Source organism: Papilio machaon, chromosome 2 (genome assembly GCF_912999745.1).
Source record: "Papilio machaon chromosome 2, ilPapMach1.1, whole genome shotgun sequence".
Classification (NCBI taxonomy): domain Eukaryota; kingdom Metazoa; phylum Arthropoda; class Insecta; order Lepidoptera; family Papilionidae; genus Papilio; species Papilio machaon.
Window position 1 is genome coordinate 1 of NC_059987.1, and position 56,269 is coordinate 56,269.

Here is a 56,269-nt window from a genome sequence, read left to right on the forward strand (position 1 = left end):
ACCTAACCTAACCTAACCTAACCTAACCCTAACCTAACCTAACCTAACCTAACCTAACCTAAACCTAACCTAACCTAACCTAACCTAACCTAACCTAACCTAACCTAACCTAACCTAACCTAACCTAACCTAACCTAACCTAACCTAACCTAACCTAACCTAACCTAACCTAACCTAACCTAACCTAACCTAACCTAACCTAACCTAACCTAACCTAACCTAACCTAACCTAACCTAACCTAACCTAACCCTAACCTAACCTAACCTAACCTAACCTAACCTAACCTAACCTAACCTAACCTAACCTAACCTAACCTAACCTAACCTAACCTAACCTAACCTAACCTAACCTAACCTAACCTAACCTAACCTAACCTTTTTTTTTTTTTTTTTTTTTTTTTTTTTTTTTTTTTTTTTTATAGTCTGGAAATGCATTTACGCACCCCCTACGCCGGGCTGTGCAATGGCGTAGGGGAGTGTGGGACTCGCCGGCCGCAGAAGATAAAGACAAGGCGACCGGAATACCCACTAAAACCAGACTGCCCTCTCACGCGTTACGGCGGGGCCACGGGAAACGCGTTAGCTTACTTCCGTGACCCCGCCTGCGTTTGGCCGCTACGGGCCCTCAAAATTTAAGGCGTGGGGAGAAGGGCAGAAGCGGCGAATTGCCGCCTCCTTCTCCCCACTCTTCTCTGCCGGAGCGGGGGCGCTAGGGGGTCCCCTTCGCGCTCCCGCTCTCTCTCCTCCTTCTGCGACATGACCAGTTCGCAGAAGGAGGAGACCGCGTTCCAAGACCTCTCACTTCCCAACATGGCGCGCACGACGCCGGGAAGTGAGAGGTCGCCGCCAATCGCCGCCACCAAGGTGCGGCGCTCTTCTCTCCAGGCGCAGCACACTTCGAGTGTGTGCTGCGCCGTGTCCTCGCTGGCGCCGCACCCGTGGCAGCGCATCGTCACCTCCCGTCTGATCCGACACAGGTACCGTCCAAAGCAACCATGCCCGGACAGCACCTGTGTCAGACGGAAGGTGAGGGAGCCGTGGCTCCTCCCACACCATTCCGGGAGCAGTGGGCGTATGGCCTCTATAGTGCGCACGCCATATTTGGCGTGCGCTAGGCTTCTCGCCCACCGCTCCACGGTCGTCACTCTCCTCGCCTCCCGGGCGCGGGAGACCTCCTCTGGGGCCGGGGCTTCGCCCCGGGCTCTTTGTCTGGCCCGCGCCCAGTAGGCTTCGGCCAGCACTCCCGCCTCGATTTCCCACGGAGGGGTGCCGGCCAAAACGCAGGCCGCCGCGTGGCCTACCGTTCGGTAGGCCCGGCACGCACGCGCCGCAACAATGCGTTGCGGCCTGCGGAGGAGGGCCCTGTTCGGTGCATTTAGGGCGCGAGCCCATATCGGTGCACCGTACAGGGCCATACTTTTGACGACCGTGGTGTACAGCATCCTCGCATGTACACCCGGACCGCTGAGGTTAGGGAGGAGCCTCGCCAGGGCTGAGGCCGCGCCCACAAGCCGGGGGGTCAGCGCTCGGAAGTGGTCACCGAAGCGCCAACCCCCGTCGAGGACAAGACCCAAATATTTTATCCGGGCCTTGACCCCGACTTCCTCTCCGTTGACCCGGAGGGTGGCCCCCGCAGGTACCCTCCACCGAGGCCCTTTAAAACAGAGGGCCTCGGTCTTACTGAGGGCCACTCGGAGGCCTAATGCCTCAATCCTCCGGGTCAACAATGTGGCTCCGGCCTCAGCCCTTCTCACCAATCGGCTCCAGGTGGTGTCCCGGACGGCTACCAGCGTGTCATCTGCGTAGCAGATGACCGCCATCCGGGACAGCACCTCTCCGCGGATGGCCCAGTCATACCCGATGTTCCATAGCAGGGGCCCTAGCACGGACCCCTGTGGAACACCGGAGGCCATCCGCCTCTCCTCTCGACCGGTTCTCCCCATGTAGGACACTACCCGCCCTTGCAGGTAGTGTCCCACGACTCTCCGCAGGTAGAGGGGCACTCCGTGATATCGGAGCGCCTCCTCTATTACCGCAAAGGGGAGGGAGCCGAAGGCGTTGGCGATGTCTAATGACACCGCCATGGCTCCCTGCCCCTTTTGGGCCGCTTCGTCGGTGAACTTCTTCAGGGCGGCCAGGGCGTCCAAGGTGGATCGTCCTGACCGGAACCCGAATTGGTTCACCGAAAGCTGCGGCCCGTCCCTCTCTAGATGCTGGATGATCCGGGCAGCTATAACTCGCTCTAGTAACTTCCCGGCCTCATCCAGCATCACTAGTGGGCGGTATCCCGACGGAGAGTCCGCGGGGCGGCCTTCTTTCCTGATGAGAACCAGCCGCCCCTCCTTCCACACCTCAGGGAAGTGCCCCGCTGCCAGGCAGTCCTCGAAGAGGCAGCGTAGGCGGTCCCCGAGGTGCTTCAGCGCGATGGGGAGAACCTTCCCCGGGACCCCATCCGGTCCCGGGGCCTTCCGCGGGCCTTGGAGCCGGCGGGCCGCCCCTATCATTTCCTCCTCGGTTATCGGAGGAGGATTAGGGACGGCGGCGTCGTCCTCGTCGTCATCCCTCTGCTGCGACATGCGCGGTGGCTCGAATGGGGGGCTGTCTGGAAATAGCCCCTCTACCACCGCGCTGAGGACGGCCGGCTCCATGGCCTCCGTGGGGGGCGCCGTTTTGAATTTGGCCCGTACAATCCGGTACGGGCGCCCCCACGGGTCCGCGTCTAGGGCCGCCAAGAATTCCGAATATGCAGCATCCTTGGCGGCCCCTATGGCGGCTTGGAGCGCCTTTTTGGCCGAACGTGTTTCGGCCTGGAGGCGCTCCAGCTCGCCCGGCTCCCGGTGCCGACGTCTTCGGCACCGGGATAGAGCACGGCGAGCGGCGTTGCTGGTGGCACGCAGGGCCGCGAGGTCCCGCGACCACCAGTACACCCCTTCTCGGGGCGCGAGGCGTCGAGCCCTAGGCATTGCCGTGTCACAAACAGCCGTCAAGTCCCGACGGAACCTGGCAGCCCTTTCTCCGACCCCCAAGGATTGAGGGGGGTCGGAGGCCCACGCGGAGACAATTGCGGCCTCTTCTGCCAGGTCTCCATCGAGACGTGACAGCTGCCACCTAGGGAAGACGCCTCTGCCGCCCGCCGTGCGGGTTTGACGCCCAGGGGGCGCTGTGGAGACCCTGAACCTGATGTACAGGTGATCTGATAGGGTCTCCACATCCTCCAGGACGCGCCAACACGAGATGCGCGCGCCGATACTGGGGGTGGCGAACGTCACGTCGACGACTGAGCCACCCCGGGCGCGCACACATGTGAAGGCGCTGCCCCGGTTCTCCGGGACCAGGCCAATAGTGAGGGCCCAATCCCGAAGATGCGCCCCCTTGACGTCGGTGATGGGGGATCCCCAAGCCGCGCACTTAGCATTGAGGTCCCCCATCACGATGACCTGGGCTGGCAATGCCCTCCGCACCACCAGCTCCAGGCCATCCAGGAACCTCTCAAATTGTGAGAGGCTCCTGTTCGGGGAGAAGTAGACTCCGATGAGCACTACTTCTCCCCAGTTTGCCGCCACGTAACCCGCGCCCCTCTCTCTGAGAGAGAGGTATTGCGGGCCCGTTGGCGGCGCCACCATTCCGACCGAGCCCTCCGTGTCCCCGACCCAATGAGGCTGGGAAGGGATGAGGTAGGGCTCGGCCACGACAGCAACGGCAATTTTCCACTCCGCCAGGGCCTGCATTAGCAGGTCCTGTGCGCGGGCGGAGTGGTTGGCGTTGGTCTGCAGGAACTCCGTATGCAGGTGTCTGGGCATTTATGACACCTGCATACGTTCCTCTTCGGGCTGTTGTTGCGGCCCGGGCGGCGGCTGCGCTCTTGGCGCAGGGGGAGGGCCGGTGGAGCGGGCCTTCCCCCTCATGGTGGGGGGGGTGCATTTAGCTCCCCCCATGACGTGGGCGTGCGGGCAGCCTGTCCTTTTGCACACGGCGCAGTGGACAGGCGCCTCGCACGCAGCCCTCTTGTGGCCCTCTTGGCCACATCGGAAGCAGAGGCGACCATCCTCCGCTTCCGACGGGCATAGGGCCCGGGTGTGGCCCAGCTGCATGCACTTAAAACAGCGCAGCGGCCGGGCCCTTACCGCGGTGACGGTGGCCATACTCCACCCTATGGCCACCTTTCCTATCTGAGCGACGGCTTTTGCCGCCGCTGCCGGACATCTCACTAGGGTGGACCCCCCACCCCAGAAGCTGGGCCTGATTAGGCCCACTTTGACGGCCTCGGGGTGGCAGCCTCCGATTGTAGCCAGTTTGGCTGCCACCTCCTCGCACGTTATCGTCTCGTCCAAACCCGAGACCCGAAGGTCTGCGAGCTTGGACGGACGCGCGATGTCCGCCCAGCCGCCAATGACGCGTGTCAATTCGGCGGCCAGGCGGTCGGCCGTCTCTTCTGGGGTGCTCCCCCCCACCTCCATCAGCTTGGAGCCGGTCATGCTGGTACGCACCTTGACCGTCTCCAAGCCGAGGTCTCTAAGGCAGATCGCCGCCTTGGCCTTGGCCAATACATCTGTATATTTGGCCTCGGCGACCTGACCTTCCGCTGTCGTGATCGTGGCCCCCGGTTTGAGGGTGACGGTGATAGCCGCCGTCTTGGGGGCCACGATCTTCACTGCTTTGGGGGGGGGGGGCAACCCGCTGCGCTCTTACAGGCTGAGCCTGTGCAGCGGGTGGGGCCCTAGCCGGAGCCTTCTTCTTTTTGGCGGCCTTTCGGCCGACCACTTTGGCCCATGGTGTTTCCTCGCCCCCGGGTGTTTGGGGGGCGGGTTTGGTGGCTCCAGCTTTGGCCTTTGTGGCCGTCTCTGCGCTCCCTCCTCCGCCAGCAGGTGGAGGGGGGGGAGGGGCGGCCGGTCCGGCCTTGTTGATCTTCCGCTTCGGTTTCTGTGCTGGACCGGCTTTGGCCACAGGGGCCTGGGCCGGTCGTACCTCCACGGTTTTAGTGGCACTAGCCACTAAGTTGGGCCGGGCCACAGGGCGCGGCGGCGGCGGGTGGTTCTTGTCCGCCTGGAGAGGCGGTCTGACCACCGGCTCAGGGGGGAGGCGCGTTTCCAGGTCTCCTAGGCGGGCATTGACCATCCCGCCTACGGACTCTAGAAGGTCGCGCCTCATCTCCTCGAGGGCGCCCCTGAGCACGGTTTCCACGCTCTCCTCCCGGGCCGGAGGAGTCTCCCTCGGAGTCGCGGCCGCTTTCCTCTGCGACTCCGAGTACGCTTCCTTGAACGCTTTTAACTCCGCGCGGATGAGTTCGACTTCTCTCGCCAGTCTGGCGTTCTCCGCGCGGAGTCTGCGTTGTTCCTCCTGGGGGGTGATTGAGCGGAGCTCCTCCACCGCCTCAATCACCCCCTTTGTGGCCCGGTTTATCTGGCCTAGTACAGTGCCCTTAATATTTCCGCTTTTTTTAACCTCCCCCTGAATGGCGGCCACATTCAGGAGGGCTTTAGCGGCAAGGGCCTCGATAGTGGCTGCCTCCGGCTGGGAGCACCTCGGCTCCGACGGGTCCCTGGGCGGGAGGCAAGGAGGACGGTAGGGGGGGGGGTTCGAGCCGCCTGCTCCACTCTCCCTCTCCTCCGCCATCTGTGCTCTTGCCTCCTGCAGATAGGTAGCGTGCACCCCTGGTCGTCTAGGACGGCCTCTCGCCGCCGTCGAGACTTTCACGGCAACCGGAGTCGCCGCCTCATCACCTTTGAGTGCCCTCTTTTTCGGCATTTTGGCCGCAAATCGGAGGGCAATCTTCGGGGCCGAAGAGACAGTCTTCTTCCCCTCCTCTACGTCCTTAACACCCTCGACGGTGCTATCCGAGTCAGAGGAAGAGAGTCCGGATATCCCGGACATCCCAGAAATCTCGGACACCGATTGGAATTCGGCGTCGCTCGACTCATCTTCCTCTGCTCGGTCTTTCCCTATCTTTTCTCCTCCTCTCCTCGTCCACTCTTTCCCTTCTTTCCTGATCGACAAATCCGATTCGCTTGCTGTGGTCAGTTCCGTTTTGCGTGCAGTGGTCGTGTGGCATCCTTTGGCCCCCCCAGAATACGAGGGCCGGCCAGAGGTCAGAGTGACCTCTGGGAGGGATTCTCCGCTGGCGTAGCCAGCGGTACCCTCCTGGGGTAATACTGTTTTGGAGTCTGCCATGGTCATTGTTGGTCCGGCGTTGTCGGACACCGGAAGCCGCCTTTGTTGAGCAGGGTGAGGTCCCCCAGTCATGACGCGCGGCCTTGGAGGCCGCCATACTCCGACCGAAGTCCGCTGCCTTTTAACGTGATGCCGCACGCCCTCGTCGATGTTCCGCAGGCCTGCCCGGTATGGGTGGCCCTGTCCGGTGTAGCCCTACGGAACATCCACCTCCTCCTCAGGGTAATTTTTTATAGAGGTTTTCTTCCTCGCGGCCCCACGCTCAGTGCGCAGAGCCCCCGTTTCCGCTCAGTGCGGACTTACGGTTTACTTGGCGTCCACCGATCATAAAGACCAGTGGGCGCCAAGTGTGGTGTTGCCACCAGGGTAATTTTTTATAGAGGTTTTCTTCCTCGCGGCCCCACGCTCAGTGCGCAGAGCCCCCGTTTCCGCTGGGTGCGGATTTACGGGTTTTGGTGTTTGGTTCGCGGGGCGAAAAAAGCCCTACCGCAGCAATATGCCGGGGCGTTCCCCTATCCACCACCCGGGGACGCGCCACGTCGGAGTTCACCTCTCCGCCCACTCGGACAACCGAGCAGGTCCGTGGAAACCTAACCTAACCTAACCTAACCTAACCTAACCTAACCTAACCTAACCTAACCTTTTTTTTTTTTTTTTTTTTTTTTTATAGTCAGGAAATGCGTTTACGCACGCCTACGCCGGGCTGTGCAATGGCGTAGGGAGTGTGGGACTCGCCGGCCACAGAAGGTGACCGGAATACCCACTAAAACCTGACTGCCCTCTAACGCATTATGGCGGGCGCCACGGGAACGCTTTAGCTTTCTTCCGTGGCCCCGCCTGCGTTATCGCCCTGAAGGGGCCTCCCTCTCACGCATGGTTTGTGGGGAGAAGTACGGCGGCGAAACCCCGCCTCCTTCTCCCCACTCTCCTGCGTCTGAGCGGGGGCGCGAGGGGATTATCCTCGCGCTCTCGCTCCCTTTCCTCCTTCTGCGAAATTACAATTTCGCAGAAGGAGGAAACCGCCTCCCATGACCCCTCACTGCCCAGCATGGCGCAAATTACGCCTGGGAGTGAGAGGTCATCACCGATCGCCGCTACCAGAGTGCGGCGCTCTTCGGACCACGCTGTACATACCTGAAGGGTGTGTTGCGCGGTGTCCTCATCAGCGCCGCACTCGTGGCACGACGTCGTCTCCTCTCTTCTTATACGGCACAGGTACCGCCCGAAGCACCCGTGTCCTGTCAGCACCTGTGAAAGTTTGTAATTCAATGCGCCGTGGCGCCTCCCACACCAGTCCGAGAGCCGTGAGCGTATGGCCTCTATGGTGCGGGCGCCGTATTTGGCGTCCGCTAGGCCAGCAGCCCACAGCTCTATGGTCATTCGCTTTCTCTCCGCCCGGGACCGGGCGAGCTCCTCTGGAGCCGGGGCTTCGCCCCGAGCTCTCTGCTCGGCCCGCTCCCGGTACGCTTCGGCCAGCACACCCGCTTCTATCTCCCACGGGGGAGTGCCGGCCAAAGCGCAGGCCGCTGCGTGGCTCACCGTGCGGTAGGCCATGCATGCGCGCACCGCAACGATGCGCTGCGGCCTGCGGAGGAGGGCCCTGTTTGGCGCGTCCAGGGCTTCTGCCCATATCGGCGCGCCGTACAGGGCCATACTGCGAATGACCATGGCGTACAAGCGTCTGACCTGTACGCCCGGACCTCTCAAGTTCGGGAGGAGCCTGGCGAGGGCAGAAGCCGCGCCGACGAGTCGGGGGGTTAGCGTCCGGAAGTGATCTCCGAAACGCCAACCCCCATCGAGGATAAGGCCAAGATATTTGATCCGGGCCTTAACCTCGACCTCGTCCCCGTTGATCCGGAGGGTCGCTCCTGCGGGCACTCTCCACCTCGGCCCTTTGAAGCAGAGGGCCTCGGTTTTGTGGAGTGCCACGCGGAGTCCGAGCGCCTCGATCCTCCGGACCAACAGGGTGGCCCCGGCTTCCGCCCTCCTCTTAACTTTTCTCCAGGTGGTGTCCCGGACGGCTATCATCGTGTCATCTGCGTAGCAAATGACAGCCATCCGGGGCAGCACCTCCCCGCGGATGGCCCAATCAAAGCCGATGTTCCACAGCAGGGGTCCTAGGACGGACCCCTGAGGAACACCGGAGGCCATCCGCCGCTCCTCTCTTCCCTCCCTCCCCATGTAGGACACTACCCGCTCTCGCAGGTAGTGTCCCACAATCCTCCGGAGATAGAGGGGCAGTTCGTGAAACCGAAGTGCCTCCTCTATTACTCCGAAGGGGAGGGAGCCGAAGGCGTTGGCGATGTCAAGTGACACCGCCACCGCCCCCTGTCCCCTCTCGGCCGCATCCTTCGAGAACCTTTTCAGGGCGGTCAGGGCGTCCAGGGTGGATCGCCCGGACCGGAACCCGAACTGGTTCTCGGAGAGCTGCGGCCCTTCCGTCTCCAGATGCTGGATGATTCGGGAAGCCAATACTCTTTCGAGTAACTTCCCAGCCTCATCCAGCATCACGAGCGGCCGGTGACCAGAAGGAGAGTCGACGGGGTGACCCTCCTTCCTCAGCAACACCAGCCGCCCCTCCTTCCACACCCCGGGGAAACGCCCCTCCGCCAGACAGTCGTTAAACAGTCTGCGGAGGCGTTCCCCGAGGTGTTCCAGCGCAATGTGCAGGACCTTTCCAGGCACTCCGTCTGGCCCCGGGGCCTTGCGGGTCCCCCTGAGCCGGCCCGCCGCCCTGGCCATTTCCTCCTTCGTTATCGGGGGTGGGGCGAGGGCGGCGGACCGGTTCAGCGGTTCGTCGTCGTCCGCCGGCATGTCTCTTGTCATGCGCGGTGGTACAAAAGAAGGGCTATCCGGGAACAGCCCTTCGACCACCGCGCTAAGGACCGCCGGCTCCATCGTTTCCGTGGGGGGCGCCACCTTCAGCTTCGCCCGCACCATGCGGTATGGGCGCCCCCACGGGTCTGCGTCTAAGGTCGCCAAGAACTCCGCATAGGCAGAGTCCTTGGCGGCCTTGATCGCGCTGGAGAACGCCTTCTTTGCCGAGCTCAGCTCGGCGTGAAGGCGTTCTAGCTCCTCCTCTGTTCGGTTCCGCCGTCTGCGGCACCGGGTGAATGCACGTCGGGCTGCGTTACTGGCGGAGCGCAGGGCGGCTAGGTCCTGCGTCCACCAGTACACGCCTTCCCGGGGCGCGAAGCCACGTCGCGCCCTGGGCATTCCGGCGTTGCAGACGGCGGTCAGATCTCGACGAAATCTCGCCGCCCTCTCGTCGACCCCCACCGTTTGGGGGGGTTCCTCCGCCCATGCCCGGACGATGGCGGCTTCTTCCGCCAGGTCAGGGTCGAGGCGTGAGAGCTGCCACTTTGGGAAGCCCTCAACGCCTCGTCGTCCTGCCGCTGCCGTCCGGGCCTGTGACCCCTGGGGCGCGGTGGAGACCCTGAACCGGATGTACAAATGATCGGACAGGGTCTCCACCTCCTCGAGGACACGCCAACACGATATGCGTGCACCGATGCCGGGGGTCGCGAACGTGACGTCCACGACTGATCCCCCTTGTCGGCGCACGCACGTGCTGGCGTTGCCTTGGTTCTCCGGAACTAAGCCGATCATGACGGCCCAGTCCCGGAGAAGCGCCCCTTTCAGGTCAGTGATGGAGGACCCCCACGCTGCGCACTTAGCGTTGAGGTCCCCCATCACGATGACCTGGGCCGGTGATGCTCGCTGCACAACCGGCTCCAGGCCATCCAGGAACCTCTCGAATTGTCGGAGGTTCCTGTTTGGGGAGAAGTAGACTCCTATGAGTACTACTTCTCCCCAGTTCACCGCCACGTAGCCCGCTCCTCGCTCCCTGAGGGAGAGGGGTCGCGGGCTCGAAGGCGGCGCCACAATGGCGACTGATCCCTCTGTGTCCCCGAACCAACTGGGTTGGGGGGGGACAAAGTAGGGTTCAGCCACGACCGCAACAGCAATTCTCCACTCTGCCAGGCACTGCATGAGCAAGTCCTGTGCCCTGGCAGAGTGGTTGGTGTTCGTCTGTAGTAGGTCGAAATGCAGGTGTCTTGGCATTAAGATACCTGCATTTCTTCCTCCTCAGCCATACGGCTGCCGTGCGGTTGGGGCTGAGTGCGAGGCACTCTGCTCGACGACGGGGCTTTGCCCTTCACCGACGGGGGTGTGCACTTGGCACCCCCCATCACATGTGAGTGTGGGCGCCCCGTCGTTGCACACACGGTGCATTTGCAGGGGGCCTCGCACTCTGCCGACTTGTGTCCTTCACTGCCGCAGCGGAAGCAGAGACGCCCGTTCTCTGTCTCCGCTGGGCATAGAGCGCGAGTGTGGCCCAGCATCATGCATTTATAGCAACGCAATGGCTGGGCCTCCACTGCTTTGACGGTGGCCATCGTCCATCCGATGGCCACTCGTCCCGCCTTCACGACTGCCTTAGCGGCAGTCGCTGGGCACTTGACCAGGGCGGAGCCTCCGCCCCAGAAACTCGGCCTGATATTGCCTACTTTCATGGAGGTGGGGGGACACCCGCCGACCGATGCCAGTTGGGCCGCCACTTCCTCAGTGGTCACCGTGTCATCCAGACCGGTGATCCTGAGGACGGCCATTTTGGTTGGGCGGGTGATGTCCGCCCAGCTGCCTACTGCCTCCACCAGGGCGGCGGCAAGGCGGTCAGCAGTTTCCTCGGGGGAGGTCCCCCCGACCTCCATCAGTTTGGAGCCGGTCATGCTCGTTCGGATCTTGACCGACTCCAAACCGAATTCCCTCAGGGATATCGAGGACCTGGCCTTTGCCAGGACCTCGGTGTACTTCGCGTCAGTCGTGGCCCCTTCCGCATTGGTCATGGTGGCCCCTTTCTTGAGGGTCACCACTATGGCCGCGGTTTTTGGGGCCACGATTTTAACGGCCTTTGGTGGGGCCGGGGCGATCTGCCGGGTTGTTCCGGCTGAGGGGGGGGAATAAGCAGCGACAGCGGCATTTCCCCTCTTCTTCCGCCGGACAACCTCGGACCAGGAGTTGCCCACAGTCCCCGACTGGGCTTCCCCCTCTCCACTTGTTCCAGCGGTTGGGGGGGGAGGGGTCGCGTCTGCCTGTCCTGCCCCCTGTTTTCCCTTGGAGGGAGGAGGTGGCGGGGGGGCAGTCGGCCGCTTTGCAGCGCCCTTCTTCGGTGCCTTCTTTACCGCCCTAGGTGTGGGCGCCGGGGATGGCTGGGCTTCCCCATCCACCTCCATGGCGCCCTCCACGATCCCCGACCGGGACTTGTGACGGGGCGGCGGCGGCTGCCGTTGGTCGGCACGCAGGGGGGGCCTCATGACGGGCTCCGGAGGAAGGCGCATCTCCAGGTCTTGTAGGCGGGCATTGATCATCCCGCCTACCGACTGCAGGAGTTGCCCCTTCATTTCCTCCATAGCATATCTTAGCACCTCCTCAAAGTTGGGCTGCTGTGGCCCTGTGGCCTCTTTCGGGGCTGCAGCGGACTTCCGCTGCGACTCCACGTACGCCTGCTTGAAGGCACGCAGCTCGTTGCGGACAATATCCAGCTCCCTTGAAAGGCGAGCATTGTCCGCGCGGAGCCTGCGCTGCTCTTCATCTGGCGTTATATCGCGGAGGCCCTCAACCGCTTCAACAACGCATTTAGTGGCCCGGTTAATTTGGCCCCACACGGTACCCTTTAGGTGGCTACTCTTCTTGATTTCTTCCTTTATTTTCTCCACGCTTTTGAGAGCCTCCTCGGCGAGGGCCTCGACCGTGCCCCTGGATAGGGCGTCGGGGGTCCCGTCGTCAGAGGCTTTTGCTGAAGCCACTACGGGGCTCGTCTTCCTCCCGGATGGACGGTAAGTTGGGTCGGGGTCCTCCCCCTCACTATCCCCCCCATCAGCTACGTAGTCTTTAGCTTCCTTGAGGAAGCTGTAAACCCCTACCGGGCGCCTAACGCGGCCCCTCATCGAAGAGGAGGCCACTTTATGCGCCACGGCCGGGGCGTCCTCATCTGCGGATGTAGCGGCCAACGGCCGTTTATGGGTCGTTCCCGTTCGGTACTTTAATGTCAAGCCCGCTGACCGCGGCTTACCTCCCTTGTTTGGCCTTGCGGCGTCCTCGCTGCACGCGGCGCCCGCGGCTCCCAGCCGGCGCCCGGAGGCGCCCTCGTCCTCTGAGCACGTGTAGTCCGACATGGAGGTGTCCTCCCCCATGTCGTAAGTCACTTTGCTATTGTTGTTCATAGCGTTTGCAGACTATTCATAAGTTCTACAACACTAAAAACAAACTTAATCACTAATAAAACTAAACTAATTTGGTCTCTGTCCACCCTTAAAACTATACCGGTCGATTTGTCTCGCTGAGACGCATCTCCCGGTATATCACACGTCGAAATCGGAACACTTTTTGGAATTTGTCGTAAAAGTGCCACGCCCAAAACGACCGTTACAACACTTAAACACTAAAAAACTTAACTAATTTGGTCTCTATCCACACTAAAAACTATATCGGTCGATTTGTCTCACTGAGACGCATCTCCCGATATATCACACGTCGAGATCGAAGCACTTTTAGACTTTGACGAAAAAGTGCCACGCCCGAAATAACCGTTAAAACACTAAAACACTAAAAACTTAACTATTTTGGTCTCTGCCCACTATGTATTATATATCACTAGATGCGTCTCGCCGAGGCGCATCTCCCGATGTATAACACTGGTATATCACCTCACTTTTTACCACATTTATCGAATTTTAAATGCGGAGCGACACGGAAGCGATGCACACGGTACGGCAACCGGCGCGCGATTAACCTAACCTAACCTAACCTAACCTAACCTAACCTAACCTAACCTAACCTAACCTAACCTAACCTAACCTAACCTAACCTAACCCAGTCGCGTGCCAACTCCCAAGGCGAACGGATCGCTCCGCGCGGCTCTAGAGCAATAAAATCCTAAGTTGTGGAAAAAAGTTTGAAAACAATAAAGTGTGATATATCACTGGATTCGTCTCGGTGCAGTGAATATAACAGTGTAAAAACAGTGAAAATCCAGTATTCCAGCGAAAAGTTATAAGGTAAAAACCAAAAACTGTCACGGTTGAAAATTTCGCAAGAGAATTTCTCGAGATCAAGATCGACGACATATAAGTTTTTATATACCATTTTAAAGTGCAAGAAGAGCCCTTTCTTGACATATATAAATAAGATTTTTCCCATAAATAATAAAAATTTTATAAACATTCTTAACTTCAAACTAATACAGTTTAAAAACTAGTGAGTGGAAAGTGAAGTGAAATACACGTACAATTTCATCTCAGTGTAGTGCATCCATATACTATAGTGAAAACATAGTATACAATAGATAAATACGAAAAAACACTAAAAAACAAAATTTTCATACAACGACCAAGCAGCGACATCTAGCGGCGAGAAGTAGAAGCCACCCATTCCAAGGACACAACATAAAGAAGGTTGCACACAGCAGGAAGAAGAAGAAAAATTTTTAATTTTTAATTTTATATTAAATTAGTACATTATTTCAGTTTTATAACATTTCATTCAAAATTTATTAGAATATTAATACATTAATAATTAGAATTAGAAAACTGTATAATTAAATTATTAAGTAGAATTTTAGAACTTAAATAACCAAAATAAAGATTGATAGTTATATTAAAAGTAAATATAAAATTAGAATAAAAGTCAGAAAATTAACAAATAAGACACATTAAATATTCAAATTTGGATGAAAATAGATTTTGAAAATTTTATAAATATTATATTGAATTCAGTTGTGTGTAACCCACTTTAGCGTTCTCGAAAATTCTACTCGTTCCATAACAACACCTAGCGGCGAGAAGCCGAAACCGATTTCCGTAACCGGAAACTTATAGAAACATAAGGACTATAATACACTATAGTGGTAAAATACTTAATATTATACTCTGTCATAAATACAATTAATCTTTTATTAATATTAAGTTCTTTAGAATAAACTAACGATTAAACTAGGATTAAAAATTAAGTACTAATAACCACATAAAACGTAATTGTAAAAACTGTAAACTTAAAATATTAGTAATTTAAAATTAAAATATTAGTACTAAAAATTAGAATATCAAATATATGTAAATATTAATATTAACAACATTAGAATAAGATTAATGTTCTACTTTTGCAAATACTATTGTTAATTACGTAAAACAAATTATAATAAAAAAATTGTAATTCATAAACTTAAATTCAAATACCACTATAGTGTGTCGCATACCGAAGTTTTAAAACTCCATCTTATCAGCCTTATCAAATTGGAATTTTGTTAAACTAAATCACGACATCTAGTGTTGAAAGTCAAAACTAAAGACTCTGTTTTTAAAACTTATAACATTAGGGTCGTTACCCACTTTAGCGATAGTAAAAATTTGTTGAATTATATTATATCATTTAGTATTACTTAGTAAATAAATTAAATATATAACAGACAATTGTAAGTAATTTTAAAACATTAATAATTACGTAAGTTAAAATAGAAAAACACAAAATTTTAAAATTTTTAGAAAATATAAAAACTGTAAATTCCATTGAATTACTTTATTCTGTTTTGTTTTAATTAAGGAATTAATATTAATCACTTTCTACCAACAAATAAAACCGCTTTCAGGAATAACAAAAATAATAATTTTAAATTATCAACACTAGTGAGTCACTCACCTAATTTTATTTTAAAACTTGTGATAGTAATTCTATTTTTAGATTCCGATTTTAACTTTTGTAAAACACACAAAAACACCACAAAACGCAACAATGTCTTTCGTGCCCAAGTCACCAACCAAACCAACATCTTCACGCAAAACCGTACATTCACCACCACCAGCACACAGTAATATGTTTACACCACAGGCTAGTGAAATGGAAACCGATTCCGAATCAGAATACCAAACCTACCTCATGCACACATCACCACCAAAAAGAAAAGCTAATAAAATACCAACTAGAGAAACAAACACCCTCCACATCTACACAGACGAGGCGAAATCAGCCTACCAACAAGCCCTGGTAAATCTAAACAACTCCAGAAACCTTAAAAGGGAAATAAAAGAAGGAATCGAAAACGCCGTAAAGCGCCTCTTCAAAGTCATCAAGGAAACCATCAAAGAACTCGAATCAAAGAACACAAGCTCCACCCATCTCCCCCCCTCTCCACCCCCACCCCCAAGTACTAATGAATATAGAAATTTTTCACAGAAAATAGAAGAACACTCAAAACTCCTCGCAGAGAACAACAAAACGATGGACATTATACGCAAAGAGTTGGAAGGGATGGGAAGAACAAACATAATAAATTCGGTAAAATTAGACAAGTTGGACAAACTGGACACCCTGGATAATTTGAATAAATTGGATAAACTTGAGAACTTGAACAAAATAGATGAAATAAGCAATCAAATCGAAACATACGCCAGTATAACGGAGAGGGGAATTAAAATAGCGCAAGACAATAGCAACAAAATAGAAGACATCAAGAAATTATTACATAATAAACCAGTGGAGAGTACAGATACCGAACAGTCAAGAAAAAGAACATCCCATAAACCAGAAACTCTCCATTCCATCATCATCACATCCACTAACGAGATACACACAGGAGAGGAGGTGCTGGAACGCGTTAGGAAGGTGGCGGACGCGAAAGAAGGAGGAATACAGGTCGAAAAGATCAGAAAGGCCAAAGATAGAAAAATAATAATGGGTTTTAGAACAAATGAAGAAAAGGACAAAATGAAGAAACATCTTAAAAATACAGCATCAGACCTCTGCATCGAGGAGATCAAGAATAAAGACCCGCTATTGATCCTCTACGACGTCCTCAACATAAACACAGAGGAAAACATAATTAAGGCCTTTAGAAGACAAAACGGGTATATTTTTGACCTCCTAGAGGAGGAGGAAGACAGAATAACAATAAAGTATAAAAGAAAAACCAGAAACCCAAATATGAACCACATAGTGATGGCAGTATCACCTAAAATATGGCAGAGGGCAACGGAAAGGGGTTACGCATACATAGATCTGCAAAGAATAAAAATAAAAGACCAAAGCCCACTTATACAATGCACCCGATGCCTGGGATACGGCCATAGCAAGAAATTTTGTGAAGAGGTGGGAAAGGAGGTCGAAGGGCTATGTAGTCACTGCGGGGAGGAACACCTATTGTCTAAATGCCCAGAAAAAGAACTATCAGACCCAGAATGCACAAACTGTATAAAAGCAAAAAGAGAAGTATTCAACCACAACACCTTCGATAAAGACTGCCCCATCCGTAAAAAGTGGGACGCAATCGCCCGCTCTACGGTGGCATACTGTTAGCCACTAAGACACTCCCGACACCACCAACACACAAATATCATAACCACAGACTCCTCTAGACACTTAAAATACTAAAGCGACCACTCACTAGTACATCAGAATATAGTTAATAAAATTTAAATTTAAATTCACACATTCAAAATTAAAGTGATTAATATTAGCCATATTAGCATAACATCCAATAGAAAAATTACTTACAAATAATATATTAAACAAATAACATCTATACCACTAAATATTAAGAATTGAATATCAAACTGTAAACTACAAATCCCATAAGAAAACATTCAAATGTAAAATAAAACAAAGGAATAGAAAACATACAAAAATGTAAGTAGAGTACAACAATAAAAGATAATAGAAATATAATTAGTATTAAGTTATAAAATATTGTAAAATTAGACCACATATATAAAAACAATATGTCATCCATAAAACTGAGATAAAAAAGAGAAAATAATATTAATAATGTAAAATAGTATTAAGATAAAGTAATAAGAAATATACAAAATATAGATAAGAAATATCAATAAAAGATATAGAAATATAATTAGTATAAAACAAAAATATTGTAAAAATTAAACCATTAATATAAAAAACAATATGTCATCTAAATATTGATATAAAAAGAGAAAATAATACTAATAATGTAAAATAGAATTAAGATAAAGAAACAAGAAACATACAAAATATAAAGAAGTTACATCAATAAAAGAAAATAGAAATATAATTAGAATTAAGATAAAATATTGTAAAAATTAGACTATCAATGTAAAACAATATGTCACAAATAAAAATGAGAAAATAGTATTAATAATGTAAAATAGTATTAAGATAAATATAGTGATTTACCTCATAGGAAACCTGGAAAGCTGGAAAACTGTAAATAAATATAGATTAGGAAATTAGTAAATATAAATAGATAAATAAAGAACCAGTAAAATATAACATAGGAAATAAGAAAAATTGTAACTACATAAGAATATGTTCACAGCTTAGAATTCTGTTAATAAAGAGCCCCGGAGTAAACTTATTATCCCGAAAAATAAATAAAAAATTAGTTAGTTTAGCATAGGATAGGTCGGAAATCCCATCCGACAGAGTAGCAAAAGGTGACGAATGAATGAAAGAAAAAGTATGCAGAATGAAAGTACGAGCGGTAGCAAAAGCGAGAACTGGTATGAAAGAAAAGTAGAGAACATAGGCTCGGATTATGTCTGAGGTAGAAGCTGAGAACAAACAAAAAAAAAAAAAAAAAAAAAAAAAAAAAAAAAAACCTAACCTAACCTAACCTAACCAGTAGCGCCCGAGCTCTCGGCGCGATCGGATCGTTTTTAGGAGGCTCCGCGCTCGAAAAATCTTGAAAATAGGATTTTTGTTGCGAAAAGTGTCGTGCGATATATCAAAAGTTGCGCGCTAACGAGGCGCAGGTGCCGGTGAAATCGGATTTTTGATAACACTTCCCAGTGAAAAGTTATAAAGGAAAAAGTGAAGTGAAAAGTGGAAAAAGTGAAATTGCTCGAAATTCAAAGCGAGCACCTACCATTTTTATTGGTGGGCTAGATACCCCTCCCCGCCCTCTATAAGGGGGGTGAGTTTGCCTTCCTTCCCCTGAGAAACGGGGGAGATACAAGGTAAAAAAGATTTTACTTTTTCTTGCAACTTTGGAACGCATGGACCGATTTTTGATTTCGAGGTGTCATCTGAAAGAGGACGTTGAGGAGAGTACCCCACAACCTTCAAAGTCAGGGGCACTCAAAAATTGACGAAGATATCGAATTTCAAAAATTTTTCCAAATTTCAAAATTGAATATCTCCGAAACAAGATCTGCGACCTATATAAATAAAAATATCATTAGACGCGTCTCTGAGAGCCCTACAAAACGGTACCTTCAGAAAAATTTTCCCGTCAAAGCGCGCGGAAATATTAAGGTTTTTCCGGAAACACGTGGCCACGAGGTCATTGTTCTACGGGGAAATCCAGAAAACCGAGTTTGCAGGACGGAAGAGGACCCCGAATAGTGTTATTCAAGAAAAGAAAACTTTTCGATTTTTCAAAATTTACACCAGGAAAATTGAGTTTTCCGAAAATTCGGTTTTTTGCTAATAAAAATTTTATTTTGGATTCTAAAAATATTTTAAGCCCCAGGATACATTTAGACAAAATTACAGAACACTTTTGAGTTGGAAAAACCAGGGGTCTCCATACAAAATTTTGGAAATTTTTAATTTTCAAAAATTCATCATAAAAAATTCGGTGGTCAAAAATTTTACAAGAAAAATTTTTTCGCTGAGCAATATTTCTGGAAGATTCCGCTACTCCGCATCTACTGACAACGCATTTGAAAAATTTTGACATTTCTTTCCCGAGATATACGGGAAAAACCGAGAAAAATTTTTCCGGACGGTCCCATTCCGGAAGTACAAGTCCGGGCGGATCGAGAGTGGTACCAAGGCGTTCCCCTCGCCGAGACGAACACATCGATACCAAACTTGATAGGATTTGGACAGATAGGACCGGAGAAATCGGTCCGTGAAAATAACAAGTACCTACGACAAAATAAAAATTGACCTAATTTTGAGTTTTCTCAAAATTAATTGGAGAAATTGGGACTTTGCGGAATCTACAGCTGCATAATCGAGCGCTACTTAGTTTAAGGATAATTTTAAGTATACTAGGACATTTTCCCCTATTGGGACATCCTGATATTTTAAGTTTTTAAATTTAATTTCAAGACTATTCCCCTATTGGGATTCTAGAGTTAGTAATTTTAAAGTAGTCACAATAAGTTTTTAAGTTTTAAAAAATAGACCGGTCGAAGACCCAGAGAACCAATCAATATTTGTTTTGTGTTGTCCTGTCCCCTATTGGGACTTTACGATTTTGTTCTCAAGCATTTATCTAAATTCTAATTCAGTCTTTTGACCGCCACCCCTATTGGAGGCGTATAGGTTAGGTAGAACAAAGTTATAGTGCGATAGGGTTTATTGACCCAATAAAAACTGACTAAGAGTTCAAATTTAAACTGACACGCACCCCTGACAAGGCAACATGTTCGGCTATAGAACACCCGAAAAAAGAACCGACCGAGCCCCAGCATCAGATGCTGAAGGAGCAATGTCTCTGCAAAGCGACCCATCTCTGACAAAAACGTCAAACGTAAGAAGGAGTATTGGAGAGTGGGAAGCGGGGAGAGCGGAGACGAAAGAGACTTCAAACAGTACCCCGGAGAAAACCAAAGCACCGGTAAAGAGGACATTGCCCCTAAAGGATAAAAAAGAGGCTATAACCCGAAAGGCATCTACAGAATCGGCGAGCCCAACAAAATACGACACCAAAACGGCGGAGGCTAAGGCATGCCTGTTAAAGGCTAAATTTAACCTAAATCAATCAAGAAACACCAAAACGGAGATAAAAGAAGCAGTAATGCAAGCAATAGATAGACTGTACCACATAGTAAAAGAATTGGAAGGCAAAGAGAAGAAAGAAACAGAGAAGAAAGTGGTAGAAAGAACGGGGAAGGAAAAGGAACAGACTAAGGAGTGTACTGAGTTAGCAGAGAAAATCGAAGAACACGCAAAACTATTGAAGGAAAATAACTTAAGAATACAAGAACTACAGATAACGCTGGAAAAACAACAAGGAAGGCAAGAAGAAAAACAGCAACAACAGCAATGCTCTTACTCCTATGCCAAGGCAGTGATGCAGGGAAGGAAAGGTCCGATAGAGCAGAGGTCTCTGCACTCAGTAGCTATAACATCGAAAAATGAAATGGAGACGGGAGAGGAAGTGCTGGATAGGATACGGAAAGCAGTGAAGGCAAAAGAAGGAGGGAAAACAGTAGAAAGCATTAGAAAGGCAAAAGATAGAAAGATCATTGTAGGATGCAGGACAGAGGAAGAAAGAAATCAATTAAAGGAAAGATTGAAGAGTGCGGAGGAACATCTAGAGGTTCAAGAGATAAAAAACAAAGACCCGCTCATCATATTACGAGATGTTTTTAAATATAATTCGGATGAAGAAATTATTGTCGCGATAATAAATCAAAATAAAGATGTGTTAAGAGACGGAATCGAGAAGGAAAAATTTGTAATAATATACAAAAAGAAAGCGAGAAACCCGTTGACGCACCACATAGTGATGAGAGTGAACCCACAGATATGGAAGCAACTTACCGAGGCAGGTAGAGTACGAATTGATCTTCAACGAGTTAGGGTCGAAGACCAATCGCCGTTGGTTCAATGCTCGCTTTGCCTGGGATATGGCCATCCTAAACGTTTATGTACAGAAACTGTGGAGAAATGTAGCCACTGTGGGGGGCCGCATAAGAAGACCGAATGCGTAGACTGGCAGGCTGGTCTGGAACCCATATGCTGCAACTGCAAAACGGCCAAACTGGATAGAGCAGATCACAATGCGTTCAGCCGAGAGTGCCCGGTGCGAGAGCGATGGGACGCTATAGCCAGATCGTCGTTCTCATACTGCTAAAGGCGCACCGGGCACTCTTCTTAAACCCACGCTCGATCATATTCGGGGAGACAAGATGGAGATTGTTCGCGACGAGGTCTATAATTCTTCGGTTGCTCTCCTCGAGATTATAGATAATACGAGAACGGCAAACAGGAGGAAATCTCGTGACAAAATAGATAAAAATTTACAAGAAAATAAAACTAATAAAAAGATAAAATTTGGAAAAATTATTAATAATAGTCGGAATAAAATAGTATATAATTTTATAAAGGCTATTATAGAAATTCGGGACAAAAAATTCAAAATTAAATTACTAATGAAACAAAAAGAACTGAATTGTTATTGTGGATCAAAATCAAAATTTAAATACTTACCAATAAAAAACGAGAAGACCGGGGAAAAAAGAACCGTACATCCAGCGTCGCCCCGAGCTGCCGCGAGTGGGCTGTGGGAAAAAACACCAAGAAGCTATAAAGGATATAGAGTTGAACGATGCCGAGGTCCGCAAAACCAACGGAGAAAATACTCGGAAACAAATGCCGAGTTGCATGATGAGGCATGTCACCCGGCACTTATCAGAGGAAAAGTCGTGTGGACCTCTAAGTCGTTGAGCCCGAAAAAACGCTCCGAGAACCAATGGATTGACCGCCGAGTTTTGCTATGCGGCAACAGCGCAGAGTCTAGAGGTGCCCCTAATAAGAGAAAAAATAAGTCTGTCTTTCCTCACCGCGCAAAAGAAGCCGTCGCGGTCGTCCCATGCATCTAAAATACTTCTGCCCTTTTGGATCCGCCGATTTTCGGTTACCTGAAACATAAAACACAACAAAGTAAAATTAAAATTACAAAAGAAATCAAGACATAGAAATAGAACAAAATTTAAAGAACTTAAAACAGCAATAGTAAAAAATCAAAATTGGAGTTACTGAAAAGGCACTTATCGGAATTTGCGAAGCAAGCCGCAACAGTCGACGCTTCCTTGTACGTATGCTTGCATACATAGAGAGAAGAGTCACCCGCCTATAACAATAGCACCAATTAGATGAGCAAACAAAAAACAACTAACATAAACTAAACAAAGGGCAACAAAATAAAACAACGAAAACAAAGTCTCTGACCCTTATGTCAGGGGGAGCAGCGGGGAGGCACAAAAGGAGCCTCCCATAAAAAAAAAAAAAAAATAAAAAAAAAAAAAAAAAAAAAAAAAAAAACCTAACCTAACCTAACCTAACCTAACCTTTTTTTTTTTTTTTTTTTTTTTATAGTCTGGAAATGCATTTACGCACCCCCTACGCCGGGCTGTGCAATGGCGTAGGGGAGTGTGGGACTCGCCGGCCGCAGAAGATAAAGACAAGGCGACCGGAATACCCACTAAAACCAGACTGCCCTCTCACGCGTTACGGCGGGGCCACGGGGAACGCGTTAGCTTACTTCCGTGACCCCGCCTGCGTTTGGCCGCTACGGGCCCTCAAAATCTAAGGCGTGGGGAGAAGGGCAGCAGCGGCAAATTGCCGCCTCCTTCTCCCCACTCTTCTCTGCCGGAGCGGGGGCGCTAGGGGATCCCCTTCGCGCTCCCGCTCCCTCTCCTCCTTCTGCGACATGACTGTTTCGCAGAAGGAGGAGACCGCGTTCCAAGACCTCTCACTTCCCAACATGGCGTGTACGACGCCGGGAAGTGAGAGGTCGCCGCCTATCGCCGCCACCAGAGTGCGGCGCTCATCATTCCAGGCGCAGCACGTTTCGAGTGTGTGCTGCGCCGTATCCTCGCTGGCGCCGCACTCGTGGCAGCGCATCGTCACCTCCCTTCCGATCCGACACAGGTACCGTCCAAAGCAACCATGCCCGGACAGCACCTGTGTCAGACGGAAGGTGAGGGAGCCGTGGCTCCTCCCACACCATTCCGGGAGCAGTGGGCGTATGGCCTCTATAGTGCGCACGCCATATTTGGCGTGCGCTAGGCTTCCCGCCCACCGCTCCACGGTCGTCACTCTCCTCGCCTCCCGGGCGCGGGCGCGGGAGACCTCCTCTGGGGCCGGGGCTTCGCCCCGGGCTCTTTGTATGGCCCGCGCCCAGTAGGCTTCGGCCAGCACTCCCGCCTCGATTTCCCACGGAGGGGTGCCGGCCAAAACGCAGGCAGCCGCGTGGCCTACCGTTCGGTAGGCCCGGCACGCACGCGCCGCAACAATGCGTTGCGGCCTGCGGAGGAGGGCCCTGTTCGGTGCATTAAGGGCGCGAGCCCATATCGGTGCACCGTACAGGGCCATACTTTTGACGACCGTGGTGTACAGCATCCTCGCATGTACACCCGGACCGCTGAGGTTAGGGAGGAGCCTCGCCAGGGCTGAGGCCGCGCCCACCAGCCGGGGGGTCAGCGCTCGGAAGTGGTCACCGAAGCGCCAACCCCCGTCGAGGACAAGACCCAAATATTTTATCCGGGCCTTGACCCCGACTTCCTCTCCGTTGACCCGGAGGGTGGCCCCCGCAGGTACCCTCCACCGAGGCCCTTTAAAACAGAGGGCCTCGGTCTTACTGAGGGCCACTCGAAGGCCTAATGCCTCAATCCTCCGGGTCAACAATGTGGCTCCGGCCTCAGCCCTCCTTACCAATCGGCTCCAGGTGGTGTCCCGGACGGCTACCAGCGTGTCATCTGCATAGCAAATGACCGCCATCCGGGACAGCACCTCTCCGCGGATGGCCCAGTCATATCCGATGTTCCACAGGAGGGGCCCTAGCACAGACCCCTGTGGAACACCGGTGGCCATCCGCCTCTCCTCTCGACCGGTTCTCCCCATGTAGGACACTACCCGCCCTTGCAGGTAGTGTCCCACGACTCTCCGCAGGTAGAGGGGCACTCCGTGATACCGGAGCGCCTCCTCTATTACCGCAAAGGGGAGGGAGCCGAAGGCATTGGCGATGTCGAGTGACACCGCCATGGCTCCCTGCCCCTTTTGGGCCGCTTCGTCGGTGAACTTCTTCAGGGCGGCCAGGGCGTCCAAGGTGGATCGTCCTGACCGGAACCCGAATTGGTTCACCGAGAGTTGCGGCCCATCCCTCGCTAGATGCTGGATGATCCGGGCAGCTATAACTCGCTCCAACAGCTTCCCGGCCTCGTCCAGCATCACCAGCGGGCGGTATCCCGACGGAGAGTCCGCGGGGCGGCCTTCTTTCCTTATAAGGACCAGCCGCCCCTCCTTCCACACCTCAGGGAAGTGCCCCGCTGCCAGACAGTCGTCGAAGAGGCAGCGTAGGCGGTCCCCGAGGTGCTTTAACGCGATGGGGAGAACCTTCCCCGGGACCCCATCCGGTCCCGGGGCCTTCCGCGGGCCTTGGAGCCGGCGGGCCGCCCCTAGCATTTCGTCCTCTGTTATCGGAGGAGGATTAGGGGCGGCGTCGTCCTCGTCGTTGGCCCTCTGCTGCGTCATGCGCGGTGGCTCGAATGGGGGGCTGTCTGGAAATAGCCCCTCTACCACCGCGCTGAGGACGGCCGGCTCCATGGCCTCCGTGGGGGGCGCCGTTTTGAATTTGGCCCGTACCATCCGGTACGGGCGCCCCCACGGGTCCGCATCCAGGGCCGCCAAGAACTCCGAGTATGCAGCGTCCTTGGCGGCCCCTATGGCGGCTTGGAGCGCCTTCTTGGCCGAACGCATTTCGGCCTGGAGGCGCTCCAGCTCGCCCGGCTCCCGGTGCCGACGTCTTCGGCACCGGGATAGAGCACGGCGAGCGGCGTTGCTGGTGGCACGCAGGGCCGCGAGATCCCGCGACCACCAGTACACCCCCTCTCGGGGCGCGAGGCGTCGAGCCCTAGGCATTGCCGAGTCGCATACAGCTGTCAAGTCCCGACGGAACCTGGCAGCCCTTTCTCCGACCCCCAGGGATTGAGGGGGGTCGGAGGCCCACGAACAAACAATAGCGGCCTCCTCTGCCAGGTCTTCGTCGAGACGCGACAGCTGCCACCTAGGGAAGACGCCCCTGCCGCCCGCCGTGCGAGTTTGACGCCCAGGGGGCGCTGTGGAGACCCTGAACCTGATGTACAGGTGATCTGACAGGGTCTCCACGTCCTCCAGGACGCGCCAACACGAGATGCGCGCGCCGATATTGGGGGTGGCAAACGTCACGTCGACAACTGAGCCACCCCGTGCGCGCACACATGTGAAGGCGCTGCCCCGGTTCTCCGGGACCAGGCCAATAGTGAGGGCCCAGTCCCGAAGGTGCGCCCCCTTGACGTCGGTGATGGGGGATCCCCAAGCCGCGCACTTAGCATTGAGGTCCCCCATCACGATGACCTGGGCTGGCAATGCCCTCCGCACCACCAGCTCCAGGCCATCCAGGAACCTCTCAAATTGCGAGAGGCTCCTGTTCGGGGAGAAGTAGACTCCGATGAGCACTACTTCTCCCCAGTTTGCCGCCACGTAACCCGCACCCCTCTCTCTGAGAGAGAGGATTTGCGGGCCCGTTGGCGGCGCCACCATTCCGACCGAGCCCTCCGTGTCCCCGACCCAATGAGGCTGGGAAGGGATGAGGTAGGGCTCGGCCACGACAGCAACGGCAATTTTCCACTCCGCCAGGGCCTGCATGAGCAGGTCCTGTGCGCGGGCGGAGTGGTTGGCGTTGGTCTGCAGGAACTCCGTATGCAGGTGTCTGGGCATTTATGACACCTGCATACGTTCCTCTTCGGGCGGTTGATGCGGCCCGGACGGCGGCTGCGCTCTTGGCGCAGGGGGAGGGCCGGTGGAGCGGGCCTTCCCCCTTATGGTGGGGGGGGTGCATTTAGTCCCCCCCATGACGTGGGCGTGCGGGCAGCCTGTCCTTTTGCACACGGCGCAGTGGACAGGCGAACCTAACCTAACCTAACCTAACCTAACCTAACCTAACCTAACCTAACCTAACCTACCTACCTACCTACCTACCCCACCAACGGTTCCCGCCTTGTCGTGGCGGTGGGGCTCTAGTACCTGTGGGATTTTCACCCACGGCGAAGCTAAGAGGAACCAGGGTCGGTTCGGCGTGCAGGACTGGCCGCTTGCCCCCCGGAGCCGCCGAGTGTAGCGCGCCGGGCCGGCCCACCTGGGGGAGGCCTCCAGGGGTGGACTATGTTCGCGGGTCTACCCCTGTGAGGGCCTGTAGGTAGGGCCGCGGGGGGTGTGGGCGGGTACTGGTTTATCCTGCCACCCTGCATCCCTCGTGGCCGGATGTGTGGTGGGGTCGTGGGGGCTGCGGGTGGGTACTGGTTTATCCTGCCCCCTGCAGCCCTCGTGGCCGGATGTGCGGTGGGGCCGCGGGGGGTGTGGGCGGGTACTGGTTTATCCTGCCACCCTGCACCCCTCGTGGCCGGATGTGTGGTGGGGCCGTGGGGGGGGGTACTGGCTTATCCAGCCCCTCTGCGGCCCGGTAAGGTCGACGGCGGGACCTAACATCAGATCCGCCGTTGGGGGCTGGGGAGGTGGGACAACCGCCTCCCCGGCTTCCATAGCCCTGTGGTGGCAGGTACGGGGGTACCTGTCACCCGCTTCAAAGGGCCAGGAGGACGGCGCGCCTTGGTTCCCGGCGCGCCTCCCCAATGGAGGTTGGTGGGCGTAGCCCACTATCAGTGGAGAAGCTGCTGCGGCGGCTAGCGCAGACGGGGCCGCGGAAGATATGCGAAAGCAGTACCCGTGACCCCGTCACTATGCGCAGTAGGAGGAACAGAGGTGGTTTAGCGGGTATGCTCCCATTAGGGGAGAGAATCTCGCATAACTACCGTGTCCCCCCCGGGACACGGCGTATGCATAAAGCATTCCCCTCTTAAAAAAAAAAAAAAAAAAAAAAAAAAAAAAAAAAAAAAAAAAAAACCTACCTACCTACCTACCTACCTACCTACCTACCTACCTACCTACCTACCTACCTACCTACCTACCTACCTACCTACCTACCTACCTACCTACCTACCTACCTACCTACCTACCTACCTACCTACCTACCTACCTACCTACCTACCTACCTACCTACCTACCTACCTACCTACCTACCTACCTACCTACCTACCTACCTACCTACCTACCTACCTACCTACCTACCTACCTACCTACCTACCTACCTACCTACCTACCTACCTACCTACCTACCTACCTACCTACCTACCTACCTACCTACCTACCTACCTACCTACCTACCTACCTACCTACCTACCTACCTACCTACCTACCTACCTACCTACCTACCTACCTACCTACCTACCTACCTACCTACCTACCTACCTACCTACCTACCTACCTACCTACCTACCTACCTACCTACCTACCTACCTACCTACCTACCTACCTACCTACCTACCTACCTACCTACCTACCTACCTACCTACCTACCTACCTACCTACCTACCTACCTACCTACCTACCTACCTACCTACCTACCTACCTACCTACCTACCTACCTACCTACCTACCTACCTACCTACCTACCTACCTCAGGGTAATCTTAAAAGCGGGCTCCGCCTTCTTTGTTTGGATCCGCAACTGTTTTGCAGGTGCCTTCTCTGCGATTTCAACGTTGCTCTCGTCTGTACCGAAGAACATATCAGAGCACGATACGTCCTCTTCCTCACTCTGCACCTCGCTTACTGCCCGCCTCTCTTCTTCTTCCTCTATTTTCTCCTCTCTTCCTCTTTTTTGGGTTTGCTTAAAAAAAAAAAAAAAAAAAAAAAAAAAATCCGTGACTGCGGCCTTAAACTTAATAACTGTCATGCAAAGCCGAAGCGTATCGTTAGTGAGATTATAGGTATAATACGAAGTATTAATTTTAGTGGTAAGACATCACTTCTCATGCGTTATGCAAGACGAGACTTGACAGCCAAGGCCAATAGTCCGACGGAGTCAGGGGGCGGCCTCGGAGTCCTATAACCGTCAATTAAGTCGTCTAGGTAATTAAGTCGTCTCATTAAGAATGTAAGAACTTTAATTAAGTACACCGTATTCATTTGTAAATACCATTAATGAGATATAACTTAGGAATTATTTTAAGAATTCTAAACGGATATATAATCCTTACACAGTTACAGGAGTGAAATTATTGAGGCCTCATCAAAGGTCACTAAGTTATCTTTTATTTGAGAGAACCAACTCTTTTTTTTTTTCTTGCAGTTGTTTGAAAATTACGAATTGATGCATTCATTGACGAAGGCATTTGTCCAAATCCCGAGGATTGGGCGACTGGTCGTCACCAGTCGCCAAGTAAAGGCCAGGTGCAGTCCAGCAGAGTTGAGCGCGGTGAGCGGACACGCGGCCGTGCTCCGCCGCGCGGGCTACTGGCGGCTTAGCGCCGGCTCCACATGCGTCCGCCGTTTGCACACCGTTTACCGCACAATGGTATTTGCGACTACGTGTATCTATCTCTTGCAAGAATGTTTCTACGCATACCAGGTATGGGTAAAAATCATACAACAATATTGCACAGAACATACACCTTTTAGCTCCGAATCTATAATTGTTAAGTTGGTTTACTAGGAAAAAAGTGACATGGAAAAATTGTCACGCGTCATGTTCCTGTTGCTGTGCCATGTGACGTCACTGGCGAAGCAGCTCGTGTTCCTCACGGACGCCGATCGCATAGATCGCATGGTCGCAGGTTTGGATGGTATCACTCTTTTTCCGAACACTATATTGTGATTTTAATTTACGTAAGCCTCGTTATGAGTTATCACGTAACGAACTATGCAGACAGCGAAGACCCACTGTTACCCACTTGTAATTATACAAGGTTACATATACATATACACACTGTACAAGTTGTGAAATTGGGTATATTATTCAGTTAAGCGATGCGTTTCGAAGAATAAGAATGTACTCGTCTAAATTGTTGGAACGGCCCATCTGAAGATTTTAAATAAATAATATGTACATCTACTACATATAGGCTCTTGCTAGGCGCTAAAATTTATACGTATGATCCTAAACATAGTAGATTGTGAAGTAGCACTAGCTCGGAACACGGATGAGTCGTGCCGTGACGGATTGCCGTGTGTGCGGCGTGTTGTTGGGCAGAAGCGACACGGCGGGCGTTGCGGACACGCTCGGGCTTCGCGCACCGGCTGCTTAACTGCGCGGCGGCGCATGTGGCGCGGCTACGGCGCGGCTACGCGGGCTGCGCGGCGTTCACGTGCCTGCTGTGGGCAGTTTTTGCTGCGCAGGCGCACGCGCGCCGACAGCCCTTCGAATTTCCGCTTTGGATCGGTGTCAACACTACTGACACTGTCGGGTGCAGCCAACTAATAATTTTATAAATTAGCAAAAAGAAATTGCAGTGCATACGTAAGGATTTTTTGAGGAATTCCAAAACTTTATAAAAGATTATCTTTGGAGAGAAAGTGCCAAATAGATTATATAATCAGTATTCGATTTAGTGCACATGGGCACATGCATAAAGAATGTTAATTGCGGTGACTAATTGAATAACAATAATAATAATAAAAAAAAACAATGATCAAGAACATGATTTGCTTATTTCGAAAGCGACAAAACGAGCGTGAGCGAGTTAGGGAGTGACGATGATAGAACAAGAATAAAAGAATGGACGACGGAGTGAGCTGACGGCGATTTAAGTAAACTTGTTTAATTTCAGATTTGTGATAGTTTTGCTGTATACATACTACGTCACGACGTTGGTTGGCATCGCCAATACCACGATGGACGCTTTTATAGCGACGGTACTCTACCAGTGTAAGACGCAGCTCAGCATCCTTAGGTAACATTGTTTCATTTTATTTCTGCTTATCATGTAAAGCAAGAATGTCCTGTAATGTTTACTTACCTAGTTTGTTAACTTGGATGTTTCCAATCCTAAGTAGGAACCTCACCTAATTTAAAAAAAAAAAAAAAGTAAACAGCTACGTTTATGTTAAGACGTCGTGCGACGGAGCTTTCAGTTTTGTTATATTACATTATTTATTTATTTATTTATCTACATACACAACAGCTTAAAATTATCTTAAAATAGTAATAACAGCGGGAAGAATACATGCAAGTGATAACTTAGCTAATAGTGTGTATAACGACATTATAAGTAGCCAAAATGATAGTGTAAAAACAGACATAATACATTATACCTGTGACTTATGTTATATTAATATTACAAATAATTTTGTTTTTAAAGTTCTTTTTTGATAAGTGAAAAATATCTATATTATTAAAGTTTTCATTATAAAGGTGAGGTAATCTGGTTAATATAGAATTTTTTCCATAGTTTGTTCGGTGATATGTTGTATAAAATAATACGGTATTTCTAGTACGTTTTTTCGGAGTGCAAAATGTTATACGGCTTAGTAATGTTGGATGATCTAATTTATGTAAGATATCGTAAAGTAAACCCATATCTAATAGGAGCCTTCTATCAGATAACGGTAGTAATTTAAAGTGCTTGCAATCCTCCCGGTAAGTGGAACGTTGCCTATGACATTTAAAGTTGAGAATTTTCACAAATTTCTTTTGAACATGTTCAATGGTATCAATATAGATCATATACTGCGGAGACCAAACTGAACAACAATATTCGAGGAGGCTTCGGACGTAGGCGTAGTAGACGACTTTAAGGGCAAAGGGGTCACTGAAAGGTTTGCAAGTACGAGCGATAAAACCGAGGTTACGATAAGCATTATTTCGGATATATTCTACGTGCTTTTGCATTACCATTTTAGAATCGAATATAACACCAAGATCGCGAATTTCGTCAACTCGTTCTACAGCCACGTTTTCGAATTTGTAAGGGTATACAATAGGGTCCTTCTTCTTCGTAAAGCTTATACAATGACACTTCTTAATATTGACGGATATTCTGTTTTTTATATAATAATCATATAGTGAATCCAAGTCCATTTGTAGCAATTTGCAATCGTTAAGATTACTTATTGTCATGTATATCTTAGTGTCGTCAGCATACATCAAGTGTTTCGCATTCTGTAAACATTTGTCTATATCATATAAGTAAGCACAATAAAATAAAGGTCCAAGGTGTGAACCCTGGGGAACACCGGAAGGGATTTCGATGTAGTTGGATCGATGACCGCCAATGGTAACAGCCTGGGAACGATTTTTCAGGTAAGACTGTATCCACCTGAGAAGATCTCCATGGATTCCTAGCTTGTTAAGCTTGTATAGTAGGATGGCGTGATCTACACGATCAAATGCCTTTTCAAAGTCTGTGAAGATCACGTCGACCTGACCAGAGTGCTCCATACCGTTAAAAACATCATCAGAAAATATAGCAAGATTAGACGTAGTAGAACGTGATTTCAAGAAACCATGCTGGTTTTCTGAAATACCTTGTTTTATAATGGGATAAACCCTTCTGTAAACAAGTAGTTCCATTAGTTTACTTAGTGTTTTAAGGATGGAAATAGGACGATAGTTGATAATTAAATTTTTACGGCCCTTTTTATAAACTGGTACAATATTAGCCTGTTTCCAGATATTTGGGAAAGTACACTCCTGTAATGACTTATTAAATAGGATACAAATGGGGTATGATAAACTTTTAGCACAGTTAGATAAAAATATAGCCGGCACGCCATCACCACCCGCTCCTTTAGTTTTGTCCAACTCTTTAAGCACAGTGAAGACTTCCCTTTCTTGAAAGTGAACCTTGCTCAAAGTGTTGTTAAACATGCAATCATCAACATTATTATCTTCAGAACCAGAACTATGCGAAGATATAAAAACACTATGAAAGAATGAACTAAATGCAGCACAAATACTTTCGCTGTCCGTTAAGGTTTGGTTGTTATAAGTGAAACTGCTAGGGTATTGACTGCCAGCGCGCTTAGATTTTATATATGACCAGAACGCTTTCGGGTTACGTTTAATATTCTCTTGGGTAAATAATATATATTTTTTATAACATTTCTTTTGTATTTGTCTTTGTCTAGTCCGAAGTAAAGAAAATTCGTAATAATCACGCGGGTTTCTATACTTTTTCCACCTTTTATGTAATTTACTTTTTTCTTTAATTACTTTTATCAGCCCCGCACTGAACCAAACTGGGTAGTTATTATTCCTCTTCTTAGACGCGGGAACAAAGAGATCAAAACTTTCATATATGACGTCATAAAAATATTGAAGACTAGTATTAATATCGTGATTCAGTATTAAATCCCAGTCAACTTAGAAAATGTTTATTTATTGCGTCGTAGTCACATTTATGAAAATTACGTTTAATCCTAGCTTTTTGTTTCATGGATTTGAAACGCAAATCATCTATAGTTACCTCTAGGGGCGGATGGTGCGGGTCGATAGGCAGAATGGAAGAGCACTGATTATTAATTGTGAGAAAATGATTACAGAAACTTAAATCCAATATACGACCGTTTTCATTTTTGACAAGGTTAAACTGTGATAAGCCTAAGTAAGTTAATTCATCTACAAATAATTGTGCTGCATCCTGTACTTCTCGAGCGCTTAAGTTGAGCACAGTATACCCCTCATCGAACCACTGTAGACAGGGCAAATTAAAGTCCCCAACCACAAGGATAGGATGTTCAGGGTAGTTTTCGACGAGACTGCGTGTATGTTGTTTAATAATATTCAGACTGGGAACAATTTTGTCACTGTCAGGAGGTATATAAGTCAATATAATATGAAGGTCAGTGGGGAGATATGCTTTCTGAGCCGGTATAGATACACACAAAAGGTCGCAGAAATCACAAGAGTATTCATCACGGAAACGTGGCTGTAGATTATTTTTAATACACATCATAACGCCGCCACCCATCTTTTTACTTGTTAAATTTAAATCACGGTCTTGTCTGAAAATTTGGTACCTGTTATCACAAATTTCATTGTTAGATATGTCGTCTTTAAGCCAGGTTTCTGTCACTAGTAGAACATTATGATATGATGCTCGTCTTTGTAGAATGAATTTGGAGAGGTTGCCGCAGAGTGCAAGCGCACTGAGCACAGCCAGCGGCCGGCGAAGAGACGACGTGTTCGCGGCGCTCTTTGTAGACTGCTGGTTACAATACAAGAGAATTTGCGAGTGAGTTGTGAAGGAACCTAATATCTTACTAATACTATAAATGTTTAGATGGATGGATGGATGGATGGATGTTTGTTATAAGGTATCTTCGGAACGGCTCAACGAATTTTGATGAAATTTGGCGTTAATGTAGAACTTAACCTGGAAGAATACACGTGCTACTTATTAAGTTTTTTTTTTCAATTCCGCACGGGCCAATATCAACGTTACCAATGTCTGTAATATGTGGGTACATTCATTCATTTATTATTTGGTAAAATATGAAGGACCTAATTTTATTACATAATCTGAACGTACATAAATCGAGTGCAAAGTGCTCTCCTTCAGTATCGTTAGTATCTCACCAGTCTGTATAATAATATAATACCAAGCCATCAATACCATACTATAAAAGGTTAAGTTATAAATATATGTGTAATTCCGAAGAACCGCGGGGCTGGTGCAGGACATCTTTGGCGGTGCAATCCTAGTGCAGTTCGGCATCGGCGGCTGGATACTCTGCATGGCCGCTTACAAGATCATCAGCGTGAGTGTGGCCCGCTTTCCTGCTCCCGTTGTCACGCTATACTGGTCCGCTGCCTCGCCAACCCTCTGTCCTGCTCCCGCGAACTCCACTCTCGGCTCGTAATTTCATATAAATTTGTGATTAACATTTCAGTTGGATTTCATCAGTATCGAGTTTGCGTCGATGATTCTTTTTATTCTTTGCATCCTCACGGAATTATTCCTCTACTGTTACTACGGCACCGAACTTACTGAAGAGGCAAGTATTGTCATACGATGATTTTTGTTTATTTCCCGAATTGATGCAATAAAAACATATATCCTATTTTATTAAGAAAAGGTTAGGAAAGGAACGTGGACTAAAATTAGGCCTCCGGCACCACACTTATCAGACGAAACGTGGAATTGCTTCCACTTCACGCCTGTCTTCTGTGTGGTCGTGGTATTTGACCGGGCGAGACGGCCCTTTCGTGCAACAGATGGTGTTGTTCCTAGCGTCTACCACTGATACGTGTGAATTTAATACTTTACTGTTACGTGTAAATTTTTCAAATCGTGTGATGCGTCGTGTGACAGTATCGTTTACTGGCGCCGTCCATTGCCGTAAGACGAACTATGTGATATCAGAGCACGCTGCTGGTGGACGCAGCGTACAGTATGCGATGGGCGGGCGAGGGGCGCGCGGCGCGGCGCCTTCTGCTGCTGCTGTTGGTGCGCGTGCACCGCCCTCTGCGCCTAGCCGCCGGACGCGTCGTGCCGCTCTCGCTCGACACCTTCGTCAAGGTGTGCCTCTGCCCGCCCCCCACGTTCGCCTCCAGTCTCGGCCGCCTCTTGCTGTTACCGTTTTACTATTCACCATTTAATAGGACTCATTTGCTTGGTTTGTTCGAAGAGGGATGATTATTGGGAAGGGGAGAATCTCGAGAATCTCGATGAGTTTCGCAGTTAAGGTAGTGGAGGTGAAGCGTTACATCGAATCAAGTACTCCTATCACAAATAGGACTCTCCATACAGAGCCGCGCTTTTAGGATGAACGGTCTGAATACTAATTAAAATCAGTTGTTATAAATAATCAAGCGCGTCAGATTAATGCAGGATGAGTCAAATACATTCAGAAAAGTGTACATTTAAAGTTTTACCGCGCTTAATTTTCTTCTTGCAACTTTGTGACTCTCCCATTTCCTCGTCGGATAATTCAGTTGTAGACTTTTCTGTAGAACTGACTTGTTCTGTAATTGACTCACCGTGTCTAAAACTGTCGTACTGAAGTCTCTTTAACAGCCGTTTTTTTTTTTAATTTAGTATTCTTATCGGTTTCTCTAAACGCACGGCCGTATATGAAGATGTGTGATAGGAATATTTGATTCCAGCAAGTTTCCTCCCTTATATGTATTTATTTAACTGTCACACTCGAGTAAATCCTACAATCCCCGCTTCGCCTCCACTATTATTAAGTCCGTGTTAGCCTCCATTTCTGGGCATTTTATTAAACGTTTATTTTTTCCATATTGACAGTAATATATTATTGTTATATTTATTGCAGTATTATCGTTTCAGATTCTGAAGTCGTCGTACACTTTTTACGCTGTTTTACGACAAACGAAATAGTTTAGGTCGCTGTAATTCTGTAATAGGTATCATCTAATAACTTCACATGTATCTTCTTATATCTTACTAATATTAGGTCCTTACATATGAAATTGGCGTTTTGTATGGGAGGAACAAAAAGTCGAATATTTTTTAATATAATATATTTAATTAATCAAAGTATGAACCATTATTTTCTATGCACTTTTGCCATCTCATAGGTAGTTCATTGATCCCTTTACTAAAAAAAACAGTCGGACGGGAATCAATAAAATCTTTGAAGGCGATTTGGACTGCCCCATCGGAGTTGAATTTTTTCCCTTGCAAGAAGTTATCCAAATTTCGAAAAAAATGGTAATCTGTTGGAGCAAGGTCCGGGGAGTACGGAGGATGTCTTAGACTTTCCAATTGAAGCTCTTCTAATTTAGTAGCCGTCTGTTGCGCAGTGTGTGGTCTAGCGTTGTCGTGAAGCAGCAGTGGCGTGGAGCGATTGACCAGCCTAGGGTGTTTAGCCGCTAGCTTTTCCATCATGGTTTGCAATTGCTGACAATAGACATCAGCCGTAATAGTCTGGCCAGATTTGATAAAACTGTAATGAACAATACCGGCACTAGTCCACCAAACGCTTACAAGTAACTTTTTTGGGGTTAATTTTCGCTTGGGGCAGGATTTGGCTGGCTGGCCAGGATCCAACCATTGCGCTGAGCACTTCCGATTATCGTAAAGAACCCATTTTTCATCACAGGTAATGATTCGGTTTAAAATACCTTCATTATTGTGCCGGTTTTGTAATGTAACGCAATAGTCGACGCGCGTTTGCCGGTTTGCTTCAGTCAATTCGTGAGGTACCCACCTTTCAAGCTTTTTAATCTTCCCAATTTGCTTCAAGTGAATTAAAACAGTTTTATCACTAACGTCGTAGCCTGCAGCTAACTCGGACGTGGTTTGCGATGGATCCGCTTCCACAATAGCCTTCAACTCTTCATTATCAACTTGAGTCTCAGGCCGTCCACGGGGCTTGTTTTGCAGATCGAAATTTCCAGAACGAAAACGTTGGAACCAAAAACGAACTGTGTTTTCTTTTGCAACACGACCGCCATACACATCATTCACCCTTCGAGTCGTTTCCGCAGCACTAGTGCCACGGCGGAACTCGTACTCGTAAATAATGCGATATTTTAAGTTTTCCATTTTGTAAAATGAGTGACGCAAACAGAAAAAAACAGAAGAAAAAAAAACAAATTAATGACGGTCATCGAACCACAAATACATGAGTCTATAGCTGTACAAATTTTAATTTGGAATTCCTTACCAAAGAGGAGAAATTCGTGATTAAAGTGGCCAGTACGAAAAACGCCAATTTCATATGTAAGGACCTAATATTATAAATGCGAATGCTTAGATGTTTGTTTGAAGGTATCTCCAGATCAGCTCTACAGATCTTGATGAAATTTGGCACAGATGTAAAACATTGTCTGGAAGAACACATATGCTACTTATGTATTAGGTTTTTTGAAAGCCGCGTAGACAGAGTGGGGGGCGACAGCTAGTATATTATATACCTAGCTGTCACCCGCGACATATCTATGCTAAATTTCATCAATCTCCGTTGAGCCGTTCTGGAGATACCTTCTAACAAACATCCATCCATGTATATAAACATTATTACAAGATATATCATTATTTAATTAACAATTTACACTTTGATTGGAAATGATATGACATCTGATAAAGTGTCGTAATAGCGGCGACTGCTCAGCGAGAATTGTTTTAGTCGACGATTAAGTCGAGACTTAATTAAAAGCACCTACTCGTATAATATGTCCTGCGCGGAGTGTTCAGAAAATTCGTATGAAAGAAAATTGTTCAATTACTTATTATTACAATTACAACAAAAGGAAGCTAAATAAGTTGCGCCAGTTCCCCGTTGAATAACCAATTAAGTTGGATCCCTTCCGTAATACCTCAGAACTATAATTACACATGCCTTTATGTAAAACGTGTATTATTATAAAATATTCTGGCATTACAAGTAGTTTTAGTTTGAAAAACCAAGTTAAAAAAAATGGAGGTCTGTATGTGTGTCTGTCTGCTAGCCGCGTTTGTTCCGATGAACTCCGAAACGGCTGGATCAATTTTGACGGGACTTTAACTGGAAAGTATAGCTTATGGTTGCTGGTATGTTCTAGGCTACTTTTTAAATTTTGCGCTGAGATATGGTATAATACAATATAATTAAAAATAATACATTATGGATGTTTGTATATTTTTTTCTTTCTATCTCCTAAACCACTCTACAGATTTTGTAAAACATGTATTGTGCGGTGTTTACACCGTACAGTATTTTATGATCTTTGATAAGAAGTCAGACGATAAAAAGTGAATCACATAAATTTTTATGTACAAAGAAACAAATCACACGTGTAGTCAATTGTTTATTAAAAAGTGTACTGAAGTCAGTCGTGAGGGAACAACTCGGACTCAGTGATGCTTACACAAATATAACACAGTTGATGCAGAGCGGTGTCGGGCGGCGGTGGTCAGAGCGCGGCGGTCAGAGCGCGGCGGTCACAGCGCGGCGGCGGTCAGAGCGCGGCGGTCAGAGCGCGGCGGTCAGAGCGCGGCGGTCAGAGCGCGGCGGTCAGAGCGCGGCGGTCAGAGCGCGGCGGTCAGAGCGCGGCGGTCACAGCGCGGCGGCGGTCAGAGCGCGGCGGTCAGAGCGCGGCGGTCAGAGCGCGGCGGTCAGAGCGCGGCGGCGGCGGCGGCGGCGGTCAGAGCGCGGCGGCGGCGGCGGGCAGGTCCTCGCGCGTCGTTCCCGGGGAGAGCCTGTAACACATCCTCGCTCTCACTTTCGCCCTCGCCCTGGTCGCTCTCGCTCTTACTCAAGCGGGGGCTACTTTAGGTTTAGTCTAGCGGTGTATTGTACCATGCGGAAAGAATTTAGCAAACATTAGCATGTCATTATTTTTCTAAATCGGATTAAATGATAAAATAAATTATATAAAATAACTATTTAACTACCACTATTCTGCGATCGTTTTATTATCATGCAAGACTCCGGTCGTTGCTGCAACTTCCCGTGAGTGCGAAATAGTCACCCTAGGAAGCCATGCCGGAGGGGGAAGGTGAGGGGGGAAGCGCGTGCTCGGACGCGGGGAGCTCTAATACTCTATAACGCAAGTTAGTAAAGTTTACTACCGTCTATCTCCTTAGAAACGGTGGCTTGGTTGGAAAAAAGAAAAGTTTTGTATATCTTTCAATTTCAGACTTGTACTATATCTAAAAGTTTTAAAGAAACCTGAAATACTTATTTAAAAAAACGTTTAAGTAAATATCAACTCATACATTTATGATTATATCTCATATTGTAATAAAATTAAAAGCGTCTTGTTCAAGGACACGAAAGACAATCCGGCTGTAAGCAAATCGCGTGGGGAGTCGGGATTCTCTCAGTGACGATTGCGCGGTGCTCACCTGGCCGTGGCGGCGGGACCGGGCTCGCGTCGCCGCGCGGCGCCGGCTCCGCGTGTGCTCCGCCGCGTGCCCTCCCGCCGAGTGCCTCGCCGCTCCGCCGAGCCCCAGTCGGCAGCCGGCAACGTGTCTGGGTAACGTAGGTGTATTCCTACAGTTATGATTGTTGAGCCATCCCGCGCGAGGGGCATCGTTACATACCAGCGAGGTGCGCAGAGGGCACGCGGTACAGCTCTGCGGCGCAAGCGGCGCACGGCGAGCCGCTCGAATCCGACCCGCTGCAGTAATCTACACCAGATATGGTCGTCAATCGTCATATAGCGTGAATATGCATGTCCATGAGTGACGCACAAGTTGCAATGGCAGAGTACTAGTGAATAGAAGTTGCAAGTGTCGTTGGCCGTGACCTGTGGCGTGCGCGCGGTGCGGGTGTGGACGCGGCGGCGCGGCGAGCGGCTCGGCAATGGCAGGCGCGTGCAAGCGTAGCTCGCAGCCGCGCACCGCGCTCGTGCTCGACGACGCCATGCTGAACGTCGCGTACGGACTGATCTCTTGCAGCTCGTCTGCAACTAAAACTGAATTATTTTTCTTATCGGAACAAAAAAAGAACGTTAGCAAGCGTACGGGTCTACCGAAATGTATGTTTTAACGCGGGCATTACCGTCAGGAATCGGCAGCTTCTTGATGTCGTTGTGAGCGTGCGGCGCGGGGCGACGACGGAGGCGCGCGGCGGTCAGTGCGGCGCCGGCCAGCAGCGCCAACGCCACACCGCACAGCCCCGCGGCCGCCGCCCCGCGCCCTGCACTGATCGCCGCACCGCCCGCGCCGTCCGCTCCGACCGCGCGCATCGACACCTCGCTCGGAGATCCGATCCGTTCTAGTTTTATGTCATTTTTTTTTATTTTTTTACAAGAGAAACCGTAAAAAACGTACTATAATTAATGAAGTGTATGCTGCTTTTTTAAAGTACAAATAAAATGGGCGGTATTGAAGATCGGTCGGTGACATAACAAATATCTTGACGGCTCAAGGCCATGTGCATGCTGCACAGTGCCCTCCCCCGCATCCAGCTATGCCCCAACACAACTAATATTGTATTTTGTGCCTCTCGCGAAGTAAAAACCGCGCAGATATTTGAAATGACTTATACGAGTGCAACAAGACCAGTCGAACAAAATGGTGATTGACAATTAATTACTTCTTAGTTATTTGTTAAGAAGTTACCTCCGTTTGATGTGAGAGTCGCCGCTCTGTAAACAGCGGTCGTTTCCCCGGCCGGCGAAAACGCGCTCACACGAATTTCATACCAAGTTCCCGGTTTTAAGTTAGTTGCCTGCATATAGAAATATAAAACAAATACATAAATCACGCCCGTAACCCAAAGGAGTCGTCAGAGAGCACAGACTTCTATTTGACCTGTAGAAATATAAAAGAATATTCCATATAGAAATAATAAGCCTTTTATAGACAAAACACATATTCGGCGATCCTCCATCGCGATTTCCCTTTGGCGCGATCCTGGAATGCCAAGTTGGTTTCCTCCACACTTTTACCTATACGTACAACTTCGGTCACGGGGTTAGTACAAGTTGTGAAAAAAGTTTAATTAGGCACGAGTCTCAGACACGATCGTTGGTCAGTGGAGGGCGTACCGTAGCCGTCTGGCCGTCGGTGGCGAGGTCGGCGGTGCCCACGGCCAACGTCCAGCGCGTCGCCGCGCAGACTACGTCGCCGCCGCCCCACGCCACCAGGTTCAACCGCAGCGCGCTACTGTTCGCCCAAATGAAGTCTTTTCCCAAAGGAGCTTTCAATTCTGCGCACAACACACACTACTTTACAAAAACCGATGTTATCGATCAAATAGTTTGCATTTTAACAGAGGTATGACTATAAGCCGACACACAATAATGGTCGCGAGAAGAACAGAAAGTGGTACCGACTGTCGCCTTTGGTCCGTAGTGTGAGTGTGTGGGAGGGCGGCGAGGCGCCGAGCGCGTTGTGCGCGTGCAGCCACACGGCGTAGCGCGCGCCGCACACCAGCCCGCGCAGTGCCACCTGGCGATGCGCCGTGCGCGTGCTGCGCGACTCCGCGCCCGCCTGCCCGCCCGCCTGCCCGCCCGCCTGCCCGCCCGCCTGCCCGCCCGCCGCACCATCCCACGACCGACGCCACCATACGCTATAACCTAAGAAAACATTTCACTTTATAGTTTATATTTTTCAATTCATAGCATGTAGAAATCTTGTAACTTAATTTGGTACACACCTTTATATCTGATGACATGCAGTATTTACTTTCAATGTCAATGTGAATTTAACATGGCGGCCGCCACCAGATTGCGAATGACAATGTTTTTGCCCAAACCCTAAACATTGGTGCCTTGTTAAAGTCCAATTTGAAAAATTTACTGTCAACTTAAAAAAATTAAAATAGAAATTGACTTAAAAAACATATATTTTAATAAATATGTCTTATGACATATGCGAAAAGAACAAAGTACATTATGTGTATTATCTGTACTCGCTCAAACATCCCTCGAATGTAATCTCGGTATCTGATTATGTGACATTTGAGAAAATACCGAGCACAGGGTCCCTGGTGCGCGGCGGCTCGTCCCAGGCAAGGTGTAGTTCGTGCGTGTCGGCGCGCAGCAGGCGCGGCACGGGCGCGGCGGGCGGCCGGCGCAGCACCACGGCCAGTAAGGCGCGGTCCGCACCCGCCGCGTTGCGCACGGAGCACGTGTAGTTGCCCTCAGAATCCACCTCTACATCACATATCAGTTTAATAAACATACGCGTATACAATACAAATACGTACTCACATCGATGCAGTGAGTATCTACAGCTGCGAGTTGTCGGTGTAGGCGATCTGCAGTTTTGTAATACAACGACTATAGTTTTGAAATTGAACTGATGCATTGTACTTTTGTAAGAAGCGAGCTCACTGTGTAAGAGCAGGTCGCCGTCGTCGACGAGCGTGTGCGCGGGCGGCAGCGGCGTCCAGCGGCGCGCAAGCGGGGCCGCGCCCACCGCCGCGCATCGCAGCCTTACGGTCCCGCCCGCGCACGCTAACACCTCGCGCGACAGGGACCAAATGCGCGCGCTCACTGCTCAACAAGGGTACATATATATAAATATGGCGATTGCGTACATACATTACTATGTACGTAGGTACATTACCTACTATGACCGCCTTCACGTCTATTGGAGGGAAAACAATGTGTTCTGTAACATCACTGAGTTTATTTTTACCCATTTCGATGAAATGTCATTTGCTACTTACAATGCAATGACGCCGAAACCTTGTCATAGCAATATAATATCTTACTAACAAAGGTGGGCATTAACTCGTTAATCCGTTAGTCGTTAATTAACGAAGTTAACATTTTGCTTAACGAATTAACTTTTAAGTTAACTTCAAAAAGTGTTACTGCTTTTGTTAACTTCCGTTAATTAAGTCCGTTAATCGTTAAATTAGAAATTTGGAGACGTGCTGTTATTTTGTTTTAATTATGCACCATGCCACGCTCGTAAGTTCAGCTATGTTGGACGACTGTCAGCGAGTCGACTGGTGAACAAACGAGTTGATAATTGATATATGTGAAGTTCGCGTGCAAGTGTGACGCATCAGAGCGTTCGGGAAAGACGTAACCAACAGGACAAAATCAATTCATACTTTTGTCTAATACTTGAGATACAAAAACCACTAACTGACTATGCTATGGGTTCAATTGCAATCAAAATAATCAAGTGTGAAAAGATCGAATTGATGTGTTATAAATGCGTAATGAAATTGTAAATTCAATTTACAAAAGTGAGTGCAAGTCGTGCATATTATCTAAATTCATCAAAAGATGTTCTTTTTACTTGTTTTACCTATTTCTCTTAGCCCAAAAACAAGTATAATTTTGGTAACTGGTTAACTGTAAACGATTAACTTTAACTTGCGTTAAATTTTCGAGAACTTAACGCTTTAATAAACGAATCAACGACTAACGAAGTTAACTTTTCGATTAACTGTGCCCACCTATGCTTACTAATAATATAAATGAGAATGTTTAAATGGATGGATGGGTGGATGTTTGCTTGAAGGTATCTCCAGAACAGCTGCATGGACCTCGCTGAAGTTTAGCATAGATGTAGAACATAGTCTGGAAGAACACATAGGCTACTTATTAAGTTTTTTTTTATTTCGCTGGGGACGGAGTTGCGGACGACAACTAGTTTTAAAATATAACTCTAATGATGACAGTTTGCCGTATGATAGTCGATGCCGAGTGGAAAACAACTTAATTCTTTGATTTATAATTCAATTAGCTATAATAATAGACTTGACTCATACAATCCAATTTTTGAATATCCAAACTAGACTTACAATATTCGTAGCACTAATATTTTGAATTACGTGCTGATTGTAAGATATTTACCGCTATTCCACAAAAATACAATAGTTAATTAAATGAAAATTTGGAACACAAGGAGAGGATCAGGGGACTTACTTGGCGCGTCAGGTGCGGGCGTGCTGGCGGCGGCGGCGCGACTGACCGGCCCTGCGCCCGCCGCCGCGTGCGCACGCACCCTGAACTCGAAGGCAGCGCGCGCGCGAAGCCCCGTCACCTCCACGCTACACTCCTCCTGCTCCTCTTCTTCCCCCCACTTCACCACCGCGTCCGAACTGCTTGCCTTCCTCGATATTTCCACGTGTTGCGACCATTCTCCGCCAACCCTACCGAATTTTGATTCACGCTAATTTTTGATAGTACGTTTTGTATGGTGGTTATGGACCGCGGCGGGGGAAGGGACGCGAACACCCGCTTCGATGAAGATGGTACCGGCGGCACAGTGTTACAACTATTACTATAATCGTTGCTGATGTTTATGCGCAGCTTTGGTCGTCGTCGTCGTCGTAACGTGAACACTGCGCCCGTCGGCCGTAAAATAGAGATAGTGTGTACCTGCCAAGTTCGCGCACATGCAGCGTATAGTGCGTGAGACGCGCGGCGGCGGGCGGCGCCACCCACGACACCCGCACCGCGCTCGCAGACACCGCCACGGCGCGCAGCGTCGCCACCGCGCCCGGCACTGCTCATGCGAACACAATCTTATGTGTCCTATTATGTAAAGTGTACAGTTGTCTCTTTGACTTTACTATGGAATTTCAGTGGGTGTTTTTTTATATTATTAATCATTGATTAAAATTACGTCATCAGGCTGTCAGAAAATAAACATATACTAATAAATAATATATACACGTGATTTCTATTTTAGCCCCTTCCCTACTCGTGATGTTTTCCGATTTTTTTTCGAAACCTCTCGTTTCTAGTCTCACGTGAATTGCTAAATGGACGAATCCGAAATATTTCAATATTTCGAAAAACTCGTTGATACCAGATCAACACATGTTTGCAATTCTTAGGTAAATCTCGCTTAGATGTGTGTTTGTTCACGTACTTACTTATTAAAATCTCGTCTGCAAAAGCGGTATCATTTTTTTTTGTTAAAAACAGGTTGTAGTAACAGCGCTACGTACCGTCTTCCAGCGTGGCACAAAGGCGCGGCGTGGAGGGCGGGCCGGGACCGGGGGCCGCGCGCGCTCGCACGCGCACGCTGTAATTGGTGCGCGCGCGCAGGCCTGCCAGCAGCGCCTCACGCGCACCGCCACTCACGCCGCCCAGTGTGAGTTCCGCGCCCGCTCCGCTCCACGCTGTATGTATATCAGTGCGTCCTAACTTTGTTAACGGCTGATACTATCGAGGAATGATTTTATCGTAATCGGAAATACACAAATATTTTATACGGGGCGCTATGTGATTGTGGCTGATGATTGGAATAAATAAATACGTCGAAGATGTCAGGTTCAGATGCTAGTGTTCACTGTACAACATAAAATAAAACTTATAACTGACAGGGTGTGTTGTGAACCGGCGCGTAGAGCACGTCGTAGCCGCTGGGCGCCGCCGAAGGCGCAGATGGTGGCGTCCAGCGCACGCGCAGAGCCCGCGCACTTTCCGCAGTGCACCATAAGTCGCCCGGTGCCGTCTCGGGCACTATCCGACAAGTGCATAAAATAATAAAACTATCGCGAGAGTATTAAAAACGGCGGAATTAACATAAACTTAGTAAATGGAACTAATTCTAAGTATTCAATTTTCCCTGTATTATCTATTTTCTTCCTTTAACACTTTTTTGGCCAAAGATTTTGAAGTAGAACGCCACATTATTTTTATATAGGCTGGTTTTACAGTCACGCCGCTAGACGCGCCGTTGGACAGCGCGCTGTTGGACAGCGCGCGTTTGAACAGCGGTGCACCAAAAAACGACATTAGTACGGCGCGTTTCGCTGCTGTGAGACAGTCGTGTACAAACAGATACAAAATGAACGGCAATGCGGTTAGAGTACTGGCTATTTACTTTTTATGGAAAAAAAGGCAACAAAAACGTCGAAGAACAGTAGGTGTTGATCCTTATAACGCTACAAGGTTACTGAGAGGCGAACACGTAACATCATCGGGCCGGGTCCCATAAACATCTTCTAATTCGCACTTCGTCAATTACTCGACCCGTATCGATGTGATTCATTTTGTACACAACAGTACCTAACGGCACGTCTCAACGGCGTGAGACTAAAACGCACAATGGCCGTAGAAGCGCACGAGCGGCGCGCGCTTCGACCGCGCCGCGCGAATAGGACGCGTTCAACGAACGGCGCTGCTCAAGCGCGCGAATTTGAAACGCTACTAAGGCTGGTTTTACAGTCACGCGTTTCGGCAGCGCCGTCGGAGCGCGCGCGCTCGGATATGTATTGGGGTATTAGTAGCGTTTCAAATTCGCGCGCTTGAGCAGCGCCGTTCGTTGAACGCGTCCTATTCGCGCGGCGCGGTCGAAGCGCGCGCCGCTCGTGCGCTTCTACGGCCATTGTGCGTTTTAGTCTCACGCCGTTGAGACGTGCCGTTAGGTACTGTTGTGTACAAAATGAATCACATCGATACGGGTCGAGTAATTGACGAAGTGCGAATTAGAAGATGTTTATGGGACCCGGCCGATGATTTTTATAAGAATAATTTTATAAGGATAAGAATAAAGATCTTCGTAAAGAAAATTCTAACTTGCACAGTAATTCGTCGAAACTGCTGGTTGATAGGCGAAAATATTTATAAAATTTATAACTATTTTCTCGTAAATCAGAGAAAGATGTTACGTGTTCGCCTCTCAGTAACCTTGTAGCGTTATAAGGATCAACACCTACTGTTCTTCGACGTTTTTGTTGCCTTTTTTTCCATAAAAAGTAAATAGCCAGTACTCTAACCGCATTGCCGTTCATTTTGTATCTGTTTGTACACGACTGTCTCACAGCAGCGAAACGCGCCGTACTAATGTCGTTTTTTGGTGCACCGCTGTTCAAACGCGCGCTGTCCAACAGCGCGCTGTCCAACGGCGCGTCTAGCGGCGTGACTGTAAAACCAGCCTAATACCCCAATACATATCCGAGCGCGCGCGCTCCGACGGCGCTGCCGAAACGCGTGACTGTAAAACCAGCCATAATGTACATATTTTATATCTTTTCCAAGATGTCGATGATTTGTTAGTCATGTTTTAAATACAACTCGCCTCCATCCGCAGTAGTAGCGTACACGAATTGCGAGGGCGGGCCCACACCGGCAGCGTTAAACGCGCGCACCGTGACCTCGTAGCGCGTAAACTCGTGCAGGCCGCGCACGCGCATCTCAGCGCCGCCCCAGCCGCGTACCACGCTCCGCCCCGCACTCAGTCCCGCCCTCTGCTCAACCCCTGCGACCGCAGCGCCCTCTACGCCGTCCACGACCCTCGGGCTTGCCGCCACGCGCCACCACACCGCGTACCCGACCAGCTCGCCGTTCCATGTGTGCTGCGCTGGGGCCTTTCAATTTATTAGTATTTGTTTAGCAAATATCCAAATACATCTGCAACTCATATTATTGGGTATATTGCTAGTCCCGACTCTCAATAATTTTTTAGCCGACTTCAAAAAGAAGGAGGTTATCAATTTGACTGTTTTTTTTGTACTATGTGTGTTACCGCGAAACTTTGCCCCTGGTGGTCCGATTTTGATAAAAATTATTTTAATCGAAAGGAAGTGCTTGCAGATGGATCCCATTTTTTTAAATAATTAGAAGACTAGTAGATTTTGAATTTGGCTTCAAAATTTGTTGCGAAAATTAGGGACATTTTTGCTTTCATAGTGATAGTGAAGATATCAAATGACTACTACACTACAGTTTAGCCTACGTAAGGCTAAACTGTAGTCATTTGATATCTTCCAAACTATTGATCAGTACATAGTTATTCTGACAGACATCTGCAATACCAGAGGAATTGCAGATGCGTTGCCGGCCTTTGAGATGGTGATACGCTCGCTTCATGAAGGACCCTAAGTCGTAGCGGTTTGGAAACACCGCCGAGGACAGACCATTCCACAACGCGGCGGTACGCGGTAGAAAGCTACGTGAAAACCGCACGGTTGTGGATTGCCAGCCATCGAGATGGTGTGGATGGAACTTGGCGGTCAATAAGTAAAACGATTAGCCTAAATCATTAAACATGCTTCTCGACAGTATTTAACGCGGACAAAGTCGGAGGCACGGCTAGCATATATATAAACCGTACATACCGACCAGGAGACGTGCAGCTCCCGCGTGCCAACCGGGCGTACGCGCAAGTTCTGTGGCGGCCCGCTCGGCGCTGCGGAACCGTGCATCGTTTACTTGGGAAACGTTATGCATATTTTGATAAAGTTGTAACAAAACGTAAGTAAAGTAAGCGGCCGACCTTCATCCAGCGTGGTGACGAGCAAGGGCTCGGAGCGCGGCGAGCGGCCCACGCGGTTGGCGGCCAACACACGCACTGCGTAGGCGGCCGCGGGGCGTACGCCCGCCACTAGGGCGCTCAGCGAGCGGTATCCTTGAGAGTCAGGTCTACAATTTAAATTATATTTCCCATATCACAGCAATATATTGAAGTACGCATTCGGGGCTAGGATCTTCGCAGGTCTGCAAAGTCTTACCCGCCTTCCTCTTCCGCGTCTAGGGTCAAGTTGAGCGAAGGTGCGACGTCCCCTCGCAACGGCGTGCACTCCGCCCAGTAGCGTACCTCCCCCGCAGGCCCCGTACCCCCCAAAACCCGAGCCCGCCACCGCACACGGATCCACCTCGAACTCGTTCCGGCTAATTGTATGGAACTCGGTGCTTCAGGAGGTTCTATAGGGATAAAAATCATTTAGGTAGCCCACCTTTGAATAACGATGATCAGGATGTGTTTTTTAATCTGATGTCTAAGGAAAAATTCGTGTTTCGACTTTTAGGGAATTGATTTAATTAAATTCGGTCAAGTTTAGAGTTGCTTGCGCCACGCCACGCCGCCCTACCCCACGTTTTCGCCGAAATAGCGAAGCGACTGCAGCCTGAGTTGTATTGCCTACATATAATCGACGGAGGAAGGAACGCACAGAAAGACAATATTTATCCTTCATGTGCGTCCCGTCCCCTCTTCCGTCAAATTCACTTACTTATTCTTATATAGAAAGGGAAAGACGATGTGCTGGTTTGGTAGAAATAGCATAATATATCTCATAATATTACACTTTTTTAGGCTGGCTGGAGTAACCTACAGCCTGCCTTCACGCAAAATACGCGCTTGTCGTGGAGTTGCGGATAACTGAGCCCCTACTACTAACTACTACTACACTTTTTTTGCGAACTACATTCTTCATACATTATTCACATGATACCCGTAACAACAGTTTTAATAAATTAATTATTATATCATACCTTCAACGTGAAGGAACATGGTCCGCTCGCTGCTGCCGAAGTTGTTGTGTGCGCGGCAGCGGTACTCGCCGGCGTCCTCGCGCCCCGCGGCACCCAGCTGCAGCGTCGACCGCACGCCGCCCGCCGCGCGCGCCTCCGACACCGTCCACCTGCGCCCGCAAGCCGACTCTCACCGCCGTCGTCCACGTACCGTGTCGACGTCTCCGAGTCGTGTCGGTGTGTCGGCGAGTCACACCTGAAGGAGTCGAGGTGGAGGCTGACGCCGCGGTGCGTCCACTGCACGGCGAGCGGCGCGTCACCGCGCGCCTCGCACTCCAGCGTCACGGGCGAGCCGCGCACGCCGCTCACGTTTCGCGGCGACGCGTCTGCGCCGAAGTGTGCGGGCTCTGCCGACAACACAATATGCGTATTACTAGCACTTGCTCGGTTTCTGTGACTTCACACCTTATAATCTATTCCGCGCCGGGGAGTGGTAAATATTAAACGTTTAACTTCTTACAAATTCTACGGCTGTTGAAATTTTTATTTCGACCGTAGAGAGGCGTGAGGAGCCCTAAAACTGATTTATTTTAAAATTTAAATGAAACTTAATCCATTACATTCGTTAAGATTTTCCACAAACCGTGCACGGCGATATTGACTTCCTTGATCAACGGCGCGCCCACGCCGTTGTCAGCCGTGCAGCGGTAGGCGCCCTGCAAGTCACGGGTTGCGTTCGGCGCTGCTAGGTGTGCGCTACCCAAGTCCGTGCCCACCGCGCCCACAGGTCCCGCCGCTCCCCCTTCAGAAGCCGACAGGAACGCCGTGGAACTGCCCTCGCTCGCCTCCCACGATGCGCCGATGGTTTCCCAACGTTCTGCCTCCTCCGCACCGCCGCCTGCGTAAACAAATCTGTTCCTTTACCTGCCTATCGGACAATTTTTTTATTTTGACATATACTCGTATCAAACCTATTACCTAAATGTAAAAAAGTTGTAAGAAAACATCTTACACTTGATACAAAACACTTTAATTTCCTTTAAAATCCCTACTTATATAATATTTTTGATAAAAAATCCAATATTACAAACCTGAAAGTATATCATTTAAGAAAACTTACAAAGAAACGGTTTGAGGAGATGGATAACAACACTTGTGAGAATTTATTTCAATGTCTAAATTATTACACCAACATTCACTTATAGATGCGTCGCACACGTACACACGCACATACACACATACACACCCATACACACACACACACACACACTCAGAAACACATTTATACATACACACATACACGTACGCACCCACGCAGCTATAACATTGTAAACACGGGTATTGAAAATAAAACTTTTTGGTTATTCTAAACTACCTGTTACCCGCGACTCCGTCCGCGAGAAATTTAAAGAAAAAAAGATTTATTAGTAACCTATGTGTTCTTCCAGACTATGCTCTACATCTATGCAAAATTTCATCAAGATCCGTAGAGCCGTTTCGGAGATACCTTCAAACAAACATCCGTCCATCCAAATATTCGTATTTTAGTATTAGTAAGATTTAATTAGATCTATTGTTTTCACAAATAACGAACAAAGAACGATGTAATTTCATGTAAGGGAAGTCCTTTGCTCCTTAAATACAGTTTTTACTGGTTAAGGAGCCAAGGCAACATTTAATATTGAAAACTTAGTGGGTAATGAAGATTTTTCATTTTTTCGTGATGCAATCTACACATATCTGTGAAGAAATTTAAAGATATGTGTGAAACCCGCACTTTCCCAGAACGGTTGACTAGTAATCCCTAACGAGGATAGGCTATGAGCCTCTCAGTGGGGGTGCTCGGGGGATACCTGATGTTGAAATAATAGAATGCGTGGTATTCTTATGATTAATTATAAGCAAAGAAGCAAGTTTGCAGATACCTAGTCTCCTTTCCCAGGTGAGGGAAGGCGTGGGGTGTCCGCGCGCGGCGCAGTCCAGCCGCAGCGGTGCACCCAGCAGCACGGCCGCGTCCGCCGGCTCCGTCACCCACGCCGGCGCCACTGCAAAATACCACGATTGTACACATAGATAATACATAGCAAATACAGCGGTTCGCGTTGTCGGTCGCGGTGTTGCGGCGGACCTTTGACGCTGAGCGTGGCGGTGTAGTTGGCGAGGGCCGCGTGATTGGCAACGCGGCACGTGTAGGAGCCGCTGTGGCGCGCCGTCAGCGCGGGGAACACTAGCAGCGAGAAGTCGTTCAGGCTCTTCTCCTCGATCTGCGACCGATGACGCGCCCGTTTAATAAACAACTTATAAAACTTTCGAAATCGAAGTAAAAATTTCACAACTAAATACTGGTGTATTGATACAGCTGCCCACCAGAAGAGTGGAAAACGAGCAAGCCGTTTTTGTTACCATCCACCGTGACAATGGACGCAGGGACGCGTACTCTCGTCGCAATTAGCATTTTTTCAGAAGCTATATTTTAGCTATATTTAAAAGGCTCTCGAAGAACTTGAAGCTAGTGTAAATATCCCAATATAAGGGCTCGAACATAAGCTCCATTAATGCTGGGAGAGCTAAGAAAAAAATTAGTTACGCAGAGATATCTGTGTGATAATCGATGTGTATGGTGTATAATGATACGGAGATCGAAAGTGTTAACCACATCATACACCAAGTGAATTAATTGAAAGATTTTAATTTGTTTGATTTTGATTTTAAAATTGAAGATGGTAAGCTTGTCTGAATCGTCAAAAGATGTTGCGTCGAGACACTAGTGGGGAGGTGAGTGGAGAAGGCGAGCAGCACACCTGCAGGTCGGCGGGCAGCGGGCGGCCGTCTTTAAGCCAAGAGAAGTGGAGCGGCTTGTCGCCGGCCGACACGCCGCAAAGCGCCTGCGCTGCGCTGCCCTCTGTCAGCTCCGACGAAAACATGAACGGTGATATTTTCGGAGGATCTACAATTTAAAGTTTTTAGTCCTAAGATGTTCTTACTCTAGAATTCCATTACCTTGAATCTTATACTTTCTTATTTTAGAATATAGTCAAAAACATTGATAAAAGATTTAGCAATGTCAAATTGTTTACACGAGTACGATTTGAACTCGTTCCTTTCACATATTTTTTTTTAGAATTTCCTCTCTCACATCCACTACGAGTAAAGATATTTGGTGCCGATGTGACTATATCCTACGAAACTGCGGAGAAGAAGACGAATCTAACTGTCGGTGACGTTTTTATTTATGTGCTTAAAGGCTATCTATACGATTTGAAGCTATTTCAAAAAGTAGTACTCAACATCAATTTTAAAGTAAATCAAATAAGGTCCTTTTTATACAAGGGAACGTAAATCTTTCAACTTGCATCGAGTATCGCGTAGCGCGCGCTCCGTACACGCAATGTTGAATTGTCGACACGAGTCGTCTATTCTGCTTTGGGATTGCACTGCTAATACAAATGGCAAGTGTAGATTTACTCAAAATATCGGCCACGCATCTCTGTTTCTGACATTGTTAAACGTAAGTCGCTTAGCAACTAATATCACCTGGTTTCGAAGACTTGCCTTGTATACAAAGAGTCTAATGATTTTGGCTACGTAAGCCAAAAATGCTAATTACTCCCTTAGGTTTAGAAATAATAAAACTAAATGATGTAAGTAGAAAGTGCGATACGGACTGCGGACTTGCAAGTCAATGTCGCCGACTGCAGTGGCGCCCTCCGGCGCGGCCACGCCGCATGTGTAGCGACCAGAGTCGCGCGCGCGTGCCGGCCGCAGGTGCAGCGCCGCGCCCGCCGCGCCCCCCGCCCGCCGCCACCACACCGAGCTGTGCACCCACACTTCACATATAATACTTATTATACATCAAGGGCAAGTGGACCAACTCAGCTCATAGTAGATGATTATGCACTGACAAAGTGCCGGGCCACCGCTAGTCTTACTAAATATGTATTTGTCCCAGTTTCAGTAATGCCATTTCAAACAAATGAATTCAACTTCACCAAATGAATTTAATTTGAGTGAGTTCGAGTATAATCAGCGACATCTATTCTATGATAGGTACACTAACTGGCACTCGTTTTTTATAGTACTGTTAGATATTTGATGCAAAAGTATTTTAAAAGAAATAAATTAACAGCGAAATAGTGAATTTAACTCTACTTCTAAATAATCCTCGCAATAGGATAAACTCAAACCGAACGTAAATAAACAAAAATGTCAGACGTTCCGCAATGACGGATGGAAAGAGACTGCCACGAGCAGCAGCGCACGCTTCCTTATAAAACCTTTTGTGTGGCTACCCTCAACAGTCCTAACAGTACTACTATTACTACTTTGATTTTAAAAGATACAATTTAAAGTCATTTTGAGTGCCATGCACCTCTATGGACCTGATCGGATATCCGGAGTAGGGACAGTAGAGCGTGACGTTGTCCCCCGCAACCGCGCGCACGGCGCCCAGCGCGCGCACCGCCGGCGGACCTGCGCACGTCCAGCGCTCGTCACACCAGCTCTCGTGCCGCGAGAGCTCCGAGAGGCTCGAGGAACACGGGGGCACAATTGCAACGCAACGACCTGACGATGCTTACTGACGACGAGGCAGGTAACTGGGGTTTGTACTCGCATAAAGTGGTCTGGTCCAATACTAGCATCCGACCATTGTTAAAGCATGTTTAATATTGCGCGTTTCTTCTGATGTCTATAGGCGGCATTAGTTTCGCTACTTCGGCGAATTCAGGTGGCCGCTCGCTCGTTTGCCAACATATGATATAATAAAAACCTACATCACACAAAGGACTCTACATATAGAAAAGCTCTTTTAGGGCAGCCAGAATACTAAGGAAAAACAGTTGTTATAAATGCTCATTTCCTGTTACATTGAGACAGGATGTGTCAACTACATTCAGAAAAGTGTACATTTAAAGTTATACCGCGCTCAACAATGTCTACGTGAAGTTTTTTGTTTGCAATTTTGTGACTCTATCATTTCCTTTTGTAGCATCCAAATTATCAGATAATCGAATAGTATGGACGAAAATTGCGAAAATTTTCGTCCGCGGCCCTAATGTGAAGATTGCGTGTATTGCGATGCATTGTGCATAGGTAGTGACCGTAGACGTCGAGCCTGGCGGAGTGCTCGGCGGCGCCCAGCGCGTTATGCGCACGGCACGTATAGCGTCCGCCGTCTGCCGCCGACACCGATACGTTCAGCAGCGAGGTGACTGCGCCCGGCGCGCCCGCCGCCTGCTCCGTCACGCGATACCTGCGCACGCGCACACCCATTCACACACACCTGTGCTACACGTTATACATACTGTATAACTGAATAAGAGATTTCTACTTTTAAAAGTAGATTTACTCTTAATATACTCTAAATATTTATCGTTATGAATACGATGTTTTCCTTTCCAATAACTTCACATCGATTTTATCAGTTCACAAAAAATACAGGATAGCATAGGATGTGAGGGTGTGCGGGGTACGGGTAGCGGGGCGGGGAGCGTACCGGTGGTGAGGCAAGAAGCGGTCGAGTGGCTGACCGTCGAGCAGCCATGTGATGCGCGGCGCGGGCGAGGCGGCGGCCGTGCAACGCAGCGCGGCGTTGGCACCAGGCCGCAGCGCCTGCTCGATGAACGTATACTGCAGCTCAGGCGCAGAGTCTGTGGCACATGGAATTTCGCGTTACAGTGCCGCCGCTCGCTATAGGTTAGACATACCACTGGGCGCTTACGTTCTTGTGGGCTCAGGATGGAGTACCTGCGAGGCGCAGCTCGGCGGCTGCGAGCGCGATGTTGCGGCCTCGCGTAGCTTCGCACTGGTACATGCCGGTGTGAGCGCGTGTCACGCCGCGAAGCACTAGACGCCCGCCCGTGGCCGGCAGTGGTGTACCGTCGTGCCACCAGGCGAGCGCGGCGGGCGCAGTGGTGCGGCACATCAGCTCGGCCACGCCTCCTGCCTGCGCCACCTGCAGCCGTAACGTACGGGTGATATGCTAGGTACGGCGACATCTTTCGCTAAGTTGCACTTCGACGGAACGAAGCACGACTCTTTGTCAGATTTATTCAGTGGTCGGTGCGGCTCACCAGCACGGCCGGCTTGATAGTGACGCCAAGTTCGGTTTCGACATGTAGGCGCAGTTGCAGCGTGGCGTCGCCGAAGCCGTTATAGGCCTTGCACAGCCATGTACCGGCCAACTCGGGCACCGCCCGGCCGCAGAGCGCCGCGCCGCCGGCCCACGACACCAGCCCGAGCGTCGGACCCGCGCCTCCCGCCGCCCGTACCGGCTGTAGTCGGCCTTCCTGCTCGCGGTACCATCTGTAAATGTGAAATGTCCACAGATTTTTATAGGTTACGTAATACCATGATATAGAAGGGTATGGGTATGGTATAGAACGGTATTGACAGTGAATGTGGAGTGATATACTCTACCGCAGTTGCACGCGAGGTGCACTGTCTTCCCGTCATGACTAGAAACTTACGTGTAGTGCGGTGGGGGGAAGTCCGGCGCGGCGCACGTCAGGCAAAAGCGGTCGCCGCTGGACGTGGTTAGCTCGCCCGTGGCCGGCAGCCGCGGCGCCGCGCCCCTGCCGCCGTTCGCTGTCCACAGGTGAATGTATAAAGAAATAAAAAAAAATACTGAGGTAATATTCAGTAGACAGCTGGACCTAGTAAAGCATCGGCTGAGACACTGCACCGATTTGGCATGCTGAAAATTAAAGATTCGACTTAAACGCGCCTGTGGAAGTTCTGGATAGTTAATACTACGAGTATCTCTATTATTAGTCTGAATCCTCACCCCTGCAACTAACCGCAACCCTCAACGCCAAAATGGCGGAAATCAAATAGGCACATCATATCACGACTTATAGCCTGTCTATGTATAGAGGTATAATTATTAGAGAGCCTTAAACTGAGTAAATTGAGACAACCTACAAAAAGAAATCAGATCAGTTATTCTGCAACAAGTAAGTGGGAGGTTTCATGTAAAACTATGCCAAACTAATTCATATGCCAAGGCGTACACGAGCTAGTGCTGCTGCGGACTCTTTCGCTTTTGATTCTGATTTTTCATAGTCCATTCAGCTGCAACGCGCCAGGTCGGTAGCGTGCGGGCTTGTGGTGTCTCGGACTTCTACTCACGTAGGAGGGCGAGAGAGACGGGGAGTGAGCGCGTGGCGTGCGAGGCGTTCGGGCTGCGCGGGGCGCAGCTGTATGGCGCCGCGTCCGCCGGCGACATGTCGCGAATTAGCAGTGTGTCGCCCGCTGCGAGGTAGCGGGGCTCTGCGGACAGTCGGTGGCGCCGGCGGCTATAGTTACAGTACACTTACACAGTTACACTACCTAATTATATAAAATGAAATCATTTAAAAAATTATTCGATTGCCATGAGACTCTGAGAGACAGATATTTATATTATGTATATGTATATATTAGTTGAAATTGGACCTTAATTTAAAATTAAAGACTTTATGAACTTCTTCTCCACATTAACTTTAACTGTCTTTCAAAGTTTACGTTTCACATGTTTATATATAGATTAATAAAATGGTTGTTGATGTATTATTTTCCTCTAGAGATACGGTATGTTAGTTGCGGAGTGCCGCGGCAGCACCGACCGGCGACGGTGTCGAGCACGGCGCCGGTGCGGTACCAGTCGACGTCACGCACCGCACCCGCGCCCGCGCCCGCGCCTGGTGCCCGGCAGTGCAGCACCGCTACGCCGCCTGCAGCCGCGCCACGCGCCTCTACTTCGGCCGCGAACCCGCCCGCCGACACTGCGTGGACACACCACGTGCACAAGATAAACAGTGAGCACCAGTCGCGGGCCGCCGAGCAGGCGCCGAAACCCACCGAACAGCAGCGTAACGGGGCGCGACAGCACGGTGCCGCGCGTGTTGGCTGCGCGGCAACGCAGCGTCTGCCCCTCGCGTCCGCCGCCCGCCACCCACACCTGCAG

General features: G+C 49.2%; 4 protein-coding genes across 5 annotated transcripts; 1 reads left to right on the top strand and 3 right to left on the bottom strand.

Annotated features, from left to right (window-relative positions):
* Window positions 1-10,232: 10,232 nt before the first annotated feature.
* On the bottom strand, window positions 10,233-12,365 carry LOC123721636 (spermatogenesis-associated protein 21-like). Its single transcript, XM_045680817.1, has one exon. The coding sequence runs from the start codon at window positions 12,363-12,365 to the stop codon at window positions 10,233-10,235; it is 2,133 nt and encodes a 710-aa protein (XP_045536773.1).
* Window positions 12,366-28,251: 15,886 nt separating this feature from the next.
* On the top strand, window positions 28,252-35,095 carry LOC106708243 (odorant receptor Or2). Its single transcript, XM_045680824.1, has 10 exons — window positions 28,252-28,380; window positions 28,465-28,622; window positions 28,718-28,758; window positions 29,002-29,215; window positions 29,579-29,701; window positions 32,861-32,983; window positions 33,410-33,509; window positions 33,642-33,746; window positions 34,115-34,270; window positions 35,045-35,095. The coding sequence occupies exons 1-10, from the start codon at window positions 28,324-28,326 to the stop codon at window positions 35,093-35,095; spliced, it is 1,128 nt and encodes a 375-aa protein (XP_045536780.1). The 5' UTR covers window positions 28,252-28,323.
* A 4,651-nt stretch (window positions 35,096-39,746) lies between these two features.
* Window positions 39,747-52,972, bottom strand: LOC106708244 (Down syndrome cell adhesion molecule-like protein Dscam2). The gene is made up of 22 exons (XM_045680833.1): window positions 52,959-52,972; window positions 52,704-52,850; window positions 51,990-52,138; window positions 51,126-51,271; window positions 50,453-50,588; window positions 50,250-50,369; window positions 48,968-49,222; window positions 48,536-48,731; window positions 48,346-48,494; window positions 47,583-47,775; window positions 47,348-47,493; window positions 47,190-47,260; window positions 46,151-46,439; window positions 44,449-44,589; window positions 44,073-44,246; window positions 43,498-43,624; window positions 43,042-43,268; window positions 41,488-41,649; window positions 41,125-41,307; window positions 40,486-40,728; window positions 40,198-40,358; window positions 39,747-39,878 (listed from the first exon to the last, which is right to left on the bottom strand). The coding sequence occupies exons 1-22, from the start codon at window positions 52,970-52,972 to the stop codon at window positions 39,747-39,749; spliced, it is 3,561 nt and encodes a 1,186-aa protein (XP_045536789.1).
* Window positions 52,734-55,245, bottom strand: LOC106708318 (Down syndrome cell adhesion molecule-like protein Dscam2). 2 transcript variants are annotated; one of them, XM_014499805.2, is made up of 5 exons: window positions 54,792-55,245; window positions 54,396-54,627; window positions 54,070-54,277; window positions 53,819-53,972; window positions 52,734-53,575 (listed from the first exon to the last, which is right to left on the bottom strand). In XM_014499805.2, the coding sequence occupies exons 3-5, from the start codon at window positions 54,245-54,247 to the stop codon at window positions 53,323-53,325; spliced, it is 585 nt and encodes a 194-aa protein (XP_014355291.2). In that variant the 5' UTR covers window positions 54,248-54,277; window positions 54,396-54,627; window positions 54,792-55,245; the 3' UTR covers window positions 52,734-53,322. The 2 variants fall into 2 exon arrangements, with proteins under 2 accessions (XP_014355291.2, XP_014355290.2); XM_014499804.2 differs by having other exon boundaries at window positions 54,742-55,245.
* Window positions 55,246-56,269: the final 1,024 nt, after the last annotated feature.

Bases quoted from the DNA above. Each gene is read 5' to 3' on its own strand.
- LOC106708244 (XM_045680833.1), bottom strand. The intron at 49,223-50,249 runs GTATCTGCAAAC...TTGTTTACGCAG, and splicing joins CACCTGGGAAAGGAGACTAG to GCGGCGGTGCGGAGGAGGCA. The intron at 40,729-41,124 runs GTATTTTCTCAA...ATGTTTTCTTAG, and splicing joins CACCAGGGACCCTGTGCTCG to GTTATAGCGTATGGTGGCGT.
- LOC106708243 (XM_045680824.1), top strand. From the start codon at position 28,324: ATGGTATTTGCGACTACGTGTATCTATCTCTTGCAAGAATGTTTCTAC. The intron at 28,381-28,464 runs GTATGGGTAAAA...TTGGTTTACTAG, and splicing joins AATGTTTCTACGCATACCAG to GAAAAAAGTGACATGGAAAA. The intron at 34,271-35,044 runs GTGTGCCTCTGC...TTATCGTTTCAG, and splicing joins CGCTCGACACCTTCGTCAAG to ATTCTGAAGTCGTCGTACAC.
- LOC123721636 (XM_045680817.1), bottom strand. From the start codon at position 12,365: ATGGGGGAGGACACCTCCATGTCGGACTACACGTGCTCAGAGGACGAG.
- LOC106708318 (XM_014499805.2), bottom strand. From the start codon at position 54,247: ATGTGCCGCACCACTGCGCCCGCCGCGCTCGCCTGGTGGCACGACGGT. The intron at 53,973-54,069 runs GTACTCCATCCT...CATGTGCCACAG, and splicing joins CGCCGAGCTGCGCCTCGCAG to ACTCTGCGCCTGAGCTGCAG. The intron at 53,576-53,818 runs GTACGCTCCCCG...GCGCGTGCGCAG, and splicing joins CGCTTCTTGCCTCACCACCG to GTATCGCGTGACGGAGCAGG.